This window comes from Malus domestica, chromosome 11, assembly GCF_042453785.1.
Source record: "Malus domestica chromosome 11, GDT2T_hap1".
NCBI classification, from domain to species: Eukaryota; Viridiplantae; Streptophyta; class Magnoliopsida; order Rosales; family Rosaceae; genus Malus; species Malus domestica.
In genome coordinates, this window is record NC_091671.1 from 1,565,635 (window position 1) to 1,634,868 (window position 69,234).

The 69,234-nt window shown below is 37.6% G+C and overlaps 6 protein-coding genes, 2 long non-coding RNA genes and 1 pseudogene across 21 annotated transcripts; 4 read left to right on the forward strand and 5 right to left on the reverse strand.

The window, feature by feature from the left end:
• The first annotated feature begins 5,322 nt into the window (after positions 1-5,322).
• On the forward strand, positions 5,323-16,145 carry LOC139189596 (uncharacterized). Its single transcript, XR_011573393.1, has 2 exons — positions 5,323-5,815; positions 13,918-16,145. It is a non-coding gene; the product is annotated as an uncharacterized lncRNA (long non-coding RNA).
• Positions 15,712-19,672, reverse strand: LOC103447083 (putative UDP-glucose glucosyltransferase). Of its 3 annotated transcripts, XM_029087853.2 has the most exons (4): positions 18,732-19,672; positions 17,541-18,345; positions 17,307-17,415; positions 15,851-15,993 (listed from the first exon to the last, which is right to left on the reverse strand). In XM_029087853.2, the coding sequence occupies exons 1-3, from the start codon at positions 19,323-19,325 to the stop codon at positions 17,354-17,356; spliced, it is 1,461 nt and encodes a 486-aa protein (XP_028943686.1). In that variant the 5' UTR covers positions 19,326-19,672; the 3' UTR covers positions 15,851-15,993; positions 17,307-17,353. The 3 variants fall into 3 exon arrangements, with proteins under 3 accessions (XP_070664698.1, XP_028943686.1, XP_008384481.2); XM_070808597.1 differs by lacking the exon at positions 17,307-17,415 and having other exon boundaries at positions 15,712-15,993; XM_008386259.4 differs by lacking the exon at positions 15,851-15,993 and having other exon boundaries at positions 17,159-17,415.
• Positions 19,673-23,844: 4,172 nt separating this feature from the next.
• On the forward strand, positions 23,845-29,934 carry LOC103412690 (protein TPR3-like). Of its 4 annotated transcripts, none has more exons than XM_070808598.1 (11): positions 23,845-24,486; positions 24,609-24,919; positions 25,089-25,127; positions 25,580-25,658; positions 26,315-26,357; positions 26,458-26,603; positions 26,689-26,748; positions 26,826-26,906; positions 27,009-27,062; positions 27,174-27,301; positions 28,941-29,934. In XM_070808598.1, the coding sequence occupies exons 6-11, from the start codon at positions 26,589-26,591 to the stop codon at positions 28,948-28,950; spliced, it is 348 nt and encodes a 115-aa protein (XP_070664699.1). In that variant the 5' UTR covers positions 23,845-24,486; positions 24,609-24,919; positions 25,089-25,127; positions 25,580-25,658; positions 26,315-26,357; positions 26,458-26,588; the 3' UTR covers positions 28,951-29,934. The 4 variants fall into 4 exon arrangements, 1 of the variants encoding a protein (XP_070664699.1); XR_011573396.1 differs by having other exon boundaries at positions 23,883-24,486; positions 26,826-26,921; positions 27,010-27,062; XR_011573395.1 differs by having other exon boundaries at positions 23,885-24,486; positions 26,826-26,921; positions 27,010-27,062; positions 29,061-29,934.
• LOC103429819 (putative UDP-glucose glucosyltransferase) lies at positions 27,640-29,665 on the reverse strand. The gene is made up of 2 exons (XM_008367946.4): positions 29,072-29,665; positions 27,640-28,701 (listed from the first exon to the last, which is right to left on the reverse strand). The coding sequence occupies exons 1-2, from the start codon at positions 29,663-29,665 to the stop codon at positions 27,877-27,879; spliced, it is 1,419 nt and encodes a 472-aa protein (XP_008366168.2). The 3' UTR covers positions 27,640-27,876.
• A 4,527-nt stretch (positions 29,935-34,461) lies between the features above and the next one.
• On the forward strand, positions 34,462-36,454 carry LOC103422587 (uncharacterized; annotated as a pseudogene).
• A 55-nt stretch (positions 36,455-36,509) lies between these two features.
• Positions 36,510-41,672, reverse strand: LOC103422588 (protein EMSY-LIKE 3-like). The gene is made up of 10 exons (XM_029087855.2): positions 41,156-41,672; positions 39,625-39,830; positions 39,407-39,516; positions 39,081-39,306; positions 38,777-38,971; positions 38,593-38,661; positions 37,547-37,795; positions 37,387-37,455; positions 37,241-37,304; positions 36,510-36,898 (listed from the first exon to the last, which is right to left on the reverse strand). The coding sequence occupies exons 1-10, from the start codon at positions 41,181-41,183 to the stop codon at positions 36,726-36,728; spliced, it is 1,389 nt and encodes a 462-aa protein (XP_028943688.1). The 5' UTR covers positions 41,184-41,672; the 3' UTR covers positions 36,510-36,725.
• Positions 41,673-43,919: 2,247 nt separating this feature from the next.
• LOC103412688 (uncharacterized) lies at positions 43,920-47,308 on the forward strand. Of its 4 annotated transcripts, XR_011573397.1 has the most exons (7): positions 43,920-44,450; positions 44,687-44,730; positions 44,861-44,927; positions 45,168-45,234; positions 45,506-45,569; positions 46,079-46,240; positions 46,771-47,308. XR_011573397.1 is itself a non-coding variant. In XM_070808599.1 (6 exons), exons 1-5 carry the CDS (start codon positions 44,407-44,409, stop codon positions 46,170-46,172), a joined length of 336 nt encoding a protein of 111 aa, XP_070664700.1. In that variant the 5' UTR covers positions 43,926-44,406; the 3' UTR covers positions 46,173-46,240; positions 46,771-47,308. The 4 variants fall into 4 exon arrangements, 1 of the variants encoding a protein (XP_070664700.1); XR_003766493.2 differs by having other exon boundaries at positions 44,861-45,234; XM_070808599.1 differs by lacking the exon at positions 44,687-44,730 and having other exon boundaries at positions 43,926-44,450.
• On the reverse strand, positions 47,268-54,189 carry LOC103429825 (probable disease resistance protein At4g27220). 6 transcript variants are annotated; one of them, XM_017330786.3, is made up of 6 exons: positions 53,744-54,189; positions 53,102-53,164; positions 52,628-52,714; positions 51,191-51,295; positions 47,910-51,060; positions 47,268-47,544 (listed from the first exon to the last, which is right to left on the reverse strand). In XM_017330786.3, exons 5-6 carry the CDS (start codon positions 51,056-51,058, stop codon positions 47,526-47,528), a joined length of 3,168 nt encoding a protein of 1,055 aa, XP_017186275.3. In that variant the 5' UTR covers positions 51,059-51,060; positions 51,191-51,295; positions 52,628-52,714; positions 53,102-53,164; positions 53,744-54,189; the 3' UTR covers positions 47,268-47,525. The 6 variants fall into 6 exon arrangements, with proteins under 6 accessions (XP_017186275.3, XP_028943693.2, XP_028943690.2 ...); XM_029087860.2 differs by having other exon boundaries at positions 47,910-51,065; XM_029087857.2 differs by having other exon boundaries at positions 52,194-52,714.
• A 4,612-nt stretch (positions 54,190-58,801) lies between these two features.
• Positions 58,802-59,790, reverse strand: LOC139189621 (uncharacterized). Its single transcript, XR_011573436.1, has 2 exons — positions 59,473-59,790; positions 58,802-58,897 (listed from the first exon to the last, which is right to left on the reverse strand). It is a non-coding gene; the product is annotated as an uncharacterized lncRNA (long non-coding RNA).
• Between the last annotated feature and the right edge of the window lie 9,444 nt (positions 59,791-69,234).

Below are 69,234 nucleotides of genomic sequence, written 5' to 3' on the forward strand. Positions count from 1 at the left end.
GAGTAAAAACAAATTTGACATTATTTATGCTCAAAACCGAAGGGGTCTTGGAACAACATAGATCCGACCGTGAATCTGCAAGAAAGTAAAGAACACAAGATGTATCGTGGTTCACCCTAATGTTTAGGCTACGTCCACACTGATGTTGATTGTATTTCTCTCTAACTGTATGTATGGATTACAAGTGTGAGGGGGAGTCCCCCAGAGAAAGAGAGAATTTGAGAGTGTTTCTCTATTTGTGAGAGGATTGTGAGGGTGAGAGCTTGAGGATTGTGAGGGTGAGGAGGCCCTTTTATATACTAAAGGCTCATCCCCTTTTTACATATTTGCCCCTTCATTTATTACATAATTACATTTGAGTCTCTCGAGTATTTATACGAGATCTAAATACAGAGGCCCTATGTATGGTACAAACAGTAGTCCCCCAAGTCTTCAGTCAAGAGAGTCTTTTGGCTGGAGACTTGAAATTCAGTCCATGTGTGGGCCGAAGTAACTAGATGTCGTCTAGAACTGATACTCGATATAAGACGGTGCCCAATCTGAAATGATGCTCAACTAGAAGTAGCGCATGTTACGAGGCTGCTCTGCTTGTGGCTTATGTTGCCTTGGTTGGCTCGGCTTGTGGTGTTGAAGATGAGAGAGTCCCTTTTATAGAATAAGGGTTTGCTCCTCAATACATAAATGATGGGCTAGAGTCGATGCTCACGGCGAGGCGGTTGCTCAGCAGGCGGCAATGCTCTCTAATGATGGTGAGGGAGTCCATTTTATAGAATAAGGGCTCGCTCCTCAATACATAAGTGATGGGCTAAGAGTTGATGCTCACGGCGAGGCGGTTGCTCAGCATGCGGTGATGCTCTCTAATGATGGTGAAAGAGTCATTTTTATAGAATAATGGCTCACTCCTCAATACATAAGTGATGGGTTAGGAGTGATGCTCACGACGAGGCGGTTGCTCAGCTGGCGGCGATGCTCTCTGATGAAGGTGAGGGAGTCCTTTTTATAAAATAAGGGCTCACTCCTCAGTACATGAATAATGGGTGCTCTCTAATGAAAAGTGAGGAAGTCTTTTTTATAAAATAAGGGTTCGCTCCTCAATACATGAATAATGGGTGCTCTATATATGGTACACTATAAATAATGGGCTAAGTGCCCCAAGTATTTTTCATGAGGCCCAGTTACGGAAGCCCAATATATGGTACATAGTGTAGTCCTTCATCTTCAGTCAATAGAGTCTGTTGGCTGGATACTTCAAACTGAATCCATGTATGGGCCGAAGTGGCGATTGTTCGGAGGTGGTCTTTGTATACCATGCACTGAAGCTTTGTAGGTTAAGCTTTTGAAAGTGAAGCTTTGAAGCTGGAGCTTTTGTAAATGAAGCTTTGAAGCTGGAGCTCTGTAAATAAAGCTTTCGAAACTGGAACTCTCGAAGGTAGAGCTTTGTAAATGAAGTTTTCGAATCTGATTGACATGAGTGATGCTCATGAATGTTTATGTTGATTGACATAAGTGATGCTCATGGATGTTGACATGAGTGATGCTCATGAATGTTGACATGAGTGATGCTCATGAATGTTGATATGAGTGATGCTTATGAATGTTAACATGAATGATAGTCATGAATGTTTATGTATGATTGACATGAGTGATGCTCATGAATGTTTATGTATGATTGACATGAGTGATGCTCATGTATAATTTTGGAGTACTGGACGTACTTTTGATCACCTAGTGGGTGATAATAGCGGCAGGCTGCTGAATAATTTTGGAGTACTGGACGCACTTTTGATCACCTGGTTGGTGATAATAGCAGCAGGCTGCCGAATAATTTTGAAGTACTGGACGTACTTTTGATCACCTAGTGGGTGATAATAGCGGTATGCTGCCGAATAATTTTGAAGTACTGGACATACCTTTTTTTTTTTTGGCATGCTGCCTTCTTTACACATCAGTATAACTATACAATAGTTGCTCCAGTTTGCAGAAGACAACTTAATAAAATATTCATCAATGACAGTGGGTATGGGCTGTAAAGATAAGAGTCTTATCTTTGTGGTTATTTTCCATGAGTGCGAATAGATGACTGAGTTAAAAATATGAGAAAAGTAAAGTAAAGCTACTTTGCTTTACTTTGCAGATGGCAGACAAAAGTAAAGTCAAGCTCTTTTCTTTACTTTGCTTTACTTTGCAGATTGCAGATGGCACTGCCGGACCAGACGGTCGGGGATCTGGTCGTGGAAACCGTGAAACAAAAACCTAGCAAGCGTGTTAGCAACCTTTATGGATGCCTCGGTCCTCCTCAACTCGATCAGTCTCATACCCACCCATGTAGTCGACTCAGCTGCTTAGCACTCAGCAATGGCGTCCACACTTCTGAAGCGAACGAGCTTCTCCGCAATGAAATCAGTGGTTAGAGGCTTCTAAATCGGAGCTCAATCAAGAGCCTACGCGGCAGCTGCAGTTGGGATTGACTTAGTCTCTGTCGCACCCAATGTTTCCCTCTAGAAAGCTCAGACCAGACTGAACTTGCCAAGAAAGAAAGGTCCATCTTCAAATTTGGAAAGAGCAGTTTCGATATAGTTAAATGCAGCTTGGACGATTCTGAAGTCGACTATGTGGATCTTGGTAGCTCTCTTTGTCGCTTCGAGTATCGCTTGGTTGGCCGTTAAATGGGCAAACTTGGAATACGGGTATGTGTCGTACGCAATCGTAAAGCTCTTCTATGATTGCATAAACGATACTCTATTTTGCAGCGCTTCTGCGAAGTAAAAGGCGACTCTTTCAGTTGGATCTTCGTGGTCCGAGACCAATTCCCTAAGTCGAACCAGAGACTTGACGGCGCCGTCGGGGTCGAACTTGGTGAGCCTGGCACTGTCGAGGAAGGCTTTTAGCAGCAGCGGTTCTGACTCGATCTCGGGCGACTTTAACGACACTCCGACGGTGTCGTTTTGGAGTGACTGAGGGTCGGTTGATTTAGACTCCTTTACCGAAACCTGGTGTAGTTGCTGTGGTAGCGGTGGAGTCCACGCTGGCAATTAGTTCTGGGTCTCGGAGAATATGACTCGGTTGAGATCTGACAGCGGAGAACAGGGATTGCTGAGTCAACTCGGGCAGTGGGGTCGAAACGGATTGGCGCCATAGATACCAAAATCAAAATTGCTCCCCTGCCACGTGTCGCAAGTAGAAGGCAGGTTGGAACTATCTGTTGAATCCCCACCACCTTTTATGCTATCCATCCACTCGTCCGAGTCGAACTCGGCAGGGCTACTGTAGCCTAAATCCGAAAACCTAAACCCGGCGGAGTGTGGTGGTTGTTGTTGGGTCATGGAGTGAGGGAGAAAGCACCGAGCGGCGGCTGGTGGTGATGGTGGCGTTGTTGCTGCTGCTTCTGCTGGATGACTTGATAAGCAATCGCCATTAAATTTCCACTGTCCGCGCACATATATGCCATTCTCCGGCTGAAATGAACCGGAAATCAACAACACTAGAGGTCCAGAAACAAGGGGATCACAACTTGGTTTTTGCCGAGAGTTAGAGAGAGAGAGAGAGCGTGTGAGAGGGAGAAGAGTAAACTACAAAGTGTGAAGCAAGTGAGGAATTGGTGCGGAATTTGTCTTGCAGTTGCAGGGAGAGACTGAGTGAGAGAGGAGGTGGCTCCGTGGGTTTTTTGGGAAAGCTTTGGGTTCTTGGGTTTTTGCAGATTCACGGCGGAGGTGAAAAAATGAAAGAGAACCGACATAGCTTTTCATGTCGTTTCCCATAGACGGCGCCAAATGTTGATGCATAAAATCGGAGGGGTCTTGGAACAACATAGATCCGACCGTGAATCTGCAAGAAAGTAAAGAACACAAGATGTATCGTGGTTCACCCTAATGTTTGGGCTACGTCCACACTGATATTGATTGTATTTCTCTCTAACTGTATGTATGGATTACAAGTGTGAGGGGGAGTCCCCCAGAGAAAGAGAGAATTTGAGAGTGTTTCTCTGTTTGTAAGAGGATTGTGAGGGTGAGGAGGCCCTTTTATAGACTAAGGGCTCCTCCCCTTTTTACATATTTGCCCCTTCATTTATTACATAATTACATTTGAGTCCTCCGAGTATTTATACGAGATCTAAATACGGAGACCCTAAGTATGGTACAAACAGACATGAGAAATGATTTTCACTTTTTTTTATCCTCTCACACACACGTGTTTAATTCTGAATATGAATTCCATTTGACTTATTAATCCGATGAATATAAATAGAGAGGGGTAGTGAGAAGCTAAAAAAGATGTGTGACAATCACTACCCTTTTGAGATTTAAAGAGCTAGGGAAGAAAACTGAAGGAACCAGCCATAAACACTTGTGATTAGTTATGCAGACACTCGGAATGTCTTGAACAAAGAAGGTGCTATACCAGAGGATGTTCTGTTTCTGCACCCGATAGTAATGAAGACTATCAGAGTACTGAAGCCGAAATGAGCTATCAAACGGCCTTATTTTTCACTTTTAAAAAGCAGTTTTTTTGCCAAAATTTTCATCTGACATAAGGAGATTGCAGAAAACGAAAAAATGAAAACAAATAACTAAATACATCAACCGAAGAAAATCCAAATAAGAAAGTATAGCACAACACTCTAGATACTAAGCTTTCTCTTCATCTTGACTATACACATTCTTAACATCACATAGAGATTTTGTGCATTGTCTAGGAATTGGAACTGCGTATATCTGCGGATCTCTTAAACACAGAAGAGCCACAAACTCCAAAAAATCCTGTCCTGAACCCAAGTGAGAAAAAGAAATGAAACCATGGAATTGGATTCCCATTGTCTGAATCTTGGCTGTTCTTATCTGCACCTTCACCATCAACTGGTTGGTACTCATTTGGAAGTGGCACACCACGAAGTTTCAAATTCCCCTTGAAGGCAGGTGAATTGAAGCTTGAGAGCTGAGTGCTTGTTGGTATTGGTCCTCTAGACTATCGTATGATACATTTAAAGAGGACATGAAATTAAGAATTGCCAATGACGCTGCGATTTTCTTGACAGATGATTCATGGAGAGATCCAGCGTCTCCAAGTTTTTTAGGTTAGATATTTGGTCTGGAATGTAACCGAGTAGTTGTTCGAGATAAGATCCAATGCGTGGAGAAGCTGCAGTTGGCAAATGTCAATACGTATTTTTCCAGTAAAACAATTGTTCGGCAATAATAGTGCTTGCGGCAAGTTCTTCGAAAAATAGTTTTGATGCAAATTAAGAATTTGTACTATCAATGATAAAAATGGGGAGCTCAAGATAATTGTGGTCTGTTTGAGCTTCAGTATGTTCAGATAACAACGTTGGCAGCCTGCAAAGTTCCTTTAGAAATTCGCCTGAAATTCAGTTGAAGTCTATATTCAGATATATGATCTATACTTTTAGGCTTTAGTCACGTGTAAATTTGTCTAATATGTTATGTTATCAAACTTCCATCGTGATTTCATCAGCTGATGATTGATAGTTTGGTCCATAATTTCAGTCTAAAAGAGGAGATAAAATAAATAAAACAGCTATTCAACTTACAGTCCGATTATGGAATGAACATCCTACACTCTAATAGATATTTTGCACCAGAGAATTTCTGGCTCAATCGGTACACATTAATATTTCTTCGTCTTCTGGGCAGGGAGCTTTAACTGGAACATTGAAGAGAGAGGTGGTTTGGAAGTTGTCAGGGAACATGAAAGAGTTACTGTTTGCATATTCTGACTGATTTGTACACTCAGTTTCACTATCCGGCTTGCTGCTTTTAACTTCGTCCTTTTGATTTGGGACGTGGCCTTGGGTTTTCCTGTTAACAAGAAGAACAAGACTTAACCACTATAAACCAACAACAACAACAACAACAAAGCCTTTTCCCACTAAGTGGGGTCGGCTATATGAATCCTAGAACGCCATTGCGCTCGGTTTTGTGTCATGTCCTCCGTTAGATCCAAGTACTCTAAGCCTTTTCTTAGAGTCTCTTCCAAAGTTTTCCTAGGTCTTCCTCTACCCCTTCGGCCCTGAACCTCTGTCCCGTAGTCACATCTTCGAACCGGAGCGTCAGTCGGCCTTCTTTGCACATGTCCAAATCACCGGAACTGATTTTCTCTCATCTTTCCTTCAATTTCGGCTACTCCTACTTTACCTCGGATATCCTCATTCTCAATCTTATCCTTTCTCGTGTGCCCACACATCCCACGAAGCATCCTCATCTCCGCTACACCCATTTTGTGTACGTGTTGATGTTTCACCGCCCAACATTTTGTGCCATACAACATCGCTGGCCTTATTGCCGTCCTATAAAATTTTCCCTTGAGCTTCAGTGGCCTACGACGGTCACACAACACGCCGGATGCACTCTTACACTTCATCCATCTAGCTCGTATTCTATAGTTGAGATCTCCATCTAATTCTCCGTTCTCTTGCAAGATAGATCCTAGGTAACGAAAACGGTCGCTTTTTGTGATCTTCGCTAGATTGCTCCGGTCATTAGTGTGGATAAGTATATAAATAGATAGAGATAGGAAAGCAAACACAAGATGTACGTGGTTCACCCAGATTGGCTACGTCCACGGAATAGAAGAGTTCTCATTAATTGTGAAGGGTTTACACAAGTACATAGGTTTAAGCTCTCCTTTAGTGAGTACAAGTGAATGATTTAGTACAAATGACATTAGAGTACAAATGACATTAGGAAATATTGTGGAAGAATGATCTCGTAATCACGAAATTTCTAAGTATCGGAGTGTGGTATCATCTTGACTTGCCTTATCTGTCTCATAGGTAGATGTGGCAGCTTCTCTGGAAGTACTCTTCCTCCATCCAGGGGTGGTATCTTTAATTGGTGGAGATGCACAAGGTAATGTATCAATTTCACTTGAAGCTTACTTGTAGTTTCAGGCTTGGTCAAGCGCGATACAAACCATGTAGTAGGAGTCCCCCAAGTCGCCGAGCTAGGGGATCTGCTGAAAGAGGTGACAGACAAGGTAAGCAATCAGAGCTCTGGCTGATTGTTCACCTTCTCCCCATCTTGCAGCAGCATGAAGGATAAAGAGAAGAAAAATGAGAAGAGATGATATGGGATACTTTTGCTTTTGAAGAAGTAGCTTTCCACAGGCTTATTCTTGAACTGAGCTGGAGGGTTTTCTGGTTTCCTCCAGAGTATAAGGCCGACTGAAGAATTTGAGGGTCAAAACAAGTCCATCAAATCTAGAGTACGTTCGACCCTGCTGATATGGGATACTTTTGCTTTTGACAGAGTAATGGATGTATAGGCACGTGTGCTGTTACGCTTGTCTCCACATGCTTCCTTGTATCCTTCGCACTTGCCCTATCTGTTCCTCAAGCAGATGCGGTATCTTCCCTGGAAACATAAGATGTTGAAGATGAGTACTCGAGAGCAATGCCAGGTAAGTAATCAGGTAAGGGGTTCCAGGCAGTCAGTTCCTGATTGGGAGCTTGATTTCAAGTGCTGACTGATTGCTCTCTTTCTCCTTGTCTTGCAGGTAAAAACAAGGCCAAAGGAAAAGACAGGGAAAAAGCATGATATGGGATACTCTTGCTTTTAACCCTGATGATATGAGATATTCTTGCTCTAGTATAGCTTGTTTGCAGAGGTATTATCAGGGGGAAAGAAAACTGAATATTTCGAAAGGCTTCGTTGGGAGTGCCCTCTCAGATATGAGGAAGGGTTAAGCATTTTTGCAGGTCTGCCTGTTCGTTGGGGATGGAGGTCGACATATATAGGAGTCTCCCTAACAACAAGTAGTAATGCTATTCCTTTACCCTGCTTGGTCATAGCACGGTAGTGGGAGCTGCCAGCTTCACATGTTTTAACTCTGTCAGAGCACTTTGAAAAAGTGGCATGTGGTATCTGGCTCTCGAGATTCGGAGAACGATGCTTCTTCGATTTTTGAGAAAGCAATCATGCTGGGGGTCTGGCTCTCGAGATTCGGGGAGCAGTGTCTCTTCGATTTTTGAGAAAGTAATCATGTTGGGAGTCTGGCTCTCGAGATTCGGAGGGCGGTGCCTCTTCGATTTTGGAGTAAGCAATCTTGTTGGGAGTGTTTTCTCGGATGTGAGTAAAGGTTCGGCATGTTTGCTAGTCTACCTTGCCACGAAGCACGGAGGTTGACACACAGGGACTTTCCAATTATCCAGCAGTGGTACTGTTCCTTTACCCTTGTGGGTAATAATATGGTAGCTAGACCTTCAAAATTTATGTGTCTAAACTTTGTTAGTGCTGTTTCTTTGCTATTCTTTTACCTTTCTTGGTCAGAGCGATATAGTGGGAGCTGCAAGCTTCACGTGCTCAACTTTGGCAGAGACTTTGGCAAAGTTATCTGTGGTACCCATGAGCTATTGTTGCGTGTGGGAAGTGGGTGATTGAACAGTAAGATTCATGTGTTTTCGACTTCACCAGAAGTCTTCGACAAAATGCCCATAATTTCCGCAAAGCTGAGTGTGCGTGTGACAGGTGCTGACAAGGCTAGAAAAGTAGGTGCCTCTTCGATTTCTGAGATCGGCCCTCGTGATCTCTGAGCAGCCCAGCTTTTGAGAAAGCGAGCGCCTCTTCGATTGATTCGGAGAACGATGCCTCTTTGATTTTTGAGAAAGCAATCATGCTGGGGGTCTGGCTCTCGAGATTCGGGGAGCAGTGTCTCTTCGATTTTTGAGAAAGTAATCATGTTGGGAGTCTGGCTCTCGAGATTCGGAGGACGGTGCCTCTTCGATTTTGGTGCAAGCAATCTTGTTGGAAGTGTTTTCTCGAATGTGAGTAAAGGTTGGGCATGTTTGCTAGTCTACCTTGCCACGAAGCACAGAGGTTGACATACAGGGACTTTCCAATTATCCAGCAATGGTATTGTTCATTTACCCTCTCTTCGATTTTTGAGAAAGTAGTCATGTTGGGAGTCTGGCTCTCGAGATTCAGAGGACGGTGCCTCTTCGATTTTGGAGCAAGCAATCTTATTAGGAGTGTTTTCTCGAAAATGTGAGTAAAGGTTGGGCATGTTTGCTAGTCTACCTTGCCACAAGGCACAGAGGTTGACACACAGGGACTTTCCAATTATCCAGCAGTGGTACTGTTCCTTTACCCTTGTGGGTAATAATATGGTAGCTAGACCTTCAAAATTTATGGGTCTAAACTTTGTTAGTGCTGTTTCTTTGCTATTCTTTTACCCTTCTTGGTCAGAGCGATGTAGTGAGAGCTGCAAGCTTCACGTGCTCAACTTTGGCAGAGAACTTTGGCAAAGTTATCTGTGGTACCCATGAGCTATTGTTGCGTGTGGGAAGTGGGTGATTGGACAGTAAGATTCATGTGTTTTCTACTTCCCCAGAAGTCTTCGACAGAATACCCATAATTTCCGCAAAGCTGAGTGTGCGTGTGACAGGTGCTGACAAGGCTGGAAAAGTAGGTGCCTCTTCGATTTCTGAGATCGGCCCTCGTGGTCTCTGAGAAGCCCAGCTTTTGAGAAAGCGAGCGCCTCTTCGATTTCTGAGATCGGCTTTCATGGTCTTTGAGCAGCCCAACTTTTGAGAAAGCAAACACCTCTTCGATTTATGAGATCACCCTCGTGGTCTCTAAGCAGCCCAGCTTTTGAGAAAGCAAACGCCTCTTCGATTTCTGAGCAGGCGCCTCTTCGATGTCTGAAGCTCCGTCGAGTGCAGCTTTTTATAGGGGCTAGCATTAAGTTCCAAAGCACACTTGAATCTCCACCAGTAGAAGCTCCATTCTTGCACTTCTAAGATCTTGATTTGTCCGACTTCTTCTCTCTTCAACACCTTTGAAAATGTCTGGCCCCTCCGACCGTCGTTTTGACTTGAACCTTGTTGAAGAGGCAGCCCCGCCTTCTCCAGACAACATATGGCGCCCATCCTTCGTCTCCCCTACTGGTCCTCTTACCGTTGGGGATTCCGTGATGAAGAATGATATGACCGCTGCGGTGGTGGCCATGAACCTTCTCACTCCCAAAGATAACAGACTACTTTCCAAACGGTCTGATGAGTTAGCTGTTAAGGATTCGCTGGCTCTCAGTGTTCAGTGTGCAGGTTCTGTGTCTAATATGGCCCAACGCCTATTTGCTCGAACCCGCCAAGTTGAATCATTGGCGGCTGAAGTGATGAGTCTCAAACAGGAGATTAGAGGGCTCAAGCATGAGAATAAACAGTTGCACCGACTCGCACATGACTATGCTACAAACATGAAGAGGAAGCTTGACCAGATGAAGGAAACTGATGGTCAGGTTTTACTTGATCATCAGAGATTTGTGGGTTTGTTCCAAAGGCATTTATTGCCTTCGTCTTCTGGGGCTGTACCGCGTAATGAAGCTCCAAATGATCAACCTCTGATGCCTCCTCCTTCTAGGGTTCTGTCCAATACTGAGGCTCCGAATGATCCCCCTTAGATGCCTTCTCTTTCTGGGGCTCTACCGACTGCTGAGACTTCTCCTAAGCAACCTTTGTGAAGGCTCCATCTTGTTTGTTTATTTTGACTCATGTATATGTACATATTTGTAGCTTATCGGGGATATCAATAAATAAGTTTTCCTTCATTTCAACGTATTGTGTTAAATACACCAAAGCCTTCTTCGCTAAGTTCTTTGAATTTTTTTTTTTTTTTGTTGAAGCTTGTATGTTGAAGCTTTCTGAGTGGAGCATGTAGGTTGGGGTAGTGTTCCCTTAATTTTCCGAGTGAGGAAAACTTCTCGGTTGGAGACTTGGAAAATCCAAGTCACTGAGTAGGATCGACTATATGAATCTTAGAACGCCATTGTGCTCGGTCATGTGTCATGTCTTTCATTAGATCCAAGTACTCTAAGTCTTTTCTTAGAGTCTCTTCCAAAGTTTTCCTAGGTCTTCCTCTACCCCTTCGGCCCTAACCTCTGTCCCATAGTCGCATCTTCTAATCGGAGCGTCAGTAGGCCTTCTTTGCACATGTCCAAACCACCGTAACCGATTTTCTCTCATCTTTCCTTCAATTTCGGCTACTCCTACTTTACCCCGGATATCCTCATTCCTAATCTTATCCTTTCTCGTGTGCCCACACATCCAACGAAGCATCCTCATCTCCGCTACACCCATTTTGTGTACGTGTTGATGCTTCACCGCCCAACATTCTGTGTCATACAGCATCGCCGGCCTTATTGCCGTCCTATAAAATTTTCCCTTGAGCTTCAGTGGCATACGGCGGTCACACAACACACCAGATGCACTCTTCCACTTCATCCATCCAGCTTGTATTCTATGGTTGAGATCTCCATCTAATTCTCCGTTCTTTTGCAAGATAGATCCTAGGTAACGAAAACGGTCGCTCTTTGGTATTTCTTGATCTCCGATTCTCACCCCTACCTCGTTTTGGCCTCCATTTGCACTGAACTTGCACTCCATATATTCTGTCTTTGATCGGCTTAGGCGAAGACCTTTAGATTCCAACACTTCTCTCCAAAGGTTAAGCTTTGCATTTACCCCTTCCTGAGTTTCATCTATCAACACTATATCGTCTGCGAAAAGCATACACCAAGGAATATCATCTTGAATATGTCCTGTTAACTCATCCATTACCAACGCAAAAAGGTAAGGACTTAAGGATGAGCCTTGATGTAATCCTACAGTTATGGGAAAGCTTTCGGTTTGTCCTTCATGAGTTCTTACGGCAGTCTTTGCTCCTTCATACATATCCTTTATAGCTTGGATATATGCTACTCGTACTCCTTTCTTCTCTAAAATCCTCCAAAGAATGTCTCTTGGGACCCTATCATACGCTTTTTCCAAATCTATAAAGACCATGTGTAAATCCTTTTTCCCATCTCTATATCTTTCCATCAATCTTCGTAAGAGATAGATTGCCTCCATGGTTGAGCGCCCTGGCATGAACCCGAATTGGTTGTCCGAAACCCGTGTCTCTTGCCTCAATCTATGCTCAATGACTCTCTCCCAGAGCTTCATTGTATGACTCATTAACTTAATACCCCTATAGTTCATGCAATTTTGTACGTCGCCCTTATTCTTGTAGATAGGCACCAAAGTGCTTGTTCGCCACTCATTTGGCATCTTCTTCGTTTTCAAAATCCTATTGAAAAGGTCAGTGAGCCATGTTATACCTGTCTCTCCCAAAACTTTCCACACTTCGATTGGTATATCGTCTGGGCCTATTGCTTTTCTATGCTTCATCTTCTTCAAAGCTACAACCACTTCTTCCTTCCGGATTCGACGATAAAAAGAGTAGTTTCTACACTCTTCTGAGTTACTCAACTCCCCTAAAGAAGCACTCATTTCAGGTCCTTCATTGAAAAGATTATGAAAATAACCTCTCCATCTGTCTTTAACCGCGTTCTCTGTAGCAAGAACCTTTCCATCCTCATCCTTGATGCACCTCACTTGGTTTAGGTCCCTTGTCTTCTTTTCCCTTGCTCTAGCTAGTTTATAGATATCCAACTCTCCTTCTTTGGTATCTAGTCGTTTATACATATCGTCGTAAGCCGCTAACTTAGCTTCTCTGACAGCTTTCTTCGCCTCTTGCTTCGCTTTTCTATACCTTTCACCATTTTCATCGGTCCTCTCCTTGTATAAGGCTTTACAACATTCCTTCTTAGCCTTCACCTTTGTTTGTACCTCCTCATTCCACCACCAAGATTCCTTTTGGTGTGGGGCAAAGCCCTTGGACTCTCCTAATACCTCTTTTGCTACTTTTCGGATACAACTAGCCATGGAATCCCACATTTGGCTAGCTTCCCCCTCTCTATCCCACACACATTGGGTGATTACCTTCTCTTTGAAAATGGCTTGTTTTTCTTCTTTTAGATTCCACCATCTAGTCCTTGGGCACTTCCAAGTCTTGTTCTTTTGTCTCACTCTTTTGATATGTACATCCATCACCAACAAGCGATGTTGATTAGCCACGCTCTCTCCTGGTATAACTTTGCAATCCTTACAAGTTATACGATCCCCTTTCCTCATTAGAAAAAAATCTATTTGTGTTTTTGACGACCCACTCTTGTAGGTGATCACATGTTCTTCTCTCTTCTTAAAGAAGGTGTTGGCTAAGAAGAGATCATATGCCATTGCAAAATCCAAGATAGCTTCCCCATCCTCGTTTCTCTCCCCAAAACCATGGCCACCATGAAAACCTCCATAGTTGCCTGTCTCCCTGCCCACGTGTCCATTTAAATCTCCTCCTATAAATAACTTCTCCGTCTGAGCAATTCCTTGCACCAAGTCTCCAAGGTCTTCCCAAAATTTCTCCTTCGAACTCGTATCCAACCCTACTTGAGGTGCGTACGCACTAATCACATTGATAAGTTCTTGTCCTATTACAATCTTGATTGCCATGATTCTATCTCCTACCCTCTTGACATCTACAACATCTTGTGTCAAGGTCTTGTCCACGATGATGCCAACACCGTTTCTCGTTCTATTTGTGCCCGAATACCAAAGTTTAAACCCTGAGTTTTCTAGATCCTTTGCCTTACTACCAATCCACTTAGTTTCTTGTAGGCACATAATATTTATCCTTCTCCTCACCATAACTTCCACTACTTCCATAGATTTTCCCGTTAAGGTTCCTATATTCCACGTTCCTAAACGCATTTTGCTCTCTTGAACTCTACCCTTCTGTCCTAGCTTCTTCACCCTCCCCCGTCTAATAGGATCAAAGTACTTCTTTTGTGTGTCCCGTGTAAAGTTGATAGGAGCATATGCTCCCAAACAACTTTGAGTGGAGTCGTTCGAAAAGAAGTTTCTACGGCCCCCTTGCTCATTTAACACTGCATCCGGGTGCCGATGGAGATACAGCGACCCTTGCTCACTTATCACTGTGCTCGGGCCACACAGCGCGCCACTTACGGGTGACGCCCTAGCTTTAGCGCGATTTTGTTCTGGATTCAATTTCATAAGGATTCGACGTGATCATGGAGTGCCGGCTTCACATAGAGCATGAATTGAACATTGTCTAGGAGTTGGAAATATGGGTATCTCCACGTCCTCTTGAGAAGCAAAGGGCAACAGAATCCCAATAACCCCACAAAGAAACCAAGCACGACGGATAACCCAAACCATAGACTTTGATCCTCATCGTCGTCCAAATCCTGGTTGTTCTCATCATCCGTAGTAATGCCATCAACTGGTTGGCACTCATTTGGAAGTGGTGCGCCACAAAGTTTCAAATTCCCCTCGAAGGCAGACGGATTGAAGCTTTGGAGCTGGGTGCTTGTTGGTATTGGTCCCTCTAGACGATTGTATGATACATTCAAAAGTGACAAGAAATTAAGAATTGCCAATGACGCTGGGATTTCTCCTGACAGATGATTCATGGAGAGATCCACCGTCTCCAAGTTTTTGAGGTTAGATATTGTGTCTGGAATGTTACCGGAGAAGTTGTTAGAGCTAAGATCCAACGCGTGGAGAAGCTGCAGTTGGCCAATGTCAATAGGTATTTTTCCAGTTAAACAATTGTTCTGTAAGAATAGTGCTCGAGGCAAGTTCTTCGAAAAATAGTTTTGATGCAAAGAATTAGTAGCATCAATGATGAATATGGGGAGTTCAAGATAATTGTGGTCTGTTCGAGATTCAGTTTCAGATACCAACATCGGCAGCCTGCAAAGTTCCTTTGGAAATTCGCCTGAAATTCGGTTGGAGTCTATGTTTATATAAAAGAGCCTTGGCAGGGTCCCCAACCAACTAGGAATTAGGCCGGTCATTCTATTGAAAGGCAGATACAAGACCTCTAGCTTCTTGAGCTTCGATAACCAAATAGGTATCTTACCGGTGATCTCACAGTAACTCATACCCAAAATTCGAAGATTTTGGAATCCATAGAAACCAAACATGCCATCATAAGAAGGCATTTCCTCGTGTAGAAAGCTATATCGAATGAGGAGAACAGTGAGACTTTTACAACCCATCAATATCTTGATTGCCCCCGTGATATTGGTCAATTTATTTCCACCAAGGGAGAGAAAGGACAGAGATTTTAGCAAAAGAATCTCAGGTTGTATCTGCCCCTCTAGATCGTTTAAGCTCAGTCGAAGTGCTTTCAGGGACTTGCACGAGTAAAGGCTTACTGGCACCATACCAGTGAAGTGATTACTCACAATGTCAAGTTTGCTAAGCTGACTAAGTTTGGAGAAATTAAGCAGGGAGATATCTCCTTCAAAGTTGTTGAATCCCAGATTTAATTCGATAAGCTTTGAGCAGTTTGTCAAGGATGGGGGAAGATAACTGTCTAGATTGTTGAAATGAAGGTACACAAGCTGCAATTTGGAGAGCTTACCGATGTTAACAGGAAGTGTGCCACTCAATCCGTTTGTGTTGAGGTCGAGAAGTTGAAGGTTGGTGAGGTTGCCAATTTCCTCACTTATGACTCCAAACAATTGGTTCCTGGGAAATGAGATTTCTTGAAGTGTTGTAGCATTATATATGTCACTTGGAAGTAGCCCTGAGAGATTGTTGTTACCAGCACGAAAAATCTGCAGTTTGGAACACTTCCCTAGTCCAAGAGGAATGTTGCCACTGAATCTATTGAAGGAAAAATCCAAGACTCTAATGAAGGGAGAAGAATGAGGACAAATAGCGGATGGGATTGACCCTGTTAAAATATTGTTGCTGATATTGAAACTAGTCAAATTCCAAGCGTCTTTGAAGAATGAAGATGAAATTTCGCCATGGAAGCGATTGCAGGACAAATCCAGCATCCGGATATTGCTAGATGGTAGAGAAAATGGTAGTTCTCCATAGAGATGGTTATAGCTCAAATCAAGAATCTCAAGACGATTCAAGGACAAGAAGAATCCGGTTTCAAGTGAACCATAAAGTGAATTGTGAGAGAAATCAAGGTGGGTGAGATGTGTCAGATTTCCGAGTGATGAGGGAAACATACCTCCTTCGAGGCCTTTTGCCGGTAAGCTCAAACGGGTGATCCAACCATAGTGATCGCAGGTGATGCCTTCCCAATGACAGCAATTAACTGAAGTCCAATTTAAAGGAGCGGAAGACTGCAGAGTGAGAGAAAAGGACATGAGAGAGCTGCGTTCGGTTAGATAGCATGCATGGATTGTAGACATAAGGGAAGAAAATAAGAGGATGAAAAGGAAGCCATGACAGCTTAGGTGACCGGGCTGCAGTAACATGCTTCTTCTTGGATTCAGACTACTAACAGGTTGGTTTGTATTTACACACACACAGATATATATATATATATATATATATATATATATAATGAGAATGAATTCCAAATAAATAATTGAGTTATTTCAAAATTGTCAATAAATTTTATATCGAAAAATCAACTTTTTTCATAGCATATGGATATGTTGTTTTATGTATAAAGCTATATGTGGTTTACATCATCCAATTTGTGTTATCTATTTGTTAATCTTGAAATTTTACTACTCATGAAAGAATGTTGATAATAAATCTTTTGTTAATATAAAAAAGAGATTTTGCATCTAACGAGACCTCAATTTTCTTCAAAATATATTCTACATATTATTCTTTTTCCTGCAACGACTTCAAAGTGTTCTTTTATTCTTTAATGTTCGAGTCCTTTCCCAAGAAACTCTATAGAAATAAACTAACAAACCAAAGACTTGAGGAGTTATTTAGGATTAAGAAATTTATAGACATGATAAATTAAATAATTTGGTATTTTAGTTTCTAAAATCTAATACTTAAAGCTAAAATCAAAGTTTTAAGGAGATATTTTATTTCTTAAATAATTAACTATGTTAATAAATAAGATTAAAGTTAAATCAAATTGGTCATAAATAATCAACTTTTTATTTTTTTAATAAAAAATGTACCCATTTTTTTAATATAAAATGTATCCATTGTTTTTTATATGAAACATAACACCTTTTTTTGTATGTAAAATGAACCGTATAAAAATTACTAATTTTTTATATGTAGAATGTCATTAATTTAAGTAATGACAAATCATGGGTTTTATTTAAAAATATTTTATTTTTTACTATTTTCATCCCACAAATCATGAATTTTATTGAAAATCTCATTAATATAAGTAACTACATATATCAAATTTTAATTTAAAATTATAACAACCTACATAGAAATGCATTATTGTATTAATTTCAGGACTTCAATAAAAAACTGAAAACTAACAAGCTTTCAATCAAAGAACGTTGATAAATAAGAACCACATTCAAAGTCACTCATTAATTATTCTCAAAGCATAAACAATTAATTTATATAAAAAGTTACAAACTGAACTATAGTACTAATACAGAGACATGAAATTCACACAAGCAGTTTGGAAAATGAAATTACTCTAAAGCAGCACATGTCTTACTAATCTCATCCAGAAAATCTTGAAGATTCTGGTCGGAGGAGCCGCCCTCAGCCACCGCCGCTTCCGCTGCCTTCTTCCATTTCAATGCGTTTCGCTTCAATTCTATTGCCTTGTAAACAATTAATTTATATAAAAAGCTACAACAATACCGAACTATAGTACTAAGACAGAGACATGAAATTCACACAAGCAGTTTGGAAAATGAAAATTACTCTAAAGCAGCACATGTCTTACTAATCTCATCCAGAAAATCTTGAAGATTCTGGTCGGAGGAGCCGCCCTCAGCCACCGCCGATTCCGCTGCCAGCTTCCATTTCAATGCGTTTTGCTTCAATTCTATTGCCTTGTGTCCAACTGTTGCCTCCAACAAACACTTCCCTATCTCGTCTCTCATGCTCAATCTATTCTCAGCCGCCCCACGGCTCAATCTAAGCCCTACACCAAACACATCCACTAAGAACTTTGCATTGGTGACTTGGTCACCCCACTGGGGAAATGTCACAACTGGCACGCCTGAAGTGTTTGCTTCAACTGAAGAGTTCCAGCCACAGTGAGTTACAAAACATGCGATAGATGGGTGAGCTAAAACCTGTTCTTGTGGACTCCATTTCACCACTTTTCCTTTATCTCCAACTTTTTCTAAGAATTTATCAGGTAAAACATGTTCTTCGAATCCACACTCTTTGATGGGTGGCTTCATAACCCATAAAAATGAGACCCCAGAGCTCAATAATCCATGAGCAATCTCATCAACTTGCTCTTGCTTTAAGTACACAATACTACCAAAAGAGATGTATACAACAGATGTTGGAGGCTTGGAATCGAGCCACTCAAGACAATCATCAGCTTTCATTAGGTCTCCACTTATGGTTGTTTTGGGAGGTTTTGGGTTCTTGAATAAGGGGTCAACAGGCTTCACTATGCAGAACTGGGACATGTGCTCGATGACCTCAGGCTCGAGCTCTTGGAACGTGTCTATCAACACATATATTGATTTTGATAACTTCTTGAACTGGCCTAAAATCGCCCTCCCCAAAACCTGAAAATTATTTTGCTAATTATAAGGTATCAACTTTTTTTCCCCTTAGGAGTTAGGACTATATGTGGAAATTCAGACAAGGTACCTTTTCCCAACATAGTAGAAAGAATAACATAAGTTTCAAATTAGCTAGACTAAATACAATGAACAAATGAAACATGGTAGTTCGGTTCTAAAACTTTAGAAACTGTTTTGGTAGTATAAAGTGGGAAATGATTGCTTCCTGGATTGTTTGTCCATCCAAAAGGTACTTCCGTACTTATGATGCTAGACTGCGAAATTTGAACCATGGATCACGTTGATTCTTACCTGAATTTGCGGTATAGACTGACAATCTGCATGAACACAAGTATAAGAGATCATTTCCGTGTATAGTGTACACTCACCTGGAATCGGTCGAAAGGGTGCAAGAAGCTGGGTATCTCATCGTGCTTCAAAATTGGCATACCGGGCAGCTGAACATCCAAATTTGGCTCGGTTTCGGTCGGAAACCACACTGCCTTGCTGTGATAATGGTAATAAGCCGAGAACACAGCACACGACTGAACCCAAAGCGTGGCACGAGGGATCCCAAGCTCAGTGCCAATGTCACAAACCCATGGAATGAATGGGTTGTTCACAAGGCATGAAACTGGACGACCTTCATTGGCATGCCGTTTGATCATCTGGGTTACCAAATCCTTGCCCACAAGTTCAAGCTGTGGCATATAGTAGTCCAAGTCCGTGCGTTTAGGGTCCTGTTCTGGAAGACCATCGTCAAAAAACTCAAACCTGATAAAACCATCGCCGACAGGTGTGGGTTCATCACTGATGCCACTGTTGGCTGCTCTCATCTCTTTGCCAAAGTTTTCAGTGGTGGAGAAGCTGACTAAAAACCCCTTTGCAGCTAGGCGTTTGCCTAATCTGAGCATAGGGTTTATGTGTCCCTGTCCTGGGAAACACACAAGAACCATATGAGCGGGAATAATTTCAGTTCCCATTTTCTTGCTTAGTTTTTCCTCCTCGCATACTTGAAGATGGTTGTCATCCGAATCCTCCAGTATTCGTAGTGTTCTCCATCAAAGATTGGAGCTTTGAGGTCGCCACCCCCAGATCCTTTCCTCTTCGACTTGTATTGACACTTAGGGTTTCAGCCTTTACCTGAACAACCCCAAAAACAGATTCCACAAAACGCCCAGATTTCAGTGATCAAGAACTAAGCTCTGAGGCCATGATAGTGTTTTATAAAGTTGATGTTTTGTATGATTGTTTTGGAAGGATTTTGGATTCAGAGAATGGTGATGATTGCACAGAAATTCAGAAGGGAATGTCGGCTATGTCAGTCTGCTATTGCAGCAGCTCATAGCACTCATATATATGGACTTGGATTGTCTGCCCTCTAATTGTGGTGCCCTCTCCGTGCTCTTCTATTTTTGTGGTCACGGTTAAGCCACGTTAATATTTTATATTACTATTTCTATAAAACAAAAAGAAATAGTAATATAAAATATTAACGTGGCTTAACCGTGACCACACAAAACAGGAAAACACGAAAAGGGCACCGAAATGGGAGGGCAGACAATCCAAGTCCAAAATATATATGGCATCAGTAGGGTTTTAGGTGTGCACAGTCAGCCCTCATTTCCATTAGAGCTAGCTGACAAAAACTTACCTACCTTGATAGTGCAAAGCTAATCTTAGCCCTTCATTGGAGCTTTTAATCTAAGCCTTACACTTGTCAAAAACTATAACTAAAACTAACTAGCCGTTACAATTTAAATAAACTAGCCGTTGGCTCTTTTGTGTTGCTGCTGCATCCCTTCTCGATCAAAATGGGTTGTTCACAAGGCATGAAACTGGACGACCTTCATTGGCATGCCGTTTGATCATCTAGGTTACCAAATCCTTGCCCACAAGTTCAAGCAGTGGCATATAGTAGTCCAAGTCCGTGCGTTTAGGGTCCTGGTCTGGAGGACCATCGTCAAAAAACTCAAACCTGATAAAACCATCGCCGACAGGTGTGGGTTCATCATTGATGCCACCGTTGGCTGCTCTCATCTCTTTGCCAAAGTTTTCAGTGGTGGAGAAGCTGACCAAAATCCCTTTTGCAGCTAGGCGTTTGCCTAATCTGAGCATAGGGTTTATGTGTCCCTGTCCTGGAAAACACACAAGAAACATATGAGTGGGAATAATTTCAGTTCCCATTTTCTTGCTTAGTTTTTCCTCCTCGCATACATGTTATTTGTATATCTCCCTACTCTTGTAAGTTTGTAACTGACCACCTACCATTCTGAGACTTGGTAGGTTACAAATAATGAAGGTTAGTTGACAGGACAAAGTATATGGGCTACTCTTTAAGTATGTAATTCACCAATTACTAGGACTCTGAGCAATTAGTTTTGTGGTACGAAAGTTGTTAAGAGATCACATGTGCATATGTACGAAGAAATATTCTACTAAATATACATTTGTATGAAAGTTGTTAAGAGATCACAATGTTTTAGGCCTCACTACTATTTTTGTCCATTTATTTTTTCAGTTTTCAGATAAAATATTCGATTTAATATACATTTGTGACTCAATAAATGGCAACAACTTTCAAATTTTTTATAAATTTTTCCTTAAACATGATGGAAAATATTTAGCAAGAATAAAAAAATTGCATTTTTTCTCAAAAAAATAGTTTAACCATCATGGTTTTTAAGCGGTTTTAAAAAACTGTTCAAAAATCGTCATAAGCTCTATATGTTTTCATCTTCATGCACTGTGATGTTTTGAAAATTCATGTAGAACTTTTCGTTGATATTCTTGAGTATAGAGTATAGTTTCGTTAATGTTTTGGGACCTACTACTATTTGTTTCCATTTATTTTTCAATTTTCAAATAAAATATTCTACTAAATATACATTCGTGGTTTAATAAATGGTAAAACCTCTTTAAATGCCTTACAAAGCATCTCTTAATGACCACATGAAATGTTTCGTGAAAATAAAAAAATTTACATTTTTTTGAAAAATGTGAGCTAACCATCACGATTTTTAGGTTGTTTTGTAGAATTACAAAAATCTTCATAAAATCTATATTTTTTTCACCTGCACCATACCATGAGGTTTTGAAAGTTCATATAAGAATTTTGTTGATATTCCTGTGGATGGAGTCTCATTCCGATAATGTTTTGGGCCCCAATACCATATTTGTCCATTTATTTTTAAATTTTCGGCATAAATACTCTATTAAATATATATTTGTGGCTTACTAAACTGTAAAATCATTTTCAAATGCTTTATAAAGTTTTTCTTAACATGATAGAATATTTCGCAAAAATACAAAATTACATTTTTTCTCAAAAAATTTGGGCCATTTCGATGGGGTTGTCATGTTATAAACTGGTGTGGTTTCTTTTGCACATTTTATGCCATTTGGGTTGTCCTGCACATTTTATGCCATCTGGGATGTCCCAATCCAAGCTCCTATTGTTCGTCTAGAGGAATTTCCGATGGGGATGTTTCCTGGCCGACGAGCACACAGCTCCCCAAGAGGTTGGCGCCGGTTGATATTGTCTGTCGGGCTTCTGCTTATTGGCGGGCTGTAAGAGAAGGACAGAGTTAATTCTAAAAGGTGCCTTTGTGGGGCCTTAGGTGTAGGCCTTGAGGCTCACAATCAAAATTAACTTTAGGTGTTCAGGCGTGTCACTGCCATCTTTAGCATGGCAGATGTAAAACAGATGTTTAGTTTAATTGTATATGCCCGAGAGACCAAGTTAGCTATGAAAGGTGCCTTTGTAGGGCCTTAGGTGTAGGCTTTGAGGCTCGCAATCAAAACTTAACCAAGTACTCTAACATATAGTGGTTGTTTCGTTGTTGCAGAAGTATTACAACCGTTATACTTTAATCACCCGAGCCCGAAGAGAAGAACGAACCCAGATAGGTGCCTTTGTAGGGCCTTAAGTATAGGCCTTGAGGCTTCCCATCAGAGTTAATTCTATACTCAAGTGTTCTGTGGCAATCATAATATAACAGAAGTAAAACTAAGAAATAGGCTAATTACTTGCGCCCCAAGTAACTTCGGACTTTTTGTTATCAAGGATTGTCGTGGATGGGTTAAGTCCACATAAAGTTCTTTTTTATGCCTTGAGACCAAGGACTTTTGATTGATAAATCTTGTATGCCCGAAAGGTTAGAACTTAAATCTGGTCATGCTATGAGTACGGATTCCAACTTTATCTTTTGCATGGTTGGGCACCATTAAACCGACCAGATCCAAGAACCAAGAAGCCTTTTAATCATAAACTTGCTAGAAATAATTTGGATACAGATGGAAGTATACATCATATCATATTACTAGATTTCTGAATGAAAAGACAAAACAAAGAGGGTCGAGCAAGGCTGATCGTCTTGCAACTTCCTCTCTTTGTGATTTACAAAGGGTTTGAGTACTAGAATGGGAGATTGGGATATGAGTTTACAGGAGAGAATCGATACTACAGCAAGATTCAGACAAGGTAGTAGAGCTTTTACAAAAGCTTTCGGTGAAGGTTGATCCTGAAAAGGATGAAGGCTTGGTGTTGACTACAGCTTCGTATGCAAATCTAGCTTGAGTAGAGTTTGTGTATTTGTTTGTTTGATTAAGTGTCCTTATCTCTGATTTCTCTTTCCCTTTTTATAGATGATTTGGCTTGGCTGCCTGCAGCATCGATCTTGCCCGAATGCGGCTGAATGGTAGTGACTCATCAGCTTTTTTATTGTACTGCCACTGTAAAGTACTTTTGGGATGATTAGCTGGCTAGTCTACATCACTTGACTTCTAGGTAGGTGAGCAAGTGGCTCAAGTGATCTGCACTTAGTCGGTAAAAAGGCTTCTTCTGCCTTCTGGGCTTTGGCTGAGCCTTGGGCTCCCTTCCTTCTATACCTTCTTCTGGGCTAACTTCCTTTTGAGCCCAAAGTACCAATTTTAACCCAAACACCTATTACCCGACAAAAGTTAAATAGGGTTGGAAGAAAGTCGGACTCTATCAATTATATTCATCAAATAATGTGTCAATGGAAGAAAAACTTTAGTAGAAATGTACTTAAGACAACTTTCATATTGAATGTGACAAACATACATAGATTTACATTTTTATAATTATTCTAACAATAACGTAACCAAGATGTTCTATCTGAAAGTGAAAAAGAACTAAAGGACATATATTATGATGATTCATTTAGAAATAAATATGTTGTGGTTAACCAACCAAAGATTGGAGTCGAATCAAGCTTTGGGGTTCATTTTCATAGACCCCGCAATCGAACACCTAAAAGGTCACGTTCACCTAGGGATATTATTATATTCTACTCACATACACATTACAACAAAAACAAAAAAAACAAAAAACAGGTGTTTTTGCCTAAGTTAAATGCACTTTCTCAACCAATCTACTATGCCCAGCTTCTCTCACAAGTAAATGATTGAAATAAATATTTGGTAAATTACAAAAAAAATGTTGCCATCAAAGTTTGTTGAAGTATAAACTATTGCAAGTATAGCACAACAATCACTACAAGATAAGGCTAAGCAGAATAACAAACAAACTCAGGTGACAACAATTGAGTAGCTCTTGCAAGTGACCCTCTACCACAGTAGTAATGGGGACGATGCAATTCATGAGGGCTTGGGGTAGTTGCTTATTGCCATGTTCCAACGAAACCTACAGCTCAAAATCTGCAAACCTCAATTACGCATAGGCTATTAGTTCTTTATTATTATTCATAATCAACACTATCTCAATTAGGCATAGGCTATTAATTCGTTATTGTTATTCATTAGACCATCTCCAACCCTTGGTTTAAAATCTAAAATTTTTAGCCTAGAAAATTTAGGTTTTAACCCAGAAAATTTAGGTTGAATCTCTATGATGATTCAATCTTTTCTGGAATGGGTGTTCTCAAGCAGCTGTCATCTTTGCATACAACTTCCTTGCTGCTGCGTTGGGGCGACGATCTGAAGTGAAAGGCCTCAAATTTATAGAGCTTGGTGGTATGAAAGGGGGCTGTGAAATTTTATCTACTTAACATTTTTTCTAGGGTTTATGAAATGGGTTTGATGGAGGGGAAGCCGATTGCTCTGCAGTTGGTTGCGCCTCTGATTGTTTGCTTTCTGCTGGGTGCATGCGATTCACATAGGGTGAGTAAGAAAGTATGATGCTCAAGTTGTTTCAATTTTTTAATTTTTTTCTATTTAATTTGAACTGTTAATATGTTTTACATTGTGGATTCACTTATAGAAGCTGCACTCTCATTGTTTAGGTGTATAAGGAGTCGATTCGCAGGCATTTGGTTGCTTATGGAACTGAAGAAAGTAAAGGTGTGAGTAACCCTTTTCAGCTCAAGGTAGAAAAAGAAATGTGTCGTTGGGAAAGAGGAGGAAAAGAAGCAAAAAAGTCATACGGAGCTCGACTTTGGATTGTCAGCTGCTAAATGATTTGTTATATTATTCAATTGTAATTTTTTATTTTTCCTTATCAGTTATCGTTTGAAAGAGGTAAAAAGGGAAGGGGACACGGGAAGAGGACCAAAAAGAGAACAAAAGAATGGTTTCTGCTATTTCAATGCTTTAGGTAAGAAAAAATTGGTATGCTCTCTTATAGTAGAAAGAAGCTTTTTTTTTTTTTTTTTTTTTTTTTTTGTTGTAAAAATTTTAGTTTTTGTTAATTTTTTTTTCTCAAAGGAAATCAGCTGATAGCAGTATTGCCAATTAGTTATAGAAGCTATATATTTTGTATGCAGAAATTCAAAGCATGCAGAGATCTCGAGTCGAAAACAGAGGTACCCATACCTTTTTGTTCGATTTTGGCTTTGCTTTTATCTCTGTTTTCAATTTTGGGTAGGATTGTGTGCTTTATAATTGCGTTTGATGTGAAATTTTTGAAGCAGCTAAATCTCATTCGGATCTGTTTGATTGATTGTTTATTTAGGGTTTGTTCTGTTTTGCTTGGTAGGTTTAAATTGATATGCATTTATATTTGATATCGAGTTGATTAAATTTTTATTAGTTGTAAATCATATTAGTTGTAGATCATGAAACAATTTCATATTTGCTTTAAAAGAATAGGCCTCATTCAATGAGATTTGGATTCATGAGTTATAGCCATCTGAGATAGGCAAGAGTGTTTGCATTCTTTAGAAAAATTTAGGAGCTACAAAACTATGCTTTAAATTTGAGTTATGTGATTACTATTTTTGTTCTTCATCTTACTAAAATTTTGGTAAATTTTCAGCAACTCTTGCACAGCGAAATGACTCCCACCACCCAACAAATGCAACTGCTGCAATTTCAATTGTAGTTCTTGAAGAAAGGTAAAGCTGCAACCTTTCTGTACAAAGTCTTGGATTTTTATGTGGGGGACTATCTCAACTCCTCTCTCTCACTTTACTGCTGAAAAAACCAACCCAGTAGAAATTTTTCCAGTTCTTTCTCTTAAAAACTACAAATCACAACTGCCAAACTCCAAAAAAAAAAAAAAAAAAAAAAAAAAATCGAATTCTAAAAGCCATTTGCTTTTCCTTGGATTTGGGTTTTGCTTCGATTCCTACGTTGTCCAAAACTTTGCCGGCTGTAGTGGAGGGGTTTGGTCATTCGTTCTTAAAGTTTTTGAGTTCCATATGTTATATTTGTGATAACTGGGTATTTTCCGATATGGGTTGCTGTTTTTCAATCCGTTAAGTCCAGATTATTTTGCGGTTTTTGCGTTTGTTTATGTCTGATTTGCACCCATTTTGGTCGGATCTATTTCTGATTTTGTTTTCCGTATGAGCACCGGTTGTTTTTGCATCACTGTGAAGTTAATTTTCTGCAAATGAGGTATATTTTCTAACTGCTGTGTTTTGATTTCTATTCTGTGTTTTGGTTAATTTTGGATGGAATTGTAACTGTTTGGTTTTGGGTTGGCTCTGATCCTGTGCTAGGGTTTTCCTGGCTAAGAGTTTTGCGGTTTGGTTCCTCGCTTGGTCAGTTGCAGATTTACCAACAGTTCCGGCGGTCCTGTTATTTTTTGGGTAAGTTTTTACTCTTTTTGTTTTTTCCTGGTTTGACAACTCCTTGGTTGGTGTTAGAGTAAAATGTGTTTGTAATTTTTTCGAATGATTGGAACATTAGGGTTGCAACAAGAGATCAGTGATGTGGTCGAATCAGTGGTTGAGCGTCTGAAAACTTTGAGCCGCAAGCACAAGCATGCAACTCTTATCAAGGATCCATGTGTCTCAGTAAAGCGGATATTATGGAGCCCGATGGTACTCTATTTGGTAGGTTCTCGATTTGGTAAGCTTGAATACGATCCACGGTAACTTTTTCTAGAAAACTTTTAAGTGCAATTGTTCTTTCAAACAGGAGTTGCATATCCAATTATACGCTTATTTTGGTGGGAATGAGATTCACCAGCATTTGGAGGTAGGTTCTGCGTCTTCTACCTTTTCAGTATATTTCATTTTGCTGTTCTCTTTTCTAATACTTCTATAAATTTCTAGATCGATGCTCATGCTGGTAGTGTTAATGATTTGGCGTTCTGCAACCCGGCTATGCAACTTTGTGCCCTACCTTGCGGTGATGATAAGGCCATTAAGGTTGGTTTTGGAGAAGTGGTGATATAATAGGTCATAAAAAACACGATAAACTTATACATCGATTTGTGTTTTATGGGTACTTTCGAAGGTCATGATGCTCCCGTGCATTCTGTGTGCCCTCATAACAAGGAAAATGTCCATGTAAGGACTTCGCTTTCTCATTTTTTTAATCCCTTGATTTGTCTCTCTTCATTTGCCATCTATGAATTATTTACTCTGTTTTGAAACTCAGCTTATGCCTTTGTGTTTCAGTTTTTCTTTTCAACATCAGTAAATGGAAAAATAAAAGCATGGCTATACGACAACATGGGATACCGGCTGGATTACGATGCTCCTGGTCACTCATCCACAACAATGGCCTATGGTGCAGATGGTAAAAGGTTGGTATACCACTCCTTTCTAATGTTAATAGTCCAATTTTTTTTTGATATGGTATTAATCTTATATGACACAATCTTTTGTATATTTGAGGCATAATTTTTCATAAAATTTGTAATCCCGCAGCAACGCGCGGGTACTATTTTCTAGTGTTTGTCCTATAAGTGAACTTTAGGGGAAAAAAGAATTTGGCTTGACTATGTTAGTTTTCTCGTTTGATTACGAGAAGTTTTATTTTTTAAGGTAATTATTACTAGATTGAAGTTAGTTGACAAATGGATTGATGATTAGCTGATTCTATGGCTAGTTGACAATAAGAAATTAACTTGGCTCCTCAATATATGTAACTACAACAGTATTATAACATTTACCAAATGCCATGACACTATTTTTCCTGATTCACAATGCTGTTAATATTTCAAATTATCAAACACTTAACTACTAAATCTAGTTTTCAATGAATTATTCTCAAAGCATAGCATAAACAATTAATTTATACAAAAAGCTACAACAATACCGAACTATAGTACTAGGAGAGACGAAATTCACAGAAGCAGTATGGAAAATGAAAATTACTCTAAGCAGCACATGTCTTACTAATCTCATCCAGAAAATCTTGAAGATTCTGGTCGGAGGAGCAGCCCTCAGCCACCGCCGCTTCCGCTGCCAGCTTCCATTTCAATGCGTTTTGCTTCAATTCTATTGCCCTCTGTCCAACTGTTGCCTCCAACAAACACTTCCCCACCTCGTCTCTCATGCTCAATCTATTCTCAGCCGCCCCACGGCTCAATCTAAGCCCTACACCAAACACATCCACTAAGAACTTTGCATTGGTGACTTGGTCACCCCACTGAGGAAATGTCACAACTGGCACGCCTGAAGTGAGTGCTTCAACTGAAGAGTTCCAGCCACAGTGAGTTACAAAACATGCGACAGATGGGTGACCTAAAACCTGTTCTTGTGGACTCCATTTCACCACTTTTCCTTTATCCCCAACTTTTTCCAAGAACTTATCAGGTAAAACATGTTCTTCGAATCCATACTCTTTGATGGCTGGCTTCATAACCCATAAAAATGATACCCCAGAGCTCAATAATCCATGAGCAATCTCATCAACTTGCTCTTGCTTTAAGTACACAATACTACCAAAAGAGATGTATACAACAGATGTTGGAGGCTTGGAATCGAGCCACTCGAGACAATCATCAGCTTTAATTAGGTCTCCACTTATGGTTGTTTTGGGAGGTTTTGGGTTCTTGAATAAGGGGCCAACGGGCTTCACCATGCAGAACTGGGACATGTGCTCGATGACCTCTGGCTCGAGCTCTTGGAACGTGTCTATCAACACATACATTGATTTTGATAACCTCTTGAACTGGCCTAAAATCGCCCTCCCGAAAACCTGAAAAATATTTGCTAATTCTAAGGTATCAACTTTTTTTCCCCTTAGGTCTATGTGGAAATTCATACAGGGTACCTTTTCCCAACATAGTAGAAAGAATAACATAAGTTTCAAATTAGCTAGACTAAATACTATGAACAAATGAAACATGGTAGTTCTGTTCTAAAACTTTATAAACTGTTTTGGTAGCATAAAAAGTGGGAAATGATCGCTTCCTTGACTGTTTATCCATGCAAAAGGTACTTATGATGCTAGACTGTGGAATTTGAACCATTGATCAAGTTGATTCTTGCCTAAATTTGTGGTATAGACTGACAATCTGCATGTACATAAGTATAAGAGATCATTTCCGTGTATAGTGTACGCTCACCTGAAATTGGTCGGAAGGGTGCAAGAAGCTGGGTATCTCATCGTGCTTCAAAAGCGGCATACTTGGCAGCTGAACATCCAAATTTGGCTCGGTTTCCGTCGGAAATGGCACTGTCTTGCTGTGATAATGGTAATAAGCCGAGAGCACAGCACACGACTGAACCCAAAGCGTGGCACAAGGGATTCCAAGCTCAGTGCCAATGTCACAAACCCACGGAATGAATGGGTTGTTCACAAGGCATGAAACTGGACGACCTTCATTGGCATGCCGTTTGATCATCTGGGTTACCAAATCCTTGCCCACAAGTTCAAGCAGTGGCATGTAGTAGTCGAAGTCCGTGCGTTTAGGGTCCTGTTCTGGAAGACCATCGTCAAAAAACTCAAACCTGATAAAACCGTCGCCCACAGGTGTGGGTTCATCACTGATGCCACTGTTGGCTGCTCTCATCTCCTTGCCAAAGTTTTCAGTGGTGGAGAAGCTGACCAAAAACCCCTTTGCAGCTAGGCGTTTGCCTAATCTGAGCATAGGGTTTATGTGTCCCTGTCCTGGAAAACACACAAGAAACATATGAGTGGGAATAATTTCAGTTCCCATTTTCTTGCTTAGTTTTTCCTCCTCGCATACATGTTATTTATAGAACTCCCTGCTCTTGTAAGTTTGTAACTGACCACCTACCATTCTGAGACTTGGTAGGTTACAAATAACGAAGGTTAGTTGACAGGACAAAGTATATGGCCTACTCTTATAAGTATGTAATTCACCACTTACTAGGACTCTGAGAAATTAGTTTTGTGGTACGAAAGTTGTTAAGAGATCACATATGCATATGTACAAAGAAATGAAGTCCATTTGTTTGTTGCGAATGGGTATTCAAACTAGAAGTCCAGATGAGAAGATCATTGGAAATTCAATGGGCGAAATGAGAAACAAATACTACATATTTTCCTTGCAACACTTACATCCACAACCTGGATTAGCTTATTCCAATCCTAACAATTTTTGTCCATTTATTTTTCAGTTTTTGTCTTAATTACTCCATTAAAAATACATTTGGGGCTCAACAAATAGTAAAATATCTTTCAATTGCCTTAAAAGGTTACTGTTAATCATAATGGATAATGTTCTCGAAAATAAAATTTTGCATTTTCTCAAAAAAAAAAAAAAGAGCTAACCCTATCACGGTTTTTAGGCAGTTTTGCAAAAGTGTTAAAAAATGGTCATAAATACTATATGTTTTCACCTTCACTGCACCATGACGTTTTGAAAGCTTATGTAAGACCTTTTGTTGATATTCTTGTAGCTGGAGTGCTATTTTGCTATGTTTTGGGTCTCAGTACTATTTTTGTCCCGTTTATTTTTTTAGTTTTCAGATAAAATATTCTATTGAATATACATTTGTGACTCAATAAATGGCAAAGCCGCTTTTAAATTTTTTATAAAGTTTTCCTTAAACATGACGGAAAATATTTAGCAAGAATAAAAAAATTGCATTTCTCAAAATAATAGTCTAACCATCATGGTTTTTAAGCGGTTTTAAAAAACTGTTCAAAAAACTTTGAGGTTTTGAAAATTCATTTAAAACTTTTCGTTAATATTCTTAAGGATAGAGAATAGTTTCGTTAATGTTTTGGGACCCACCACTATTTTTTTCCATTTATTTTTTAATTTTTTGATAAAATATTCTATTAAATATACATTAGTGGCTCAATAAATGGTAAAACCTCTTTAAATGCCTTATAAAGCTTTTCTTAACATGACAAAAAAATTTCACAAAAATGAAAAAATTGCATTTTTCTCGAATAATTTGAGCCACTTCCCATGGGGTTGTCATGTTCTAACCTGGTGTGGTTTCTTCTGCACATTTTATGCCACATGGGTTGTCCCAATCCAAGCTCCTATTACAAAGCATCTCTTAATGACCACATTAAATATTTCGCAAAAATAAAAAAGTTTAGATTTTTCTCAAAAATGTGGGCTAACCATCACGATTTTTAGGTTGTTTGCAAAATTACAAAAATCTTCATAAAATATATATTTTTTCACCTGCACCGTACCATGAGGTTTTGAAAGTTCATGGAAGAATTTTGTTGATATTATTGTGGATGGAGTTTCGTTTCGGCAATGTTTTGGGCCCCAATACCATATTTGTCCATTTATTTTTTCAGTTTTTGGCATAAGTACTCTATTAAATATATATTTGTGGCTTAGTAAATTGTAAAACCACTTTCAAATGCTTTATAAAGCTTTTCTTAACATGACAAAAATATTTCGCAAAAATGAAAAAAATTGCATTTTTCTCGAATAATTTGAGCCACTTCCCATGGGGTTGTCATGTTCTAAACTGGTGTGGTTTCTTCTGCACATTTTATGCCACATGGTTTGTCCCAATCCAAGCTCCTATTACCCCACAAAAAATTTAAATAGGGTTAGAAGAAAGTTTGACTCTATCAATTATATAATTTATATTCATCAAATAACGTGTCAATAGAAGAAAAACTTTATAAAAATGTACTTAAGACAACTTTCATATTGAATGTGACAAACATACATAAATTTACATTTGTGTGATTATTCTAAAAATAACGTAAACAGCACGTTCTATTTGAAAGTGAAAAGAACTAAAGGACATAGATTATGATGATTCATTTTCATATTGAATGTGACAAATATACACATATTTACATTTGTGTGATTATTATAAAAATAACGTAAGCAGCACGTTCTATCTGAAAGTGAAATGAACTAAATGACATATATTATGATGATTCATATAGAAATAAATATGATGTGGTTAACCAACCAAAGATTGGGGTTGAATCAAGCTTTGGAGTTCATTTTCATAGACCCGCAATCTAACACCCAAAAGGTCGCTCTCACCTAAGGATATTATTATATTCTACTCACATACACATTACACAATCCCAAATAAAAAATAAAAAAAAAGGTGTTTTTGCCCAAGTTAAATGCACTTTCTCAACCAATCTACTAGGCCTAGCTTATCCTACAAGTAAATGATTGAAATAAAAATTGAGTAAATTACAAAAAAAATGTTGCCATCAAAGTTTGTTGAAGTATAAACTATTGCAAGTATAGTACAACATTCACTACAAGATAAGGCCAAGCGGAATAACAAACAAACTCAAGCGACAACAATTGACTAGCCCTTGCAAGTGGCCGCCTACCACCGTAATGGAGAGGATGCAATTCATGAGGGGTTGAGGTAGTTGCTTATTGCCATGTTCCAATGAAACCTACAGCTCAAAATCTGCAAACCTCAATTAGGCATAGGCTATTAATTCTTTATTATTATTCATAATCAACACTATCTCAGTGAGGCATAGGCTATTAATTCGTTATTGTTATTCATTAGGCCAAATTTAATTTCAGTCCTGTGGTGATACACAATTTTAATTTGACAAACCAAAATTATTAGGATAGTGTGCCCGCCTCATCTCTTACTCTCAAGTTCGAATCCTCCTTCCTGTAAATTATATTGTTGCTGCATAGAAACAATCTAATTTTTTATACTGAAAACATGAATTAGAAACCATATAATTTAGACGATCCGTTTGATGTAACTTCATAAGAAAAAATACCCAGTCATGAACGTAAAACCAGTCTTATTGACCATGCTTTCAGTCTAAACGCATTTAAACTTTCTACACTGTCATGCCAATCCAGGGACCAAATTAAGAAGCAAAATAATTACCACTAGTTATTCTTTGGGCAGTGATGTGTTGAGAAAACTTCATGTTTGCTCTTCTTCATTTTTTTTTTCAGCTTTGATCTTATTTATTAACACGGCTGATCGTCTTAAGACAAGAATCACCGTTTAAATCTTAAACTTTAAGGCCTCCTTTGATGTTTATGTTTGGCTTCGCTTGGACAACTCATTAAATTCAATGAATAGTGGATGAAAATATGAATGTCAACTTGCACATTTTGTCTAAGTAAAGGTAGAAGAGGAGAAAGAAGAATACTTCTCCCTCCTAATCCCCACAAAAATAGTAGGATTGAGAGGGACAAGTTCTCTTCATGACTTCTCTATCTTCCTTTCGACAAAATATGCAAGTTGGTATTCTTATTTTTATTTAAAATTCAATGAATCTAATGAATTATCCAAGCTAAGTCAATTTAGAAATCAAACGAGCCCTAAGATTCTACGCTCGGATTCTAAAATCTAAGAGTAAATTGTACAAATGGTCCCTCAACTTTAATCAAATTGAAGCAATGGTCCCTCAACTAAAAATCTATTACCATTGGTCCCTCAACTTATCAAAATGTGTAGCTATAGTCATTTTCATCAATTTTGTCAAAATTTTGTCAAAATAAGCTATATTGGAATGACCATTTATATAATTAGGGTCCCTTAACTCATCAAAGTGTATAATTATGGTTCTTTTCGTCAACTATGTCAAAAAATTTGTCAAAACGAGTTATATTGGAAGGACCATTGTTACAATTGGGTTAAAGTTAAAGGACCATTTCTCCACTTGAATTAAAGTTCAGGGACCAATGGTAATGGATTTTTAGTTGAGGGACCATCGCTGCATGTTTTGATAAGTTGAGGGACCAAAGGTAATGGATTTTTAGTTGAGGGACCATTGCTCCAATTTGATTAAAGTTGAGGGACCATTTGTACAATTTACTCAAAATCTAATGCTTAAAGCTAAAACCAAAGCTCTAAAGGGAAATTCTATCCCTTAAAGAATAAAATATGTCAATAAAAGAGATTAAAGTTATATAAAATTGGTCATAAGATGAGATATTCTAGAAATGTTTGTCCTATAAGAAAGAACGTTAATCACGTGACGTCCTTTATAGGGAATCTCCATAGTTAGAAAAATGTCTTGACAGTAACAACTAAAGACACTACTTTGCTCCTTACATTTAAGAAAATCATCATTCTTTTACTGTAAATCATCGTCTAGCAAGTAAATAAAAGTAACTCCTTAAAACTACAAAAGAAAAAAATGTACACATTTCAAACTACAATTGTAACAAGAAATAACTCTTTATCTTTTGGTGCATTTATTCTCTATCACCCTCCAATGGTGATAATGTTCACCATCCTAGTTATTATCATTAAATGAGTTTGAATTTTGAGATTTGTGTTTATTCACTACACAAGTTTTGAAGTTTAAATTCATCCAACGGTGGTAGAGTGATAAGCATCATCATCACGTGATGAGGAAAAATATTCTTTTATATTTAAGGAGGAAATTACTTACCTACAAATAAAGAAATGGATCCACCCAAAAACAGTAATTTGCTCTATCACGCATAATCATTAAGTTAGTTTTCGGTTAGTTTAAGCCCAAAACGAACACAAATCATGCATCCCTATCCCAATCCCATGTCGAGTGTAGGGGCTACCAGTTTCTCACTAGCTAGCCCAACAACTTCCGTTCTACATTGCCCAACCAACTTGATGGCAGTCACCTCCTCCTCTCTCTCTCTCTAGAATTGCCATTTTCTTTCTCTCTCTCTCTGTCTCTCCATCCTGGATGCCAAACTGTACGGTGGAGTCGTGCACAGTTGAGACCAGCGATGGAGTCAAGCTCAGCACTCGGCTCTTCAAACCCAGAGAAGAAGAAGACATCAAGGAGGGCAGCCCTGTGGTGGTTCTGGTGCACCCATACTCCGTCCTTGGCGGCTGCCAAGGCCTGTTGAGAGGAATAGCAGCTGGGTTGGCAGACAGAGGTTATAAAGCTTTGACCTTTGACATGAGAGGGGTTGGGAGGTCAACGGGGAGGGCTTCTCTCACTGGGTTTGCAGAAATTAAGGATGTGATTTCTGTGTGCAAATGGGTTTGTGAGAATCTATCAGCTGCAGGATTTTGTTGGTGGGTTCTTCCGCAGGTATAAATATTTTTAAATTTTTCTGCACTTTTAGAATATGTTTCTGCAATTTTTATTGGATTAAGCATGTTGGTTATAAATTAAATGGGGTGTTTACATGTAAGTAGTTGATGGATTTCTTGTTTAATTGGTTTAGGTTGATGATTTTGTGGATCTGTGGATTGTGTTTTAGTTTTTGGTGGTTAAAAGATTGCCTCTTTTATTGGTTTGGTGAGTTGGTTTGTGGATCTGTAATTTGAATATTAGTTTGCAGAAGTGATCAGAATGTTATTTAGATACCAGCTAATTAATTTTGGAAGCATCGGCGAAAAATTAAAGTAGGCTTTGGATTTCAAGGAGAATTGATTGTTTAAGGATAGTATTTCGTTTTGTAATGTTAGATTTCTCATATGGTGTGATGAACATGAAGTTGGGATTTCATTTGGTAATGTTCTTTGGAGAATTTATTATTTCTGAGTTTCGTGTTTCTGATCAAACTGTATTTCGATCATTCAAAAGTTGGGATTTTGATCACATTCAAAGCAAATGGAACTGTGGTGAAGAATGTTATGTGCAACTATGATATGTTTCTCTAGGTACTTGAGCTGTGATTCGATAAAATCCAGTAGCGTTATAATTTCGAATTGCTCTGTAAATTGATGAACGTCTTGGATAGGTCTATTACTACAGCCTCTCACTGCTGCTCCTTCACTTACATAACTCTCTGTTGGTTCTGATTCCAAATTGCGATTTTTGGTAATCATTGTCTTGTTTATGCTCTCCAGTAATTCCAATATGAACATAGATAGGAGGACATAAGTAAAAGTCCCGAGGTCAAACAGTTTTAGTGAGAAATAGATGGTTTTTCTGCAAATAATCTTGTGATAAACTATGAAGCATGATCTAGGATCTTTCTGGTATGAACTGCGTAGCGTTATTGTAGGCTTGGTCGGAATATAAGATGTTATTCGTAGTCCTGTCAGTTTTGTTAGTTTAACGATCATCCTAGTCAGGGGTAACATAATTTCCTCGTATGTATAATCTAAAATTTTCGTCTGGTGTATGGTGTAGGTGCCCCAATTGCAGGCTCCGCAGTAGATCAGATAGAACAAGTCGTGGGCTATGTTAGTCTGGGGTATCCTTTCGGCATGCTTGCCTCAATCCTTTTCGGGAGACACCACAAAGCCGTACTACAATCCTCAAAACCCAAACTCTTCGTAATGGGGACTCAGGATGGGTACACGAGCGTGAAGCAGTTAAAGAACAAGCTAAGTTCTGCAGCCGGTCGTGTTGAAACGCACCTGATTGAAGGAGCAAGCCACTTCCAAATGGAAGGCCCTGCTTATGATGCACAGATGGTGAATCATATCCTTGAATTTATTGCTTCATTGTAGATAATCAACCATGTGCAATGGAGTTGTTCATTTCAGAACTGATCGGATCTTTCCACGCCGATCAGATCCTCGTTAGCATTGTGCTGCTGTTTTGTGTATACGCTAACTTGTTACCCTGTGTAATTTGCAGGAGCTTAGTTGGTTTCCTATGTGCCTTCAGTGTATAATTTAAGCTGCTGTCTCGGTAAATTTGAGAGAGAGAGAGAGAGCACCATTAAATCAATCTTTACACAGGCAAGTGTCAACCAGTACAACCCCGAAAACATAAGTTACAGCAAGCGTTATCTCAACATAAGGTTAAACTAAAACTGAAACGAAACCTAAAACTTAGGCTAAGCATCCGCTTGACTTGTCATCGAATCAGAATATGGCACAAAAAGTACAAGAAGGAATGTAACTGGATGTTACATTTCTCAAATGTCATATGTCGTTGCCCTCAAAACGTTGGTCATCAGATGCAATTCTGCCCTCCCTTGTCATTTTATTGCCATTTGAGCCGTCAACTGCCCGACCTTCAGCCATCTCGTCATACTGCCGCTTTCTCCATCCTCGTTCTTGGTCTAGTGATTGTCTTTGAGAGAATGTATGTTCATCTGTTTTGAAGCCAAAGAAGGAAGAAAAATGGCACATTGGTTATAAGCAAAAATTAATTAGACGTTGTGCAGCCGTACTGCTTCAGAGATGCATTCACTGCAATAATTTGCGGAAAAATATATACGTAACACGGTAGCAAGATGACGTGCTTCCACCTCACTAATGTAAAACACAAGATTTGTGATTATTTTTAACCTTGATTAAAAAAATTAGAGATAAAATTTAAATGGAGTTGTACACAGTAAGTACCAGTCAAATCTGGCTAATCAGGACTAAAGATACAACACAAGGCAGTGGAGCTTTAGTATTATAGAACATGGGTTAATGCAATTAGTTATTACCGCTTTCAACGTCAGATGCATCTTCGAGTCTTGTAATTGCATCGACCAGTGCCTGTTCATGCTCCTGCGTTTTAAATAAACCATTACAATCCCGCCAATAAAAGAACATCACACAAATAAAGCATAAAAGATGCTTGAATTCATACTTTGAGAACTTTCTTGGCTTTCTCAATCTCCATGGGGTCGGGATGGCTGGCTCTGAAAACCCTTTCCACCTATAGTTTCAAGCAAAGCGGGCAAAACAAGTTACGACCAGCTAATATGAGGAAAAGCGGGTAAGAAAAAACTTAATAGTTGTACTCATACCTCTTTAATCAACGAATCTGTATGAAGTATTTCAATATCGCTCATTGCCTTCCTGCCAATGCCATTTAGCTGCGGGGGCAAATCCTTCTTGGAACCCTTTGCAGTCCCTCTACCTCTTCCTGCACCTGAAACTAAACCGCCACGTGCCATGGACTTTTTGTTCCCTCGGCCAGGTCCAGGGCCAGGTCGACCACCTTTACGAGAAATCCCAGGATCATCAGCTTCCCACCGAATATCTTCAGGAGATATCTATGCCATTAGAAGGTACAATAACGATTAGCAAAAAGCAATCGGGAAATGAGCTCACAAGGCAAATCACAAACACAATTCAATGGGCCACAAGGTCCACAATCCATTACACTATCAGTACAATGTTAAGCACGTATTCGGTCTCCCACCACCGTTGTTCATCCCTCTTCCCCATATCTTAAGCACAAAAAGTGAAATAAAAAACTAAAAACTATATGGTTATCAAACGCACCAACGGTGAAATATATAAGAACACTGCCCAGTATAAAAAAACACAAGCTTTTGATATGAGGATTTACATACTGATAATGAGGTAACTCAAAATCAATCTGCATTCGTTATTATAAATAAAATGGTTAATGAATTGAAAAACTTAGCATTTAAGTTTCAATCATCTTAATGCCACCAGTAGTGCAGGACGTACTTCAATGTTTTTTTGTCACTCAAAAACCTATTCCATTAAAATCAATTGCAAAAATAAGCACAGAAAAGCAAAGCAACTTCAGATTCTCCTGACAGTGGAAATCATTTGTTTTTTCAGTTTTCAGTCGACAATAGATGGGATAGGGCGGGGGGAATCAAGCTGGGACCTCGGGTATAGAGGTAAATGCTCTTCACCACCAGAGCTATAAACCCGCAAAACTCATTTATAATGTGCAAAAACGTAAGAACAAAAAAATAAAAAATAAAAAAAAACTTTTATTTTGAGATTTGAAATTTAGTTATTTATGAGACAGACTATATCCTACAAAAGGATAAAAGGCCTACAAAAGAAACGAGAATCAGTTGCAGTATACCTCTTTTAGATTGACCCATTCCCATGTCTCATCCACTGTACCAATATCATAAACCAGAGCATGTAGACCCTGCCAACGTTTGACAATTATTAGACTTCACAAAGATTTATATTGGAGTCGTGTGGTCAAACTGCTAATTACTAATGCTTAATCAGGTTCAGATGAATTCACAACAAGAGCATACCTCAGCACGGTTGAAATTAGTTATAACAGCCTCATAGAAGTGGTTGTCTTCAGGCCACCTTGTCCAAACCTTTCTTCCTACTAACGGATTACTAGTTTCTCCCTCAGCAGGCTCACTCTCCAAAAAGGCACCAGCGGGACCTCGATTAGCGGCCTGGGGCCTTAGAGGAATATTTGCGGAAGGGTACTGTGTGGACTTCAAAAGCAGGCAACAAACTCCATTGAAAAAGAATAGGTAAAAACAAATCTAAGAATATATATACAGCATAGGACCATTTTCTCAACCCAGAATTATTTCAACTTACAGATTTTGGTTTCTTGTTCCGAGGTCCTGGAGGAGGACCTCGTCTCAAGGCTGAAGAGGATGGTTGCATGGATGGAGGCAGTGCAGGAGTTGGAGCACCGAGGGATAAGGACTGTGATGTTTTCTGTTTCTTCCGTGATGCTGAAACAGTTGGACTAGGTAGGGGGTCATGAACAGGCTGAGCAGCATTAAGTGTACCAGGTTGAAGCCCACTTTTTCTCCATTGCCTAGTAGTATATAATATAACATGTCTCATAAAAAATGCAGAGCTATCCAAACATAATACATATTTGGTGCTCAAACCAACATGGGATAATATTATCAGACCTTATTCTCTGGATCATGTCATCGGCATGGACCCTGGACAAAAGTTCTCTGTGCTCCTCATCAGATACTCTCAGCTCCTTTCTAAGATTTGTCATTAAAGTTTCCTTATCCTGTAAAGTACATTAGAACTGACTTTCAGGCCTAAGTTTACACAAATAATACTTTGATCCTAAGGAAAAGAAAAAGAAGAAACAACAAATAGTTAATCAAACAGCTACCCAGGTGATGGCATCAGATTGAGCACTAAATGCCCTTAGAAGTGAACAGTACGCTTCTTGCTCAATGCGGTGAATCTGGGTTTCCATGTCACCATGCATCCTAGGTAATGGAGCAGAACTGACGGCTGCAGATCTTCCATTCCCAGAAGTTCGGCCTCCTCTTTGAAACCTATTTTGATGAGACGGCGGAAAGTCATCGTCCGTTCCTGCAAATGTTTCAGAGCATAGCAAACTATTATTTCTAGCTTCAGTAACAAGCCCCTTAGGTTTTTCAAGAACTTTGCAATAGCAAAGCATAAAATCCTTTTTATTTCTAAGGCCTTTGTCCCCGCCAATAGCCACCTTCTTCAATTATACACATGTCTATATGCACGCAACATATAATAGCACGCTATTTCTTGTATCTGTGCCTCACAAAGTAGGCATAAACTATATGTATATAGAAATAAGGATCTTATATTCCAGAGTCCAGGCAAGCCACGTAAGAATGTGTTCCTTCCTCAAAATGTATCCTGACACTAGCATAAAAAGAACTAAAAATGAAAATCATACCAACATGTTCTGATAATACAGAAGATGGGTTCTAGAAGCATGCACGGTCCACTAAAAATGTTGCTATAGCATCCAAGAGCAGTATCAACGTTAAATAACAGCCTTGCAGGTATTTAAAACAAAAACATTATAATATGCTTAAAATACATCTTTCATTATTTCTACACTAAACTAAAGCATCCTTGGTTAAACTAATAGAAGCCATAACTTAGCATTAATTATCAACTTTACTGAATCGCTAAAACCCAACCAACAACAACCACACGAAATGTGGCCAATATGAAAACTCTTAATGCCAGTAGGTTTCTTTTCTCAAACAATTAGCCACTTTCTCCAACACAGTGACCTTGGCTAGAATCAGAATAGCAGGACCTAACTACCATTTACCAAATTCCACAGAGAATTACGAGTGAATTTAATCCCTAGAGGATGAAAAAACAATTCCAAGCAACAAAAAAGAGTAACTATCTTTTGGGTGTCCACCCAGTGTTCAGAATGCAAATATACAAGGTTCAAAACAACAAGCAAGACTAACTTACAGACGGGAAGAATGGAATACCCGAATCGGAGTCAATCTTCAAATAATGGCATCAAAGTACATGTTGTGGGAGAACTTAAAGGTCTTACGCGGTGTTTCCAAACCAACTTATAAGAAGTAAAAGAAAGACCAAAGCCGAATACAAAATCGTATTACCTCGGAGCACAAGCCGGGTACACTACATTACAATTAAATTTTCTTCTAATTCTACCATGGTCGACCAAAGAAAGTTAAATTTCAAGACAAACCCACTAAAATGATGAATTCAAGAGTAAAAAAGTACATCCAGAGCACTAATTAAACCCAAATTCTACCACACCTAACATAAATTCAAGAGTTTGAGTCAAATTACTCTGAGAACCAATAGATTACACAATGGAAGAACAAAGGTACTTAAAAACCAAAATTGAAAAACAGATAAGCAAATTCAACTTGGCTTACCACTGCTATCAGAGAGCTCGTAGTCCATCACCGCTCCCCAAAACCAAGACTTTCGCTAAAAACCTAGCAAACCCACGTCGAAAGTCGATCAATTTAGCAAACCCACGTCGAAAATTCGATCAGTTTCATCGAGAACTTGAACTTGCACCCACTGGTACCCTCCAAAACAGATCAATTCGCCGAATTTTACCTAATTTCAAGCACAGTGCGGTCCCAAAACCTCATAGAAGTTGAAATTAGGGCACCAAGAGTGATGGAGAAGGCGATCGATTGACGTCAATGCGAGCGAATTGGGAATTGGAATACCTGTGTTAATTGTGGGGCATAAATAGAATTTCGAAGAGATGTGGGGTGAAGAGAGTGGGGATTGGACTTGGAGTGTGAATTCGAAGAAATTGAACTCCGGCAGACGGATTGGAGATTGGAGATTGGAGATAGGTCGGAAGGGAAGTCGCGGACTTCAAACTAGTTCTTGTGGCGCCCTAATGTTTTCAGTTAATAGTTCAGTTTCAGTTCCGTGTTTCCTATTGGCTGTTGGTTTTTATTTCGGGAAGCCATGTGGAGCTCAAATGTGGGCCCCACATGCGTGCCATGTCAGCGGACTAAGCGGAGGAGTTTTCATGCCACATCGAACCTTTTTAAAGTATGAGGACTATTTGATTTAAGGTGACTTTAATGAAAAGTTAAAGTTTTTAAAATTTTTTTATTACTTTTTCTAATATTATTTAATATTTTTACATTAAAAAGTTAATTATAGTATTATTCAATATACTTTTTATTTTATTTTTATCGTTAAAATTCAAAATTTTCAAAATTTTTTCATTAATTTTCCTTTGATTTTAATGATACATATTTGCACATGATAATATATTATTATAAATGCTCTCATAAGGTCCTCATTTTGAGGACATGTGATGACGTCTTTTATATGAGCTATTGGATCAGTTTAAAGATAACAAAATGATGAGGTTATATAATCTTGTTATACCTAAACAAATTGCATAGAGCGAGTTAATTAAAAACAATAATTAAGGGTTCACGCGTTAATTCTTTCTAGTCAACAGAGAGGTCTTTCTCCAATAAAGGTTTTTTCTATGAGCATTTTCAAGTAGGTTGAACTTTGAAGGAGAGCAGCGAGCACATACTTCAAATTTCGTAGAGTCCTTGGAAAATTAAAATTCTCTTTCAAGCTTCTATAAGGTATTTTCTTTGTGGTTGTATTGATTTCAACCTTTCTTTGAGTTGTTCTTGAACTCGTGAGCGATTGCATGATTTTGTTAACGCCCTCTCAACTTGATTCTCCAATTTTAGATTCTTCTTCTTGTTGATAAAAAAAAGATGGTGCTATCCATATACCTGCTTTTACCCCTTACACACTTCTCTAAATTTCTGACCGTTGGATCGAGTTAATTGAAGAAGATCAATAACAAAAAATTAACAGAGTGTGTGGAAGGTAAAAATGTGTGTTTAATTATCACTACCTAAAAAAAATTGACGTGGTACCGGTTCAAGCCCAACTCCATTTTTTTTTTTTTGCATCAGTTTTAATTTTTGCTTTTTTGCCACTCAGTGCTACGGTTTGGTGATATCCCTCTTCACTTGGAAGTGAGAAGTCTTAGGTTCGAATCTCGTGAATAGCGAATTCAACACCAAATTAGGTTGCTCATTGTGTGGCTTAACCTAACTCCTCCTCCCACTAGTGTAAAAATATCGATTGAAAAATTTCAGGAATTTTTTTCTTGAAATAAGTTAACTATGTTTTAAAAAGAATTTTTTCAATGTTAATTGCAAATTGTACGATGGAAGAACAAGTTGCAGATGAACGTAAACCCAAAGTTGGCCAATAACTTGTTTCATGATTTTTACAATTATTATGCATGAGAAGTTAGATTTAGTGTCAGAATGGGTTCAAGTAAGAAGAAAAAAGGAGCGAATGAGATTACCTAGAAATAATTTGTTTGTTTAAAGGAAGGTGTACCAGATGAGACTTATCAGAAGACAAAGAAGAATACGTCAACCAAAGAAGAAAGGAATCTTGGATCAACATGTGTGTGTTGTAAGGCCAAGTAAAACATTTCTCGTGACAAGTCTAGGACAAAGTGGTCTACTTGTAACTTTGAACAATGTCATAATCATGTACTTTCAACCCCTACAATGGTACGCCTACTACATTTACACCGCAAAGTTTCGAAAGCAAAGAAGCTTTACATGGAAAGACTACGTAGTGCAAATGTATCTACAAGTCAACAATTCAGAATAATGAAGAATGAGGCAAGTGGAATTGCAGATGTTGGATGTACTACCAAAGATTTGAGAAAGGTTGAAAGAGATTTAAAGAAAAAAAGTCAAGGGACATGAATAATTTGATTTAGAAAAGATAAAGAAACCAACCTTTATATTTCGAAGTTGATAGAGATAAGGAAAATAGGTTCATCCCATTTTTGGGTTGATTCCACTTCAAGAAAAGCTTACTTATTTTTTTGGTGATGTAGTTGCTTTTGATACGACTTACAACACAAATAAGGGATAACCATCACAACCAGACAATTATATTTGGGTGTGGTTTCATTTTATCATTCAGGTTGCCTCTTCTGAGAAAGTTTCTGGCTCCATCCATGGATGGAAGGGTAGGCAGAAACATTAATCTCCCAACAACCAAATATAAAACTTAAATGTACTTTAGGTACAAAAGAAAATTATATATATACTAAACGCCTAACATTGTGGTTAATACCCTTTGTGTCCTTTTTACTGTTCATTCGCAAGTGTTCTTCCTTTTTTACCCTTTATTTGTTTCTGTCATCACTGTTCATTCTACAGTAGAATGGCATTTTTGTCCCTGTTGTGCAACAGGGGTTCTTTTATTCGTTTGTGCCTGAAATTGAAGGAGCGGAAAAACTGGGTTGTTCGGGAGACTTCTTTCTACAATTTGATTTTGTCACCTGGCGGCTTAGCATAATGACACGTGTTGAGTGGGACGCGTGTCACTTTACCCATCTCCTCTTTCTCTGCTTTTGCTTTGCTTTAGTTTTTTGTCTCCTCTTCCAGACTCCTCCATCCTTATTCCTCAACTTTGGACAACATCTCCTCCGCTCCATCTCCTAGCTATCTTTTTCTCTCTATTTTTTCTCCGACTTCTTTTTTATTTGTTAATATCGATTTGTTTCCGTTTATAAATGATTCTCATCTTTTTTTTTTTGCAGTTTTCTATGAAGGTTTATTTGCAGTTTTCTATGAAGGTTTAGTTGAACATGGGGAAATCAAGAGTTGATGCTCACAGAAAAACTGATGCGAAGTGAGATTATGTTTTTTATTTCCGTTTTGTTATGAATTTTCACAACTTTTTGCGATTTGATTCAAGATCTCGATATGAACCGTCAATTTTGAATTTTTGTTTAATTTTCTGTACACCTGTTGGTTGCATGTCCAAGAAATTTCTTTTTTGGGTATCTTCATTGTCCAAGTTCTTGATAAGTTTCTGTATCTTTGAGAATCCGTTATTTATCATTTCTCCGTCAATGATTTTGACAGGCTGGTTCTTGAGTTTCTCTGTCTTGATTATACTTATCATCAATGTAAGTGAAAACAAATATAAAGTTGTACTGCGAACTTGACTTTTGAAAAGATCACCACCAAGCTCTGTTTGATATTAACCACATATCTCATCTTTATTTGTGTGTCGGTGTTGGTTTCTGATTTTCATAGGTTGAAGAGTAAACGTGGAGATGCGAGCAAGGAGGTTGCGAAGGATCCGAACAAGCTTAAGAGGCCTGCAAGTGCCTTATTCGTTGTCATATACGTTTCGTTTTTCCAATGATTTACTTTTTGTAATTTATGAATTTTTCGTTAAATTTTATCTAGAGAGGATTTTTTGGCTAAAAATTTTTAAGATTTATTTTCCACTTTGTTTCGATTTTTGGACCTCTTGGTGTTTCAAAGACACAAACCAACACACAACCCACATATTAATAACATTATCACTCCTACCTGTTAATTTTATTATTTTTTTCAGATAAAATTTGAGGCCAAAGTTGTTCGCTTTTTTAGTTTCTGCTGCTGCTCGGCTGCCTTCAGACTATGTAATGAACTCTTCTTCCCCAAATATCTCTTCTTCTGATTGTATAATCTTCATGGTCTGTTTGGGCTGTTCGGTTTTCAATTGGATTCTCTCTGTTGGTTCTGTGTTTGAATTTGGAAAAATACATATGTTGCTTTTATAGTTTGATTAACAATTCTATTAGAATTGGCTAATTCTTTTACTAATCATTCGTTTGTACTCATATTTCTAACGTTGGAGGTTTATTCTAATTTAAGATGGAAATTGATGTTATGAAGAGTTTAAAATGTCAGGTCGAAACACTGTCTTTCTGCATGCAACTGAGCTTCTCAATTTCTTAATTTCTAAACATTTGAGGTACTCTTCTTCTTAACAATGCGTTCTCTCCACTTCCTTATCATGAGTTTGGTCACCGAGAGAGTGGAGAATGATTTCCTGAGTTCTCTTGCGTTGATTATTTAAGACTGAAACTAATGATGCCTTTGTTGAGGAATAAGCTTTTAAATGAAACTAAGCTGCAGAAACAAAGTCCAGGGTAAGTTGAGGGGTTTGAGAGGGTAAAAGTGGGATAATGAAGGGTTAGAGAGGAAAGTAAGGGTGGGACTAGGTGAAGGTTTGATGGAAGCTAACTCTTATATATGATGTCGTTGAAAAACAAAGTCAAAGATAAGTTGACGGGTTTGAGAGAAAGTAAAGGTGAGATTAATTGGAATTAGGCCATTCACTAGAATGGATATATTCTTATGTGTATTTGGAATACAAAGTAGTATAATATGTGATATATGTGGTTTATAATTTCTATACTTTTTCTTATGTCTTTTTATGCCTTGGTCCAATTACCTTTTGAATTCAATCTGTTTTTTTAGAAACTTGGTTGCAAGAAAAAGTTGGAAGGGCAACATAATTGGAAAATTGGGTTACAACAATCACCCTCTAAACTGCAGAGGAGTCTGCATTTGAAGTTCTTTTCGACTGGGATGAGAAGATTGGAGCCCCGAGAGCATTCATAATTAGAAATGAGCATCAGAGTGAGTTTTATTTGAGTTGATTACTTACCTTTATGTGCATTTTTGGTTTGGCTCTTATTTGAAATATTTTTCTAATTGTGATCATTGTGCTTCATGTTTTGTTAGGATTTTGATATTCTAATTTCTTTGTATAAGATTAGTGTATGTGTTAGGACTTTTGGGTTTAGTCATTTTTGTATACTATCACAAGATATGTGCTTGCACTTGCTAATCTTTTTTGCTATGGTTGTATAAATATGATATTGATGTGGTTATAAGAAATAAGAAAGTGACTTCAAATGCCCATTTCATTTGAGTCTTATCTGTTCCGTCTGAATATTAATAATCAGATCAAATTCTTTGACCTAAGCCGTAAATTTTGTGGGTTGAAAAAAAAAAACACTCTGAATTATGTGAAGTGGAATGAAACCATAGGTTTTTGTAATACATTTGGAAATGAACATTATTATGCTTTTGTAATATGATGCTCTCTTAATTTTATTAAGTAATTTGTTTCTGTAATACGATGATCTCTTAACTTGCTTTTGCAGATCTTCTTTGGTTCCTATGCTAGCTTTGTGTGTCTCCATCTCCAAATAATTTAGTTGAAAATCACTAATACGCATGCAAATTTGAAAGGGTTTTGATCTTTCGATGAGTTTAAAATGTTTGTTGGTGGTTGGTTGTATTGCTGTCAAATATTTGTTGGATAGTTTGGAATGGAGAAGTTCGTTGATTTAGAGAAACTGAATACACAAGGAATTTGGAAGAGTTTTTGGTCTTATATTGGTTTAACTACTTTTTTGACAATCACGAGTACTGGAGGGAACTTTTGGTGTTCCATTGAACAATTTTTGTCATATTTTATCAATGTAAATGACACAATATTTCTTAACGGTTTTTTGCATGTAAATAGCCCAAAGTTCCATAACCTTTTGTATGTAAGTACTGCTGTTGATCGAAAATCACAAAAACTACCCAAGTGGAATGTGTAATATTCTATGTACGTAGATAGCCAACACTTCTACAATTTTATGTGGAGTATCAATTAAATATAGCAATGAATTGTATTAATCTTTTATGACACAATTTTTTATATCTGTCAAACATAATCCTTTTTACATTTTTTAATCCCGCAACAACGTGCGGGCAATAATTTCTCGTATTTTCTATTTGAGTAGAAACGAAAATGGAGTACTATTAAAAAAAATATAGGAAAATATGTGAGGAATATTATTCTTCTTGTGAACCTTGAGAAATTCCTCTTGCTTCTTTGTTCATCAGCTTCTTCTTCCAGGAAAATTAATTACCTCTGCTCCGACAACCTTTTGGTCAATTCAAAATAAAGGAGAAGTATAACTCAGCAATTTGCTTTGGTTTTTGCTCTCCAAACAAATTTATAAAGCATTCTGTAATGTAGCTTTAATAAAAAATTCAAAGCAAAAGATAAACAATTAGGTACATTATCATAATAAGTTACTCAATTGTTGGAGATCATTGGACCCTTTTTCAATTTATTTTTAAATTCTAGTGTCAGATTGATATGTCGTCGGTAATTAATTTTGATCAGTTCAACAATTGGTACTTGATTTGTGATGATTTTAGCCATTCCCATTTCCTTAGAAGAAAATAGAGAAAATAGAAAGAAAAGGAAATGACAAATGAAAATTTATGCATGAGAGAGATGTACCTTTTCCTTAGGAAGAGGAAATGTTGCTCATTGTTTACTTGGACTTGCATATTGCTGTGGAAGTCAGAAGTAGAGGTTAAAAACTCAGGGCACTCCAGCACATGCAAGTATTCCAACGAAGGGCACAAAAGTGTAGCACTTCCAGCGAGTACGCTTGTCAGCTTTGAAAGACTTTGCAATGCTAAGTTCTTCAGTTGTGGAAAAATGATCTCGTCATCCTGCACTATTAATCCCTCACTTACGCCGAAAAGTTTGTCCAAGCTATGGCATTCCTCCACCCAAAGCTCTTCCAATTGCAGCAGACATTGAGCTATGTCGAATGTGAAGAGAGTTTTCAGTTTCTTGCACTTGGAAATTATCAAAGTTTTAAGATTATGAAACATTGCAGGCTGAGCAGGACCGTTCCATATGTTTGTCAGTTCTGGTAGATTCTCCAGTTTCATCTCTCTCAATTTTGTCAAGACCGTTTCTCCTTGTTCAAGCCCTTGAGATCTGAATGTATAAACCATGTCGGCTCCACCTACAATAAGTACTTCAAGATTTTGTAGTCTCCGCAACAGATTAGATGGAACAAGTGCATCCGTCACACCATCACACTGCTCCACCCCCAAGATCTTGAGATTTCCAAGCGACCCCTGCGGTAATTCACCAACACATAACTGCTGCAAGCAGTCCCATAAGAAGAGACGCAACTCTTCCAAGCTCTCGAGCACAGGCTTATTTGGAACCCTAGTTACTGTGTTCATCAAAGTTACCATCTCGCTGCACGCTTGGATATGCAAAAACTTTAGTCCATGTGACTTCCAATGATCGTACTCCACAAGAATGTTAGTTAAACTTCTAGGCTCCATGTAGATTATTTTCTCCGCTCTCTCCGTCACTGTGATGTTAAACCAATCTGGCAGCGTATTGATTGTTGTGTCCAGAAGCAAGGCTCTTGAAGTTGAATGTGGAGTAATAGTATTTTTTGATAATTGCACATTTATGGACCGATGAAATTGGTTTCTGCTGATACATATATCAAAATTTGCCCAGTTTCGAAGGAACCCTACATTTTTCGGAAGGCATTCTGCATCAGAAATGTCAACCTTCAAAATGTTTAAGTAACACAAGCTAATTAGCTCATCAAAACTAGCATTAGTTTTGTCATCTTCTCCTTCAACTTTCTTGCCCCAGTCAGCAAAACTCTGTTGCATGTATAGTTCTTCTAATTTGGACAGCCGCGATATCACATTGGATGGAATTGTTGCAATGTAGGCACTCAAAGTGAGATCCAACATCCTTAAATTGGTCAAATGTCCAAATTCTTCTGGCAATTCCTCAATAACAGATTCTCTCATACTAAGAACCTCCAGTTTTTTCAGTTCTCCGAGAATTGATACATCCGTTATTGTCTGACAATTATCTAGATGCAGCGCTTGGAGCTTGGTTAAGAGATTAAATGATGAGGGTAATGAAGAAATTTGGGTACTACTTATGTCGAATACCCTTAATGCATTTGGGCTTTGGAAAAAATCTTCTGGGATCTCCTCTACTTCAAAATTTGACTGTAGTAATAAAATCTGGAGTTTTGGACATACCAACTCGTCAGGAAGATTGCAGATTTCATTCCCCATTAGGGAGATTGCAGAGTAGTCTTCGAGTGAATTCTTTGGCCAATCCTTTAAGTCGCAGCCAGCTTTTACGAAGAATCCATGGCCATCCCCAGATGATGCAATTAGTATTGCCATGTCCCGAATCACATCATGCATTCTTACACATCCGTCTTCTTCACCATCCAAAACCAAGCTACAAGCTTTGAGGTACTTGGCCACCGAATGTGCTGTGCTTCTGGCTTCTTGCATTGAGTTGGCATCTCGAAACAATCCTTTCCCAATACCATACTTCAGCAAGTCTTCAATTTGGATATCAGAGTCCTCCGGGAATAAGCAGCAAAATAAGAAAAATGACTTGGCGTCATTGCCATTCAAGTAATCGTAGCTCAGCTTTATACATCTGAACACATCCCCCTCGTCATCAAGGTTGGTAGTTTGGGACATCTCTAGTCGTCGAGCTGCTTCTCTCCATTCTTCCAAGTCCTTGTCTCCGAGTGCTCTTGCAACTGCAATCAAAGCAATCGGGAGACCACCACATTCTCCAGCCACCTTCCTCGCTATGTCATAGAAATTGGTTGATTCAAAAGACCTGTTTGCCTTTTTCACAAACAAGGCCCAAGAATCTTCTTCTGATAGGATATTGAGATGAATCTTTTCTTGGCTCTTCATGGCATGACATACATTCCTTATCCTTGTGGTGAGTAGAACTTTGGCCTTGCAGTTTTGGAGCTCGTAGTGATCGGGGATCCCTATGAGAGACAAATCTATTGTCTTCCAAATGTCGTCCAAAATTATAAGGATCTTTTTTCCTCTCATTATTCTCTCCTTCAATCTAGCTGCTCTGGCTATTTCTGTCTGCTGATTCAAATTCAAGTCCAGCATTTCTGCAAGCTGTTGTTGAATCTTTACCAGGTTTGGGTTTTGGGAAACGACAGCCATAATCACATGATCAAAGAGCTTGCCTTTACCCACTTGCACACCGACATGTTTCACCATGGTCGTCTTGCCTATGCCTCCCATTCCATGGACCGCAATGACAGTGACGTTATCGTCTTTCAGTGCCTTCATGACCTGATCCATGGCTTGCCTTGTTGCTTCAAATGCTTCGAAATCTCCAGTTGACATGGTCTCAAACTCAACGGGTAGGTGAACTTGAAGCGAAACTGTTTCAAACCTTTTCTCTTCATTAAGCTTGTTCATTTCTTCTGCCTCCTTAACGGCTCTCTTGCTTAAACCGTAACGCCATTTCAAATTCGGACAGCAGCCTCCGAGGCATGTTTTGTCTTCTCCGGCTTCATTATTCAGTCTTTTGGCATCGTTTATGGCCTTGTCAACATCCTTGAGCCATTTTTGAACCTCGGACTTAACTTTGTCTCCATTCATTAACGCCGCATCCACACTTTGCTGGTAATCATTCTGCGTGGTCTCAAGCTTTTCTATCAGTTTTTCCAGAGACTGTATGTGTCTCTTGTAATGCACCAAGTAACCCACATTACGCTTCGCTGGAGTCCATAACAACTCACCAACTCGTAGTACAAAACTACAAATTTCCATACCTGTCCTTTTTAAATAAATATAAATAAATAACAGAGAAAAACAAATTGTAAGATTCAAAGATCAAACAATAAAATAGGTACCACCAAAAACGGAGAAACTATGTAGGATTTTGATAACTAGATGACTAACCTGGATCTTCTTTAGCTTCAACTGGTACAGACTTTGAGAGCGTTTTGTGCCTCGGACGAATCTCAATGACTATGAGAGGATGTTTAGGCTTGGTTCTTCTGATGTCTGATAACAGAAAAGGTAGACGAAGGATCAGCAGAGAAAGAATCCAACTATATTTTTTTCGTTTGTAGTTTTTGGAGTAGGACTGGGAACGAACTCTTTAAACACTTTCGAGCATCTCCAATCATTCTTCGAGAAATTTTCAGTTTGCCCGAGCACGGCCGTATACACCAAGTGTCATAATACAATTGGTTGAAGATTTTTTTTTTCTTTCAAATTTTCAACCAGTTGTATTATAACACTTGATGCACTCTACACCGGACGTGTTCTCGTCACCCTAAAAAATCTCTCATCCTTCCTATTTTGAAGCTAAATTAATTTTAGCTAAGCTTCAAAAGGATAGTTTGGACTTTCTAGTTGTCTGCTAATTAAAAATAGTTTGTTTTGAATCGATTCAGTCCAAAAATCTAATTTGTTTTTTAAATTGAGTCTAATTATAAGTTTGTAACATACCTATATTAATAAGACCATAAAATGTTTTAACCGAAATTTATTTAAGATAGTATTGAATACAACTAATAATGAGAGGTAGATTATAAACAAAAAAATATCTATAATATAGGCAACTAAAAATAATTTATCTGTGGTATAAGTAGATTATTGACAAAAAAGTAATAATATCTAGATATTATTTAGTAAAGAGACAGAATGCACTACAGTTGATGACACGCCCGCCCTGATATTCATCAAACATCAGGGTAGACACGTGCTGGCCGACACCTGAAGGTGACGAAGCCATATTAGGATGCATGAGAACTAAAACAAATAACCAACATAAATAAAACTTGTAAATTTAATTATAATTAATATGCAAATGAGGAACGTGTTCAGAGCATACAACTAATATAGAACATCAAAAAGAAATAATATAAAATTGAATGAACAAGGGAATAGGTCCTACACCAAGAGGACTCAAGATGTTGATGCCGGAATGCCTTGACGCAACGTATCGATTATAAGTTCTGAGGAGGCGCAAAACAAAACTTGAGTGGACCAAGTTGATACATAGATAATACTAAAATAGTTAATCTTTAATGTACTAACCCTCATGTTTAGAAAACTCGTATAGCATAATAAGTAATAGGTTTTTCCGAAATCCTAGCATGCCATAAAACCTTTCATAAAACATATATATCATATATAATGTGCTTAGCAGTGGTATATATATAAGGCATATACATATATATAATATTTCATTCGTCCGAAGGCATATAGAACACTTCTTCATTCATCCGAATGTTCTACATCACGCGCTAGTAGGTAGATCATTCGCGCGTAGGCACTACATCTCCCGGTCGAAGCCAATATAAATATCTTCCGGCCGAAGCCACTAACCTACGCCCAGCCGAAGCCAATATAAATATTTCCCGTCCGTATGCACCAACCAAACGCCAGACCGTAGCCAATATAAATACCTTCCACCTGTAGGCACCGTAGCCAATATAAGTATCAATCACCCGTAGGCTCCTACAGCACCCACTCTAAATCATATATAAAAGTATCATTCGCCCGTAGGCAGAACCGTTTGAAAAACCATTAAGTAATTACATAAGTATATATCTATCTTAATCGAAGTTCAGTAGCCAAAACGTCATATCGTAAAACCTATTAGTAGTATATAGTCATCAATCATATATACTACGAAGAACGTAAAATTGATAAAGTGTGGTACTTCAAAATATTCTCAGTAAAACATGATATCTCATAAAGTAAAATATAATTTACTCATAAAACGTAACCATTAAATCATGCTTTTCATGTATGCATTACTAATACTAAAATCATGCATTTTAGAAGAGGTCTACTCACCTTACATCATTGGCGAAGAGCTGTGTAAATAAGGGTGGATGGAAATGCCATTAATAAACATACCTAAGCACATAAAAGATCCAATTAATAAAACTCTATCATAACAATTGAATTTTGGAAAACATACATCATAAACGGGTTTAAGACGTCAAAAATTAGTCTAGGAGAGATTCCGACCGAAACCCGAAAAAATCAACCCACAGTCAACGTTGATTGTCCGGTCAACGGTCAAAATCAATGGTCAGTCAAAGTCAACGGGTCTGGGCTTGGGTTTGCGTTTTGGATTTGGGTTTGAGTTTTGGCTTGGGCTTGGGCTTGGGCTTGGGTTTCACATATGGGTTTGGTTCTGTTGGGTCAATGTGTTTGTAACTAGGTTGGGCCAAAAGTCATTTGGGTTTGGGCTTCGTAGCCCAACCCAACGGTTCTGGGTTGTATGGTTTTGGGTTTAAGGGTTATTAGATATGGGTTTGAGGATTTAGGTCTGGTCAACTTGGTTTCAGGTCATAGTTTGGCCGGTTTTTGGGCACAACTTCAAACACCCATAACTTCTTCGATACTTAACCAAATTAAGTGATTCAAAAACCAAAGTTGTAGTACTCAACGAGATGAAGAGAATGGTACCTTGCACGATGCCTAACTCACCGTGTATTGGTCAGAAAATGCCTCACAAGTGGCCGTGCTCGTCGGAAATTGGGTAAACTTTAAAAGTTCATAACTTCTTCAATACTCAACGAAATTAAGTGATTCAAAAACAAAAATCATACTTCTCGACGAGACAAAGAGAATGGTATCCTTCTCGATAGCTAACTCACCGTGGTTTGGTCGGAAAATGGCCTGAAAGGTAGCGGCCCGACTTGGTTTCGATCCCGACGATCCGGAAGGGAAGTTCGAGGTGAGTTTGGGTGTTCTAGGCTCGTGAGGATGAGACAAAGCTCGTGGTGCTCTTGGTTTGGGCGGTGGTGGAAATGTTGTCGTTGTTGTTGCTTGTAGTGCCCTCGAGGAGGGCTGGTTTTTGAGAGAGAGTGAAAGTGAGGGAGAGAGATGAGAGAGTTGTGTGAGAGAGGGAGAGCTCACAGGTCCAAAAGGGAAACAAAGGAAAGAGGGTCGGGGTACAACCAAAGGGAGTGGGCCCTTGGGCACACCAAATAAGACCCAAAAGCATAATTTTAAAATAAATGTCCCAAACTTAGTGAAACTACAAATATGCCCTTTTGTTCTGTAAATTCCGATGGATTGTTACAGTTGAAGGAATTTAATTTTACAATTCCTTAAAATTTTCAGTTTTATGACAGACTTAATAAAAAGATAATAATCAATGGACCTATTTTTAGAAAGTGGACTATTCCTCGTAATAACTCACAAATTGGATTTATATTGAATTTATCCTTACAAGAATACTAAGGTGTCTAGTTTCTGAGAATTACAACCACTAGCGGCCTATATAACTAAAGAAAGGATATTTATATAGTGATTGTAATTTGGAGCGCGTGATTATTATTTTTTTGAGTATTTACGACCATTAAAAAACATATCTATAATCTATTTGCAAGGAACTACTAGAGTTCATTTTTAAGATGCATGGTAGAGACTCAGTGCGTAGTATGGTTAGGGTTGAGTTTTTAAATTCCGACTTTAAATTTCAAGTAAATAGTTTCATTTCTAAATTTTTACAAGTTATAGTTATCATCTCCTTAACTTTTACACACCCACTACCCTCACTTCTACCATCATCATGCCACAACCACCTTGCCATTACCACCACCACGCCCACCATTATCGCAGTTAGTGCTACCGTTGCAACCGTTACCTCCACTCCCACCATCATTGTTGTAAACACCACAACTATGACTTCCACTATCAACACTGCCACTGCTGCCACCAATCATCAAACCTCCTCCACTACCCACCAGACCATCACCGTAGCCCTTAGCACATTTACCAACTACCACCTTCTGTATTTAAATTTCATTATATCTTTAGATTGGAAAATACTAGGGAAACCAAATTTCTAAACCAATTTTTGCAAAACAAATTATGTGGATTTTGATGATTGAATTATTGCTCAGTGTTGTTTAACGTGCTTATTTTCTATTTGTGACACATCATTTAGTTTGCAAACTTTATTTAAAAATTTAGTGTGACCATCTCAAACCCTTAGGTTAAAACCTAAAATTTTTAACCTAGAAAATTTAGGTTAACCACAAAGTTAGGGATAGATTAGCAGCCAAGAATTTACTTTGATTATAATTGATTATAGTTGACTTTGTATAGAATAATTAACTTGATTGTATTATTCCTTGATTATAGGATCACAGTTATATATATTTTTCAACTCAATGAATGAAATCCTTATTCTGGCAAACATCCTTTTTGTCATTCTTTACAAAAATAGCTCCAAAGTCACCGCCAAAACTCCGACGTCACGAAACTCAGTCATTTTTTATTCTGTTTATATGGATGGACTCGTGAGGATGATACGAATACGATGATGGTAATTTGGAGTCCGTTCTCTAACGTTTGATGATTTGTGTTTGAGTTGCAGAGTGAAGAAAACACACGGGTTAGAGAGAGAGATGAGTATGAGGGAGAGAGAGTGAGAATGAGAGAGAGAGAGAGAGAGTGCAAAGGTTTGAGAGAGAGAGAAGGTTAGAGAGAATGGTGGTTTAGTTTGTTAGGTAGGGAGAGTAGATGAGTGCACGGGAGATGTAGGTGAGAACGTGGGAAAAAATCTGAAATCTGACATTCAAAATTCTGTGCTGTTAAATAATACCGCTTAGTTGGTATGTACAATTTTACCTATTGTTAGCGTACTTTAAACTAATGTAAGTTCTCGTTACAAATCCGATTTGAGTCTAGTTTGCGCTTATGCGTTCGTAATTACGAGTATTATTTTAATACGATAAAATGAAAATAAAACAAAAAGGCGGATAATAATGTACACATCGGATTCCACTTTATCAACAAGGACATAATCGACATTTTACATAGGAAATTAGTGACGGGTTGTCACAGTTGAAGCAAGTTGGGGTAAGTTTAAAACCTAAAATTTAAGTTTTACTCTAAGAATTGAAGTAGGTTTTAGCATTATCTTTTTAAATTATTAGATAAATAAGAAAGGAAACTTTGGAAATATAACCATTTTGAGAACCACCTAGTGGAATATAGCCTATGTTTTTCATTTGTTATAAAATTAACCAAAATTAAAGTTAAAAAGACTTAATTACCCTTATGTAGAACTCTCACCTCCTATCTCTACTGTCTGTCTCCTACGCTCCAAGTTGAAGAAAGAGAAAGCATTCCATTTTGCAGAAGAATCTCCCAAATTCCAATCCAGCAGAACACTTTCTCATTTCTTTATCCTAAATTGAATTCCTTAAGGGAGGAAGACAATAATATCAAATGTTATATAATTTAGATTATGATACTCTATTAGAAATCAGTGCATTTAGAGTATCCATCTCTGGATTATAGCATGTATTGCTCTTCCTCTCCAGATACAGGTAGGTACTGGATCGTTCGATTTTTAAATTGTAACTGTAATCCTATCGTTTTCTTGCGTTTTCTCGGTAGCCAACCAGTCAACATTTCTTTTCCGTGCGTGCAGATTCTTGGCAACCAACCGATTGAAGGTTTCGATTCGAAATCCATTGAGGGATTGAGATTGAGATTAGCATTGAGGAATCAGGTGTGTCGGAGATAAATAGCAGAGGAGGAGAACGAGAGTTTAACTTGTTGGTTTCTTGCGAGAAGTTAGCAATGATCATTGTACACACAGATTAATTGCCTTCAACTCATCCAACCAAAAGGACTATTTAGTATTTATAAATGGAGGGTCCTGAAGATTGACTGTTTACAGTTGGAGATGACAACACGTACAAAGGCATCCAAATAAAGTCGAAGCTCATGACAAACAGTCCTAGAGAGCGAATGAGTTCTTAATTAGTAGGTAGACAGCAAACATTTTCCCAAGCAAGAATTTAAGATGGACAATATGGTGGGTGAATATTTTGGCTACAATTAAACTATTTCGTTAATTGAATCATGTTGGTTTCTTGCGAGAAGTTAGCAATGATCATTGTACACACAGATTAACTGCCTTCAACTCATCCAACCAAAAGGACTATTTAGTATTTATAAATGGAGGGTCCTGAAGATTGACTGTTTACAGTTGGAGATGGCAACACCTACAAAGGCATCCTAATAAAGTCGAAGCTCATGACGAACAGTCCCAGAGAACGAATGAGTAATGTCTCTCTTAATTAGTTAGTAGGTAGACAGCAAACATTTTCCCAAGCAAGAATTTAAGATGGACAATATGGTGGGTGAATATTTTGGCTACAATGAAACTATTTCGTTAATTGAATCATGTTGGTTTCTTGCGAGAAGTTAGCAATGATCATTGTACACACAGATTAACTGCCTTCAACTCATCCAACCAAAAGGACTATTTAGTATTTATAAATGGAGGGTCCTGAAGATTGATTGTGTACCGTTGGAGATGGCAACACCTACAAAGGCATCCAAATAAAGTCGAAGCTCATGACGAATAGTCCCATAGAGCGAATGAGTACTGTCTATCTTAATTAGTAGGTAGACAGCAAACATTTTCCCAAGCAAGAATTTAAGATGGACAATATGGTGGGTGGATATTTTGGCTACAATGAAACAATTTCGTTAATTGAATCATGTTGGTTTCTTGCGAGAAGTTAGCAATGATCATTGTACACACAGATTAACTGCCTTCAACTCATCCAACCAAAAGGACTATTTAGTATTTATAAATGGAGGGTCCTGAAGATTGACTGTTTACAGTTGGAGATGGCAACACCTACAAAGGCATCCTAATAAAGTCGAAGCTCATGACGAACAGTCCCAGAGAACGAATGAGTAATGTCTCTCTTAATTAGTTAGTAGGTAGACAGCAAACATTTTCCCAAGCAAGAATTTAAGATGGACAATATGGTGGGTGAATATTTTGGCTACAATGAAACTATTTCGTTAATTGAATCATGTTGGTTTCTTGCGAGAAGTTAGCAATGATCATTGTACACACAGATTAACTGCCTTCAACTCATCCAACCAAAAGGACTATTTAGTATTTATAAATGGAGGGTCCTGAAGATTGATTGTGTACCGTTGGAGATGGCAACACCTACAAAGGCATCCAAATAAAGTCGAAGCTCATGACGAATAGTCCCATAGAGCGAATGAGTACTGTCTATCTTAATTAGTAGGTAGACAGCAAACATTTTCCCAAGCAAGAATTTAAGATGGACAATATGGTGGGTGGATATTTTGGCTACAATGAAACAATTTCGTTAATTGAATCATGTTGGTTTCTTGCGAGAAGTTAGCAATGATCATTGTACACACAGATTAACTGCCTTCAACTCATCCAACCAAAAGGACTATTTAGTATTTATAAATGGAGGGTCCTGAAGATTGACTGTTTACAGTTGGAGATGGCAACACCTACAAAGGCATCCTAATAAAGTCGAAGCTCATGACGAACAGTCCCAGAGAACGAATGAGTAATGTCTCTCTTAATTAGTTAGTAGGTAGACAGCAAACATTTTCCCAAGCAAGAATTTAAGATGGACAATATGGTGGGTGAATATTTTGGCTACAATGAAACTATTTCGTTAATTGAATCATGTTGGTTTCTTGCGAGAAGTTAGCAATGATCATTGTACACACAGATTAACTGCCTTCAACTCATCCAACCAAAAGGACTATTTAGTATTTATAAATGGAGGGTCCTGAAGATTGATTGTGTACCGTTGGAGATGGCAACACCTACAAAGGCATCCAAATAAAGTCAAGAGAGTTTTAACAAAATACTCCTGATACTGTTCACTTTTAACGAAAAACCATATTTATACATTTCCCTGGTACTATTCACTATACCTTTAAAAATGACTTTTAATTAAAAGGGAAGTTTTTTTAGACTTTTCGGTAGTTTTCCTTAAAGTCGAAGCTCATGACGAACAGTCCTAGAGAGCGAATGAGTACTGTCTCTCTTAATTAGTAGGTAGACAGCAAGTACTAAAAATATTAAAATCCGTAAATTCAAATTCCGTCTATTTGAAATTAATTAGTACTTTTTTTTTTAGAGATGGACTTAGTCTCACAATAGACTAGCACTAATGTGGTTCAAATTCGCTTTTAGTGAAAATCAAACCTAACACCTCTACATATAAGTGAAAATGAATACTACCAATAAACCGTAGTAATTTCATTTTCTAAACAGAGAGTTAAGAAAATAACTTAGAAATAAAATGACATCCGTAAGTCACTCACTCAATTTCTAATCTAAGTAAATTAAATACATAATTTCCAACGGGTTGTACATTTGCGTTTTCTCTTTATACCTGACAACTTGATGATCCGTGCTTTGGTTCACCAACTCGACTCCGCCGCCATGGCCGTTCAGTTCAACTTCGACTAGGTTGCTGTTGGGGTGGGGTGTTAGCACAACTATTCACTTATCAGATAATTCTCTCTAGTTGTAGAGCTGTAGATGGACTCACTGTTCTAAAGATCGGTCACAAAATGGGAAAGCATATTAGACGGAAGCCTGGACAGAATTAAGCGGAGCTGGCAGGGGCTGGTCGGGGACTAAGAGGACGTATCGAGAACGCTGAAATATGGAAAAAAAATATTTGTTGCAGAGGCTGCGTTCGGTGTTCGCGCGAAGAAGAAGGCGCGTCTCTTTTTTATCTCTTCAAGATGTGGTCCCTCCATCTTCCCCTTTTATATTGTTTTAATTTAAGGTAAACTATGGTTTGACCTCTTAAATTATTACTCCAGTTGAAATTGATCACTTAAATTATTTTTTTAGTAAATTAACCTCCTAAACTATTTAAAATCTGCTAATTAACCCCTTGCCTTTAGATTCCGTCCACTATGCCGTCAAATTCAAGGGCAAGTTAAGACTTTTTATCATCAATATGGAGCAAAAAATAATCAAGAAAATTATGAAGGTAACACGTGGACTATTAGGTGAAAATGACAAAATTACCCTCGATGCGCACCGTGATTCCCACACGCATACGACGGACAATAACAGCTCAATCAAGGAAGAGTCAAAAGTGATAAAAATTGGATTTATTCAAATCTCTCTCATCACACCTCGTCAAATCCTCACTCAAAAGGTAACTCCCAATTTTTCTGTTCAATTTATGATTAATTGCCAAGTTAATTGCAAGATATTATTTTACATAATTTCTTGCAATTATACTCATATTTCTACCATATATGGCCGGTCCTTATTCTCCAAATGGAGCCGGCCACTCCCATATAAATAGTCATATTCTCCCACTAAAATGTTAAATCATTATCTACCCACAAATTCCTAAACACATTTTCTTTCAAATTCTAACTTTGACATCAGAGATTATTCGGCCAAAGTCCTCCATTCATCGTGGGCGCATGAGGCTTTTGGCCTTAATCTTAGGTGTTATGATTTTCCAGGTGCATTTTCGTCAGAGGAGAAGATGACGAAAATTTGCATCCATAATCAATTCTTACTTTTTAGTTATAACCACCAACAAAATAATGCCATGTGGACATTGAATAATTAATTCTTAGTTTTTAGTTATAACCACCAACAAAATAATGTCACGTGGACATTGAATAATTCAAAAAACTTATAACATAATAAAAAACATAAAGAAATCAAACGTTTACATAAAGGACTATTTCACATTGTCATTACACATTATTATGTGTCCACATGTCATAATTTTATTGGTGGTTATAAATGACATGTAAGAATTGATGGTAAAAATACTAATTTGCCCTTGAATTTGATAGAATAGTGGACTGAATCTAATGACAAGGGATTAATTAACATATTTCAAATAGCTAAGGGGATTAATTTACCAAAAAAAAAGGTTCAGAAGGTCAATTTTAACTGAAGTAATAGTTCAGGTAAAAAGACAATTTACTCTTTAATTTATTAGCCCCTCGTCGCCTTTTCATTTACTCCAAAAACAATCATTTTCTAACTCTTAATTTTTTTTATTCTTTTGTAGGTGTTATCCTATGAATTTTTTTTTTCGGACCTGCCATATAATATGTACTTAAAACTCTCACCTTAAACATACATTATTTTATTAAGAAAAAAAACATGTTATTCAATGTTTATTTATATAGTTAATTAAGTTAAATTAATTGACTTTCTTAATTTTGTCATAAAAAGATTTTTTAATTTTTTTTTATTTAATTAGAATCTCATTATTATGTGAAATATCCATAATTTTTTCTAGCATGATCTAATATTATTCATTTAGTCTAAATATTTGACTTTCTTCCAGCATGGTCTAATATTAATGACTAATAATTTGCTACAAATGTTAATAATAACGTGGTACATGATATATATATCTCACCCTTACCAAACTAAAAAGACATATAAGATTGATTATGATACTAATCAGAGTCCCTTTGATAACATCTGATAAAATTGGAACTACCATGATACTTATGAAGAATATGATACAAGAATTTGAAAACCAAACATTTTCCCAAGCAAGTATTTAAGATGGACAATATGGTGGGTGAATATTTTGGCTACAATGAAACTATTTCGTTAATTGAATCATGTTGGTTTCTTGCTAGAAGTTAGCAATGATCATTGTACACACAGATTAACTGCCTTCAACTCATCCAACCAAAATGACTATTTAGTATTTATAAATGGAGGGTCCTGAAGATTGATTGTTTACCGTTGGAGATGGCAACACCTACAAAGGCATCCAAATAAAGTCTAAGCTCATGACGAACAGTCCCAGAGAGCGAATGAGTACTGTCTCTCTTAATTAGTAGGTAGACAGCAAACATTTTCACTACAAAAAAAGTAGTCATTACTGACGAAGATTTTCCGAGGGCCCAAAAAAAACCGTCGTAAAAAGCACATTTTACGACCATAAAATATGGGTCGTCGGTAACATGGCATGAAACAAATTTTTATTACCAACGCACATAATGTCCTCGGAAAAAGTCTCAAGTTTTGTCGGAAATGCATTTTTGTTTGGTGGGAAGAATTGGCGCCAGTTGTATTAACGACAAGTAAAGTTCTTATCGGAAATAGAATGGTGATTTCCGAAGGTTTACTCATGTTGACGAAATTGATTCAGTATTTTCGAGGGAAAAAAATCCTCTTGGTAATTTTTTTATATTTTTGAGGGAAAAAAAGTTCTCTCGGTAATGCTTTTAAAATCCTCAAAGAAAAAGGTAATTAAATGTCAGAATTCAAGGGGAAAGGGAAAGGAAATATGCGGCACAACTTTGAGAAAATGGGAAGGAAGATATGTGGCAGATTTTGGAGAGAAAGGGAAAGGGAGTTGCGGCAAGGAAGGATCCTTGCAGTGTGCGGCATCAATGTAGGAATGGGTAAGGCCTTCTAGAAATCAGGTTTTAGATGCCCTAATTTAATTAAGGATCATCCTTGCAGCTGGAAATTAGGTGGGAAAAGGATTAGGAAAGTTTAAGGACAAAATAAGGAAACATGGATAACTTTCCTTCTTTCTTGCTTGCATCCTTTACTTCCTTTTCTTGAATTAATTTCTTCATAACTTCAGCATAATCCTAGCCTCTTTTGGTCTTCAATTTCGTCCATCCACCTTGCTCCATACATGTGTTATCCATTCCAAGCCCAAAACTGCTCCAAAATGCACTTTCTTGCCACTTTAGCCCTTTGGACCTACAAACACACGAAAATAGCTTAAAATACTAAAATAACTAGGAACTAACAACATAAATGCAAGAAAACAAGCTAACTAAGTCGCATAAATATGCTCCTATCAACTTACACGTTTTAAATATATGCTAGCCCATTGTGTGACTAAGCCCACTCCCCTCCCCTGGATAATATCGTTTGTTAAAAAAAAAACAATCATTTGACAACCAATTTAATCACATTATTATCCACGTATTTTAATTAGTACCACACAATAGGCTAGCAATAATGTGATTCAATCACTTGTTCGTTAAATATTATTTTCTCTATTTTTAAACACATTCAAAACAACGTAAGAAGCGTATAAAGCCAACAACCCCTTTTGGGGTCACAAGCTTCACCAAAAAAATTTGGACAAAAATACCCCCAAAACAAAAAAATTCAAAAGCAACCCAAAATAATGCAAGGGTATTTTTGTCATTTTAACTGTATTTTTTAATAATTGAAACTTTTTGTACATTTTTTTAAATTAGTACCTCACAATAGGTTAGCAATCATGTGATTCAATCAGTTGTTCATTAAATATTATTTTCTCCATTTTTAACCACATTCAGAACATCTTACGAGGCGTGTGATGCCGGTTATAAAAAATGTCTTTTGCACGCACATAAGAATGTGATTAAATTAGTTGTCAAATGATTTTTTTTTACAAACGATACTATCTACACTAAGGAGGAGGGGGTGGGCTTAGCCTCACAATGGGCTAGCAATAATGTAATTAATAATGCATCAAATAATGCAGGGGTATTTTTGTTACTTTAACAGTATTTTTTTAATAATTAATTCTTTTTTGTATATTTTTATTTTAAAATGGGAAGGAGAAAAAGAGAAAAAAAGGAATGTGATTAGAGAGAGAAGTTTCTTTTTTATATGTCATTTTTTTAAAATTAGAGGATGTTAGGATCACCATTAGGTGAGGCTCTGAAAAAAAACTGTAAAACTTAGTTTGTTTAATTTACCTTATTGCTCATGATTTCTGTTTTGTGGTAGAAGACAAAATTGTATTTTTACCTTCTTTTGGTTGACAAAGAATGTTTTATGGGTAAATTACATAGTAGCCCCTCAGGTTTGAGCTCTACTGCAATCTCATACAACATCTTTAAAACATTTCACTTTCATACCTCAAGTACTATTTTATTTTAATTTCATACAACCGTTAGATTTTCCATCCATGGATCTGTTAAATGCTGACGTGGCTGCCACATATATGACACGTGGCTGCCACGTGGCAAATAAAATAATTTTTTTTTTTTTTTTAAACCTGAAATTGGAAGGAAAACAAAAAGGTCCGAGCCCAGAAGAAGAAGAAAGAGAAAGAGAAGAAGAAGAAAGAGAAAGAGAAGAAGAAAGAGGAGGGAGGAGAAAGAAGAAGAAGAAGAAGAAAAAAAAAAGAAAAAAGAAAGGGGTCCGAACCCAGAAGAAAGAGGAAGAAGAAGAAAGAGGAGGAGGATGAGGAGGAAGAAGAAGAAGAAAAAAAAAGAGGGACCGAACCCAGAAAAATGAGGAAGAAGAAGAAGAAGAAGAAGAAGAAAAAAAAAAGGTCCGAACCCAGAAGAAGAAGAAGAAGAAAGAGAAGAAGAAGAAGAAAGAGAAAGAGGAGGAGGAGGGAGAAGAAGAAGAGAAGAAGAAAAAGAAGAAAAAAAAAGAAAAAAAAAAGGAGGTCCGAACCAGAAGAAAGAGAAGAAGAAGAAGAAGAAGAAAGAGAAGAAGAAGAAGAAGAAGAAGAAAGAGAGAAAAAAAAAGGAGGTCCGAACCAGAAGAAAGAGAAGAAAGAGAAGAAGAAGAAGAAGAAGAAAGAGAAAGAGAAGAAGAAGAAGAAGAAGAAAGAGAAAAAAAGAAGAAGAAAGGGACCGAACCCAGAAGAAGAAGGAGGAAGAAGAAGAAGAGAAGAAGAAAGAGGAGGAGGAGGGAGAAGAAGAAGAAGAAGAAGAAGAAAAAAAAAAAAAGGAGGTCCGAACCCAGAAGAAGAAGAAAGAGAAAGAGAAGAAGAAGAAGAAAGAGAGAGAAGAAGAAGAAAGAGAAAAAAAAAAGTGGAAGATATGTTTTTTTTTTTTTTAAATTAAAAAATTATTTTATTTGCCATGTGGCAGACATTTGGCAGCCACGTGTCATATATGTGACAGCCACGTCAGCATTTAACAGATCCATGGATGGAAAATCTAACGGTTGTATGAAATTGAAATAAAATAGTACTTGAGGTATGAAAGTGAAATGTTTTAAAGATGTTGTATGAGATTGCAATAGAGCTCAAACCTGAGGGGCTACTATGTAATTTACCCATGTTTTATTAATGTAGTTTTAGATTAGCCCACACTCCTTTTAAAATTTTTGCCTCCGCCCTTATATAAACAAGTGCTACGTCAGTGCAAGGCATCTTTTCAGTTTTTAGACTTTTGTGTCCAGTTTGTCCTTGATAATTCAAAAAAGAGAAATGCTAAGAAGACTCTCAAAGTAGAATTCTTTATGGACTTTCCATCACCTTATATTTTTGGCATATTGGTACCAGAATTGTGCCAAAAACATGAAGTGGCGGGAATTGTGCCAAACTAAACCAAACCTTTGGTGCATTTTAGGCGGTTCAATTGGTTTTTTTTTTTTAAATGCCCAACCCTGGTCTAGACCTTCTAGTTAAAAAAAGTTGACCAACAGTACATGAAGTATAGAATGGCAGGCAATGGAAAAAGGGAAATTATCATAAGAGAAATTTTATTTGAATCCATATTTTGTATCTCAACACCCAGCTTACTTTTTATATCCACATTGTATTTGATTTATCTATCATTATCTATTTACACCCAACATTATTTCCGAAACCACCCTTACTTATCAAAACTCAACTCAATCAAACTTCTTTTTACACCCAACTCAATCTAATTAAAAATAAAAAATAAAACGCTAACCAGTCCATCATCTCCATGGAACAAATCCCTTCTTTCTGTCTTTAAAAAATCCTTCCATATCCCATGGTTGTCATTTTGCAACCCCATTTACTCCTCCGTAGTCATCCAAACCTCTTCCTCTTCCCTTTCTTCATCATTTGACATCTCTAAATTTCTAGAGCACTAATTAGCTTAATAATCGGTATGAACTTCTGGTTAGAGTGTTTAATGAGTTTGGTATGTTTCAATTAAATAAGAATCTTCTAGACTCTATATTCCTATATGTGGTAGAAAAATGGGTACGTCCAGGATAACTTTTTGTAGATCAATGAATATTTTTAACCGTGGATATTTATTAGATACAAAAGTTGCGAACAACAATTAACATTACATTGAATTGTGGCTAAAAAGTATATCGCCTTTGCACATTTTATAGGCGAACTCATAGCTAAGCAATTTTTATTGTGGAGCAAAATTTCGGGAATTGATCTAACCTGGATGTGTAATTGAGTTTATGCATTTTAATGATTAAACTTATAAATATTTCGACCATATATGGATTTAATATCGTATATCTTTTAGCCTCTATATGCCACAAAAGTTGCGGACAAAAATTCACACTACATAGAACTGTGGTTAAAAAGTACATCGCATGTGCACGTTTTATAGGTGAACTCATAGGTAAGTAGTTTTATTGTTGACCAAAACTTCGGGAATTGATCTAACTTGAATGTATAATTGAGCTTATGCATTTTAATGATTAAATTCATAAATATCTCGACCACATATGAATTTAATAGCGTATTGTCTTTTAGCCTCTATATTGGTATCTGTGGCAAAAAAAATGGGTACCTTCATGAGAAAATTTTGTAGATCGGTGAATATTTTCAATCTGGATATTTATTAGATACCAGAAATTATAAGTCCATTTGTGAAAGTCTAAGTCAATGCCACGTACAATATTTGTTAAGACATATTTAGGGAACTGTTATTAGCACTCCAAAAATCTCATTCTACACTCCGCACAAGTGTATTTTTCTTTCTAATTATAGAAAGTTTGGAGTGCAAAATGAGATTTTTAGAGTGCTAATAACAATTTTCTATATTTATATACATTTTATTTTAGTTTGGAAGTCGTCTTCCTTTTTTTTCTTTCTTTATCAAGTTGGGAGTATTACTGACTGTGACCATGTGCAACTAGTTGTTGATTCGTTTTGAATAATCAACATTATTTCTTTCAATATCTTAGGCGTATGAATAACAGAAAGAAAACGGTCATGATACAAGCTGAATAAGAGTAGTACTAATTAGTAAACAACTTTTGCATGATGTTTGCTTATAACCAAGTGGCATGAAGGGACAAATGTATAGGTTTCATGCACGACTTGGAATAGTATTAGTAAATGCATGATGTTTGCTTATAACCAAGTGGCATGAAGGGACAAATGTGTATGTTTCATGCATGACTTGAAATAGTATTAGTCGTCGGGAGATTTTGCATCAATTTGTTTTTGTTTTTAATATGTATATATTAAGTTCTATTTTAATGGGATTGCTCACCACCCCTAAGTTGTGATAATGCCTTTATTTATCATTGTTATGTGAGTTTAATTAAATTTTGAGATTGTGTTTATCCACTACATACATTTTGATTTTTTTTTTTTTTGAGTTGAGCAATAGCATTAGTAAGTTAGATGTTAGATTAGTCACCGAAAAAATTCGAACCCACGCTGTCATGCAAGCAAGGACGAAGCTAGAGATCTGCATGGATGGGGGCATCCTCAAATAGCAAAGTCACAAATTAAAAGTTCAAGAATGTACTCAACAAAATACTTACATATTAATCCATAAGGTTTTTTATACAACTTATTACAATATCTCTCAACACGTTTCATGTTTTCAAACGTTGAATGACAACTTCATTACTAATACCATCAAATCTCTCTCTATAAAAAAAATAATCATGTTATCATTTATCTATTGATCTCTCATCCAATTTCTCAACAGAAATTTTACAGCTGAATATGCTCTTCCAACGATGGCAATAGTGCATAAAAGATTTAATACTAATGTCACAAGCAACTAAAATAGTATATTTTTTTTCAACCAAAAATAATTAGGTGGGGGCATCCGCCCCCGCTGAGCCTAAGCCAGCTCCATCCATGCATGCAAGAGCACAACACTTATTCACCACTGTGGTAAAGGGCCACTTCCCAACAAGTTGATTGCCCTGTGTGACTTTACTAATACTATTCCAAGTCATGCATGAAACATACACATTTGTCCCTTCATGCCAATTGGTTATAAGCAAACATCATGCACAAATTGTTTATTAATTAGTACTACTCTTATTCAGCTTGTATCATGACTGTTTTCTTTCTGTTATTCATACGCCCAAGACATTGTAAGAAATAATGTTGATTATTCAAAACGACTCAACAACTAGTTGTACAAGGTCACAGTCAGTGATACTCCCAACTTGATAAAGAAAGGAAAAAAAAAAGGAAGTTGACTTCCAAACTAAAATAAAATGTATATAAAAATAGAAAATTGTTATTAGCAGTCCAAAAATCTCATTTGGTACTCCAAACTTTCTATAATTAGAAAGAAAAATACCCTTGTGCAAAGTGTTGAATGAGATTTTTGGAGTGCTAATAATAGTTCTCTAAATATATCTTAACAAATATTGTACGTGGCATTGACTTAGACTTTCGTGAATAGACTTATAATTTATGGTATCTAATAAATATTCAGATTGAAAATATTCATTGATCTACAAAATTTTCTCATGGATGTACCCATTTTTTTGCCACAGATACCAATATAGAGGCTAAAAGACACTATTAAATTCATATACGGTCGAGATATTTATGAATTTAATCATTAAAATGCTTAAGTTCAATTATACATTCAAGTTAGATCAATTCCCGAAGTTTTGGTCAACAATAAAAACTGCTTACCTATGAGTTCACCTATAAAACGTGCAAAGGCGATATACTTTTTTACCACAATTCTATGTATTGTGATTTTTTGTCCGCAACTTTTGTGGCATATAGAGGCTAAAAGATACTACGATATGAAATCCATATGTTGTTGAAATATTTATCAATTTAATCATTAAAATGCATAAACTCTATTACACATCCAGGTTAGATCAATTTCTGAAGTTTTGCTCCATAATAAAAACTGCTTAGCTATGAGTTCGCCTTTAAAACATGCAAAGGCGATATACTTTTTAGCCACAGTTCAATGTAATGTGAATTGTTGTCAGCAACTTTTGTATCTAATAAATATCCACGATTTCGACCAAAAAAAAAAATTATCCACGGTTAAAAATATTCATTGATCTACCAAAAGTTATCATGGACGTACCAATTTTTCTACCACATATAGGAATATAGAGTCTAGAAGATTCTCATTTAATTGAAACATACCAAACTCATTAAACACTCTAACCAGAAGCTCATTTAATTGAAAAGAAAAGGGAATTAATACGTAAAAATTGAACCAAT

What these genes read in the sequence shown, in the direction of transcription:
- LOC103447083 (XM_029087853.2), bottom strand. Translation starts at nt 19,325, where the DNA reads ATGGGAACTGAAATTATTCCCGCTCATATGGTTCTTGTGTGTTTCCCA. An exon ending in ACCCTTTCGACCGATTCCAG is followed by an intron (nt 18,346 to 18,731) that starts GTGAGTGTACAC and finishes AATAATTTTCAG; the next exon opens with GTTTTGGGGAGGGCGATTTT. An exon ending in AGATTTTCTGGATGAGATTA is followed by an intron (nt 17,416 to 17,540) that starts GTAAGACATGTG and finishes ATTGTTTACAAG; the next exon opens with GCAATAGAATTGAAGCGAAA.
- LOC103412690 (XM_070808598.1), top strand. An exon ending in AGATTCACCAGCATTTGGAG is followed by an intron (nt 26,749 to 26,825) that starts GTAGGTTCTGCG and finishes ATAAATTTCTAG; the next exon opens with ATCGATGCTCATGCTGGTAG. An exon ending in GTGCCCTACCTTGCGGTGAT is followed by an intron (nt 26,907 to 27,008) that starts GATAAGGCCATT and finishes GGTACTTTCGAA; the next exon opens with GGTCATGATGCTCCCGTGCA.
- LOC103429819 (XM_008367946.4), bottom strand. Translation starts at nt 29,665, where the DNA reads ATGGGAACTGAAATTATTCCCACTCATATGTTTCTTGTGTGTTTTCCA. An exon ending in ACCCTTCCGACCAATTTCAG is followed by an intron (nt 28,702 to 29,071) that starts GTGAGCGTACAC and finishes AATATTTTTCAG; the next exon opens with GTTTTCGGGAGGGCGATTTT.
- LOC103422588 (XM_029087855.2), bottom strand. Translation starts at nt 41,183, where the DNA reads ATGGACTACGAGCTCTCTGATAGCAGTG. An exon ending in AATCTGATGCCATCACCTGG is followed by an intron (nt 39,517 to 39,624) that starts GTAGCTGTTTGA and finishes TGTACTTTACAG; the next exon opens with GATAAGGAAACTTTAATGAC. An exon ending in GGAACAAGAAACCAAAATCT is followed by an intron (nt 38,972 to 39,080) that starts GTAAGTTGAAAT and finishes CTGCTTTTGAAG; the next exon opens with TCCACACAGTACCCTTCCGC.
- LOC103412688 (XM_070808599.1), top strand. Translation starts at nt 44,407, where the DNA reads ATGGGGAAATCAAGAGTTGATGCTCACAGAAAAACTGATGCGAA. An exon ending in CGAACAAGCTTAAGAGGCCT is followed by an intron (nt 44,928 to 45,167) that starts GCAAGTGCCTTA and finishes TATTTTTTTCAG; the next exon opens with ATAAAATTTGAGGCCAAAGT. An exon ending in CTCGGCTGCCTTCAGACTAT is followed by an intron (nt 45,235 to 45,505) that starts GTAATGAACTCT and finishes TTAAAATGTCAG; the next exon opens with GTCGAAACACTGTCTTTCTG.
- LOC103429825 (XM_029087861.2), bottom strand. Translation starts at nt 51,058, where the DNA reads ATGGAAATTTGTAGTTTTGTACTACGAGTTGGTGAGTTGTTATGGACT.